General features: G+C 39.3%; 1 protein-coding gene and 1 non-coding gene across 4 annotated transcripts; both read right to left on the bottom strand.

Moving 5' to 3' along the window:
- Positions 1 to 336: 336 nt before the first annotated feature.
- On the bottom strand, positions 337 to 443 carry LOC113882019. The gene has a single exon (XR_003508255.1). It is a non-coding gene; the product is annotated as a U6 spliceosomal RNA (small nuclear RNA).
- Positions 444 to 6,312: 5,869 nt separating this feature from the next.
- FRZB (frizzled related protein) lies at positions 6,313 to 43,993 on the bottom strand. Of its 3 annotated transcripts, none has more exons than XM_027555993.1 (7): positions 43,799 to 43,993; positions 42,363 to 43,128; positions 34,804 to 34,851; positions 17,160 to 17,225; positions 10,975 to 11,179; positions 10,523 to 10,586; positions 6,313 to 7,561 (listed from the first exon to the last, which is right to left on the bottom strand). In XM_027555993.1, the coding sequence occupies exons 2-7, from the start codon at positions 42,838 to 42,840 to the stop codon at positions 7,445 to 7,447; spliced, it is 978 nt and encodes a 325-aa protein (XP_027411794.1). In that variant the 5' UTR covers positions 42,841 to 43,128; positions 43,799 to 43,993; the 3' UTR covers positions 6,313 to 7,444. The 3 variants fall into 3 exon arrangements, with proteins under 3 accessions (XP_027411794.1, XP_027411805.1, XP_027411786.1); XM_027556004.1 differs by having other exon boundaries at positions 43,839 to 43,993; XM_027555985.1 differs by having other exon boundaries at positions 43,863 to 43,993.
- Between the last annotated feature and the right edge of the window lie 22,799 nt (positions 43,994 to 66,792).

Genomic DNA, 66,792 nt, shown 5'->3' with positions numbered 1-66,792 from the left:
TGTACACTTGAGAAGAAAGTGTATTCTTCTGCATTTGGATGGAATGTCCTGAAGCTATGGATGAAATCCATCTCATCTAATGTGTCATTTAACATTTGTGTTTCCTCATGAATTTTCTGTTTTGATGATCTGTCCACTGGTGTGAGTGGGGTGGTAAAGTCTCCTACTACTATTGTGTTACTGTCAATTTCTCCTTTTACATCTGTTAGTGTTTGTCTTATGTATGGAGTTGCTCCTATGTTGGGGGCATAGATATTTACAATTGTTATGTCTTCCTCTTGGATTGATCCCTTGATCGTTATGTAGTGTCCTTCCTTATCTCTTGTAATATTCTTTAAAAATATGGACCGCTTCATGAACTTGCATGTTAACCTTGCCCAGAGGCCATGCTAATCTTCTCTGTATTGTTCCAATTTTAGTATATATGCTGCCCATCCAAGCACAAGCCTGAGGAATTTTTAAGGCCACCTAATTTCCAGAGATAAAAAATCAATTGTCCAAGAGGGTGGGCCTGTTTACACGGATCAGAATCACCATCCTCTGTGTTTTAGGGGGAGGATCTGCATCAACATGGCTGTGGTGATGCTAGTCAGGGGCCAGGGCTGCAGCCTCTGTGGAGCCCTGGGTTCTCAGCAGTCTAGGCCTCTCCTCTCTGGACGCTTTGTGCACCCGTTGCCTCATTATATTCCCATTTTTGTTTGCGAGCCTGTCCATATCACTGGAAGAATCATTAAATGACTTCCAGCATACTCTTTTTGAATAGCAGAAATAATAAACCACTTTTTAAAAATGGTTTAAGTTTGGTTTTATCTGGACTAGACAAGGATGATTGCTCTCAAGTTTAGAATGCTACAAAAATCTTGTCTGCCTTCTATTGAAAATTCTTTAAAAAAGCGTAAGTTGCACAAATTCAGAAATGAACTTGGGGTTCTTCTATATTTATATGAACAAACTGTATTTCAGTTGTCAAGTGGCTTAGGATCTTTGCTATTCATTTATTTGTGGCAGATTAAACAGTCGCCGGAGTATATATTCTATGGTTAAATTAACCTGAACTAGGTTAATTACGGTAGCAATTGAACCTCCATCCGATACCTTGCAGATTGGACCTTGGTGTGGCCATATTCCACTGTAAGCTACGGCTTACCAAACACAAACTTCTGACTGGGAGCAGTTTCAGAATCAATTTAAATTCAAATAAAAAGGCACTCCAGTGAGAGGCACATTAAGATGTTTAAATTATGGGGCATGTGGGATTCATCAAGCAAGGGAAGCTGTTGTAAATCAAGCTTATGGTGAATGGGTTAAACACACAAGGGGGTTTTAATGCATGAGCAACACTTCCTAGTATCTTTTTCTAGTTTGAGCAACTTAAATGGAAATGTTAAGGAAATAGCAAGGAGTAAGTAAGGTTTATACCAACTACCAACCATCATATTTATAGTTTTTCACTATTACTGTCACACCAGCTTTAAAAATAAGCAATAATTAGCCCTAGGAACACATTTCAATACATGGAACTAGAATGAACTGGAGGGAGGGCCGGAGAGAAATGAGACCGGCAGTTTGAGGGACTTTTAAAAAGAATTGCCCTTTGTTCTTGCTTCTTTTGTAGATTCTGCCATTTTGTATTATATGTGGATTTTCCCTGCTGGATTATCCTATTCCACTTCTTACCTTCATTTCCTAGCCCTAAGCCTTGCAACAAAATCTGTGTTTGTTGAATGGGTGTGCAGTGAACGAAGTGGCACCCTCGGTCTGGATATCTGAGCACTCATTCATGCAGGACTTTATTCCTAAAGAATGTGCCTTTGCAGGAACAATAACAAAAAAATATTATTGGATGGTCAAACGGATCCTATGAATAACTGTTTAAAGCCAGGAGACAGACACCTCCCTTTCATGGCTCTCCCCTTTCAATCCTCTTTTCTTTATGCTAGGTACTATGTATTCTCTGGCAGCTTCTAGGGCCTCTTTCAGCCCTAGCTACTTAATTAATACTAAGGATATATTAGTTAGTACTTAATTAATATTAGTTATTAATACTAATTAATATATTAGTTAGTACTTAATACTAAGGATATATTTCCTAAGCCCTTGCATTTTAAGCAGATTCCTAAAGAGAATAATGTTCAACACATAAACCGAACTTCTAATGGTAAAATTTTAAGCAAAGTTCTCCTTAAGCACAAATCTAACTTTTCTTAGTAGTTAATTTCTCTATGCTACCAAAACCATCTATTTAATTAAATCCAACAAATGATGGAATAATTCCCACTAGGTGGGGAGCATTTGATTAGATCCACAAAGACAGGCAAACTATAGCCCAAAGGCTAAATCCAGCCTACCTCCTGTCTTTGTAAATAAAGTTTTATTGGAACAGAGCTCACTCATGTATGTAATGTTAGTGTTTGCTTTTGAACCTCAGTAGCAGAGCTTGCAACAGAGACTACATGACCCACAAAGTCTTAAGTATTTACCATGAAACTCCTGGGTTAGCTTGTTCCCTTTTTAGCTGGCTCTTGGGTTATCTTCTATTTTTCCAGTATGTACTAGTCCAAGTCCTTGTGAGTTGTCCTTATTTCCAAGTTTCAATAAAAGCTGCCTCTGTTTTGAGAACCCTCAGTGTGTAGCCTGGAATGCGGAGCCTGCACTTTTGAAACATAAACACTTTGTCTTGATATAATTTTAGTATTTCTGGAACTCCCCAGGAAACAAAAAACACCAAGAAGCTCCTCTGACAGAATTCAGCTCATACGGAGAACACGTATCTTTGCCAGAGGTCTCCCCTTGCTCACCTAAACCATGAACAATAACTTTTTTGGAGAGCCAAACTCTTACCAATAATTAAGAGAAAACTGTTTGACCTGCTTTGTCCCTTGATGTGAAGTAATTTCTTACTTCATGCTTCTAATGGACAATAGTAAAGTATAAAAGCCCAATTCCACTTTAGCATTGAAAGATTAAGTGAATTAGTTTAGAAGCTGACATCTCCATTGAGATAACCAGCACAAAGATAGAAGTTTTCTATAGGTTTACCGTCCTCTGTATTTAAAAGTGATTGAAAAAGTATTTTGGTTGGTTTCCAAAATTAATCATGTTTGAAATACCAGTGATACATTTGTAGAACTGAGTACTATGTTATTTTTACAAAATCTTATCTTGTAAAAAACTGAGTAAGTATTCATCTTGTCTCCTGATCATGTTACTTTCTAAGCACATCTGCCTGGCTGGAGGAGGAAAAAGAAAACCATTTCAATTCTCTTCAACTTGAGGATGAGTTGCAGGGGTGGGGGTGAGGTTTGAGTCTGGCATCTTAAAGATGGAGGAGAGAGCAGGGCAGGGGATAGGATCTCTTGGAAGCCACTTTTCTTCTCTGGTTAAGCACTCGGGAGAGCCCTGTTTGAGGACTGAGTACCTCACAGAGAGTATTCAGAAGAAAAAGGTGAAACAGTTCTGACACCTCCCATGCTCTAGGCACTGCCCAACAGGCTCCAGCCAGCTCAGCTCACCTGATCTTAGAATGTGGAGCGTGCACTAAACAGCCAGTCAGTTACAAAGACAGAATTTGAATCCAGCTGCCCTAGCAAACCTCTTTTCAAGGTATGGTAAGGGGGCCATTTTGAATGACGCAGTGTCTCCAAGGAGAAAGCAGCGTGGGCAGCTCTAGCTCCAGGCTGATGGCTCTGGGTGTTTACAGCGTCAGGAAGCACATTTCTTTTTGTTTCTAACTGGAGGGTAATTGCTTTACGACACTGTGTCAGTCTCTGCCATGCGTGCGTGCTCAGCCACTTCGGTCGTGTCCGACTCTCTGTGATCCTATGGACCACAGTCTGCCAGGCTCCTCTGTCCGTGGGACTCGCCAGGCTAGAAGACTGGGGTGTGTTGCCATGCCCTCCTCCAGGGGATCTTCCCAACCCAGGGATCAAACCTGTGTATCTCATGTCTCCTTCATTGGCAGGTGGGTTCTTTACCACTGGGCCACCTGGCAAGCCCCAGTTTCTCCCATACACCAACATAAATCAGCCATTACACGGGTTCCCCCACCGCCACCCCACCCACCTAGGTGGTCACAGAGCACCGGATCTGAGCTCCCTGCATCACACAGCTAATTCCCACTGGCTATCACTTTTACATATGGTAATAAGTATGTTTCAGTGTTACTCTTTATTTTTTTTTATTAGCAATTGCAATGGTGAAAAACATATAACTGGAGAATAAGAATAAGATGGTCTGAGCCCCAGCTCTGCTACTTACGTAACTCTGAAGTTCTAAATTCTTGCTTTCTCTGTGAAATGGAAATAACAATTCCTCCTTCACAGATTTGCAAGGATTACGTGAGGTAATATACATGCCAGTGTTGTGTAGAGTGCTTGAGCCACTACCAGGCATTATTACCCTAAAGAGGAAAATTATCAAAAGTAAAACTATACTGTTTTTGGTAATATTAGTACAGCTGGCAACCATATTTTAAAATCCTATCGGTTGGATTTCAATAACAGTATTAGAAATCTCTGCTTTACCTCATTTTCACCCAGGTTTCTGAAAGTTTGTATGATTAAAATATTAAAATTCTGTCTAAATAAATACCACTCTTGAAATTCTTTTCAGTAATTTTACTTGTTGAAAGATAATAGCAAATAATGTCTTGCAGAAGACAGTAAGTAGTGCTATTTACTCGCAGTGATTATAATTTTTGTATTTGCTTTCTTAATCTATAGCAGATGTGGAATGACATGGCTTTGTCCCACCCCACCCCCAAATGCTCAGTACAACATATGGCACTGAATCAGATTACACTCTGGTTGAGACACAGTGAAATACTCACATATCCGTGAAGAGAATCCAAGTTTGCTGTTATCTTAATTTTGTTAGTTTATTCAGCCTGCATCTAAAACATCATTTTGATATTGTTATTTGGCTAGGAAAACCAAAATCCTAAAGGTGAACAAGATTTTCCAAAGAAGTATTATATTAAATTTGTAAATCTCAAGGTTACTGACAAGGAAATGTGTATATTAAAATTTTAGTGGCTTTGAAAGTTAATACCTGTCAGAAAAGCCCATGGAGGGGCATTAATTAAATGTATTTCTGATACGGCAATTAGAGAGTAGAAATGATTTTGCAATCTGATTAGAAATGTGACCATTAAGATAAAAAATGATGACACCTTCAAAAGAGGCCTATCCATAATTTATTAATGGAGACATTGCAACTACCAAACTGCAAAAGCAAATGTGTTTTATTCTTGGACCTTATACCATTAAAAACCGTAACTGGCAGAGCCCCACACTGATGAGCCAAATGGAAAGTGGAAAAAAAACACCGCTGAATCCTAAATTCTGGTCCTCTTTTGCTTATAAATATCATACTTGTATATGTATTGAGCATAAATTGTATCAAATCTCTACACAAATATTATTTCCTTCTCCCCAGAAAAAGAAAACTGGAGGAGCTGGAAACATCTGTGGCTTTCACTGAACATCAAAAGATTTTGCTACTTAAATTCCTCTTCCTAAGGTTTGGAAGAGCTGATGACATTCTGCAGATCTGAGAAACCAATTCCTTTGAATCTCCTGCAGTGATTGCTTGCCCTTCTCCCCATCGGTAACATGAAAAAGGCAGGAGACAAACAGCAGAATGCAGAAGCGTTGTTTTCCAGTCCTCAGTCCTTGAAGCTCAAGTTGAAGTCAGAATGAACACTGAGGTGCAGTAATTCCTCTGCAGGACTTCACTACCATCCATGACACCCAAACTCCCCTTTTTGGGCTACAACATCAGCATCTGGAAACAGATGACCTGTCTTAGCCACCTGAGAATAAAGCCCAACAGGCAGGTGGTGACAATACCTCAAAGCGACCATATGGCAGCTCAAAGACTAGGTGGCCTTGCTGTAGCAAAGGTGAGAACTCCTTCTGGGATCATGGAGAGTGTTGGGGTCTGGGAGTTAGTCAGAAGGCAGGGGCGTTCTCTTCCTTTCCAAAGAGAGTATTTGGATGCACTGTTATCTACTATTTTAGGAAACTTGTTCAGGAATGAATTGCATTCTTGCAGGTTTGTTTTTATAGAAGGAAACAAAACCATTTGCTTCCTAAGTGTTTCCAGCACCCCACAACTTAGAAATTTGGTTCTACTAATACCAACTATATAAACTTAAGAGAATGAGACTTTCAGATTTGGGGCACAGGCTCTAAAGAACCCTACTGGAGGAAGAAGTAAGAGCATCATTTGTTCCCCATGGTCCCTGCGGGATCCCACTGCACCTTGGGTAATGAGAGTGAGCATTTGTTTCAAAAGTCAGAATCACCTCTCTCCTGACAACCATAATTCCTTTTATTAAGCATATTTTACTGAGCATTAAACAGCACAAATCCAAATTATAAAGTGCAGGCCAGTGCACAGGCCTGTCGTTCAGTTCAGCTTGAGTGTGAGTGTATGGGGACACACACACATTAATACACACACCCAGAATCTTGCACATTTTACCATCTTTTGACTATAGCATTTTATAGAGCTACATATCTTAAAAATAACAGCCTGGTGCACATGCATATATGCTTTCTTTTCCTGGTCAAATGCAGCAAGGGAGATTTATTTTAAAAGAAGAAAAAAAAGACACCAATGCGTTCATCTAAAAGGAAGCAAATTAAACAGAGCTATGCTGATAACACCTGATGTCTGGTCACAATCCACTGCTCTAATGCTGATCAATATATTCACAGACAAACAAATGTATCGTCAAAAGAAAAATGCTGCTGTTAACACCCCAACAGCTACTAGCTTCAGTTGTGCTTCTCAGTCAGGCAAAATGCTCTATCCCCAGCTCCTAATGCTATTTATTTTGCTTCCTGCCAATCTTGCAAATAATTCATCTCATGTCTCATTTCCTCATAAATGCTTCCTGGTGCTTGATTGCTCTGCCTGTTGGCATTTGATTTCAAACTGTCATTTTACCTTTATAAACATTTAGAACTTTCTAAGCGTGAGGAGAATGCCAAAAGGCATGCAAGAATGAGGCTGTAATTAGATCAGCAAAGTATGCTTTACAGCCTATCTAGCTTTCTCTGTATACCAGAAATCTCTCTTTGCATCCAATATTGCATTCCCAATCTGGGTGCAGAACAGCAAATTAACATTTACTCCAGCAAAGAGGCCCTGGTATCAACATGTTTAATTTATTATTATTGCAAAGAACAGTTTTCCCATGATTAGTGAAATAGAATACATATAATATATTTAAGGATCTGTACTCAGACCACAAAAAAGGGAATGGGGGAAGGAGAAAAGCAGAAAACAAAAGAAAAAATAGAAGTAATATCAGTTACCACCTGATTTTTGTGGCTAAAAAATAGACTATGACGTGCAATAGTGCAATTTTCCTTTGCTAGTCCAGCAATGCAAGTCTTAATAGGAAGTCCACTGAGGATTTTCTGCATTTCAGGATTTAGTTCCGTGCTTGCCGGGAGTTAGAATTCCTGCCAGGCTTCTGACTCTGAGTGGAATCACTATGGCTAGAATCACTTGTATTCAGTCCAAGATGACGGAGCTTCATATCCCACCGCTGTGAAATTTAAAACAGAGAACAGTCACAAGCACATATTACCAGGGCCATCATTTCTATTATTCTAACAACTAGGACTGCAAAATCAGATCTCAAAAGCATTTTACTACTTTTCCAAAAGTATAATCTATATCCCAGGGGTAGCAATGAGGTGGAAGCTATGTAAATGTCCTACTTTAATTTGAAAAACTGGCCACCTATAATATATCAGTAATGGTTTCATATCAAATTTTAAACTTAAAATCTCCATGTCAGTAAATGGTGACACAAATAAACATTGATATCTGTGGGTATTTCCTGAGGTAACGTACACAAGTCTGGTACTTCATGGGTGATCAACAAATATGAGATTTCCATAGAGAATTTGAAGAAAGTGCTATTTTTTATTTTCTTCTCTTGTGACACATAAGAGCACAGCCTTTTAAACCTAAGTGATTTGAGCAGTGAAAAAAATGAAAGTGGGAAGAGAGGATGGGGTACTTTAAAAATATCTTTCCAAGTTACATCTACCAAGTACAACAAAACAGAACACATTTCTGCCCTCATTCTAAGTTTTATAAAGGACCACATCACAAATGGCTTTAATAACTACAATCAAGTTTAGTAATATTTCATATTGACAACTTCAATAATGTTCACATGTAATTTAATAAATTAAAACGAAGTTATATTATGGATATTATAGGTAGTAAATAAGAATAAGAGTTATATATGAAATTCCTAGTACATAACAAATTCTCAATTTTCAATTACTTTCAGTAATTCTTCATTTTAGCACATTTTTACTCCACAATCTTATTGGGTTTCCATATTTTTTTTAAAAAAGTCTGATTTTCAACTCCCCAAGGCAAGTGAAACATCTTGATTGGAACAACATAAAAGAGACTTAGGTTAATTTTTTTTTTTTTTTTTGCATGGCAAGACCATAAAAAAAAATTTTATTGCTCTTGATCTATCCCAGAGAGCAAAAAAAAAAAAAAAAAAAAAAATCAGCTGAGAAGGACAATTCTTATTTGGAAAAAAAACAATATCCTCCATAAAATTCTTCTTTACATCCTCAAAATTGACTGGAAAACCACAGTAAGAATTAAGAATTACTCCAGTTATTCCTTCCCATCAGCAACCAGATGAAACTATAAGTGATTTCACAATAATAACTGAGAGCTCCCTGTAGAAACCCATGAAAAAAAAAATGCTTGCCCAACTAAGGAACAGGACCAACAAGCCATGATGTCCTGTATCTTTACATGATGATAATTGTTTTGGTACCAAAAGAGAAGCAGCAAGCCATGTTACATGCTTTGTAGCAATGATGCTGAAAGCTTTTCCAACCGGTACAGGAATTTAGGACAAATTCCTACCTGCATTAGCAAGCAGAAAACCGAATTAAAAGGACAGTAAGAGATTCCCACATACTAAAGAAGAGCCATTTTTAACAGACACCAAACAAATTGAAAAGAGACACAAATAGAGAATTCTCGTAAGTAAACTTGAAATACATCACACTTTTGACATAATACTGAGGGGAATAAAAGAGCGTAGTAGAGGGTTTTTTCTCCCTGCAAAATAATGCCCTCTGTATTTTTGTAGGTCACTTAAACTGAAATGTGTCTGCTGTGTCAAGCGCCAGATGTATAAGATAAACTGCCCAGGGGTGTTTAACTTACCCCATAAATGTTTCCCAAGCCTTCAGACTCACAGAAGGAAGAGGATGTATTATGTCTACTACAATTCCTACTCTCCCCTCCCCATCCTGCACACGTGCACACACACACACCCTTGCACACACACCCTTTTTGATTCTTTATCCCTCTGAATACTTCCCCCACATTCCTTTTGTTGAAACAGATTTACTTAGTAAAAGGAAATGATACCTTCTGATATATATGGTGGTTTATATGTATAATGATAATAAGGTGGTTTACTGTATTTTTTTTAAATGCATCACTTGCAGAATCTAAGAGTCATTGGTTTTAAAATAAAGCTACATTACTGCTCTAAGAACCTAATTTGGTCAGATCTCTTATATACAGATGACTGTGGCTACACTTTGTACATAGGAACTGGTGTCTATACATTGGGACATGAGTTTTCTGCTCATGCTTTATTCTTTCCATCTTCTCTGAGTCACAGAACTGCAATTGTTCAAGGAATCAACATATCCAGCTAAAAAATAAAACAATACCCTATATTTTCCAGCTTCTCTTGCAGCTAGAGATGGACCCAGTCCTAAGTAATACGTGGTTGGGTAGGATGCTTGGAATTTCTTTTTACCTCCTTTTCTTTTTCCCTGAAATGTAGGTATGATGTAGAGGCGTGGCAGCCATGCTATGACCTCCAGCTAAACTTGATGGTGGAAGCAACATCTTTAAAAATGACAATATCTTCTAGCTTATTTAAGAATAAGCTAGAAGGAGCCTGGAGCTCTACTGAGAATATGAAGCCACAGGAACAAGGCTGGACTAACTACAGCTAGATTTCCCACTGTGAGAAGTCAGGTATCCGTAGCTAGATCTCTGACACACATACAGAGAATGTGCTCCTTAAATGAAACAGACATTACAAAGTTGGGTTTAAAAAAAAAAAAAATATATATATATATATATATATTTAATATTCCAAAACCTGACTTTGTAATGTCTGTAATACACACACACACACACACACACACACACACACACATATCAGGGTTTAATATTTTTCATGTAGTTGAAGGTAGTTATTTTGTTTAAATGACAAATGGCTGGCTTTCTACTTTAATTTTCTGCATATCACTTTCAATATAAAATTCAGGCTGGAACTTCCCTGGTGATCCACTGGATAAGAATCTACCTTCCAATGCAGGTTTGATCCCTACTCAAGCAACTAAGATCCCCATTAGGCAACTAAGACCCAATGCAGCCAAATAAACAAATAAATAAATTACAATTAAATAAATAATAAAATAAAATTTAGGCTTACCTTAACTTTTTTACCAAGTCGATCCTTCCATTTCTCAGCAATAGAACCTTCCACCAACAGTAATCTGTATTTTAAAGAAGCAGTCATTTTTGAAAAATTAAAACATATTACTGAAAAATACAAGGAATCATTGTCAAGAAACACATACTGTTTATACTAGAAAGGGACAGCCATGTTTTAGAACAGTAATTCTCAACTATTGGGAGTCATGGACCTGTTTAAGAACAAACAAAATTATGATCCCTCTCCCCAGAAAAATGCACACCTAGAAATTTCCCACATATACTTTCCTATCTAATACATGAATTGAAGGCTCCAACTAAAACTGATCTTTAATTCCCCAGAAGGTAGACAGATCCCAAAGAGCAACCCCCAGAGTCAGATCTCTATAGAAATGCAGTAAGAATAGGATGTGCATAGAAATTATTCTGAATTCTTAAGGAGTGAATTACCTGGAGCGCTCTTCATCTTCGTAGCCCATGATGAGATACTCCTCATTAACGTTAAGTGGAGGACACAGGCAGCCAGAGCTGGTATAAAGGTTCACAGTTTCCCTTGGAATGTTTACCAGAGAAGCCTTTAAAATCTCCTTCACCTCCACTACTGCAGTCACATCATGACACTTGGTCTTTATTTCTTTAACTTTAGCCCGAATGACTGGATAAAAAAACAATAAAGCCGATATGGCAATATGACACACTATAGGTGCCCCAGTCAAAAAAGACAAGTAGACTTCTTTCTAGTCAATTCGTATCCATTTGATGTTCAATGAATGGAGAGAAAAAATAAAGCAGATATAGTCTCCTTAGACAGTAGTGAGTAACACACTCTACAGCACACCTGCCCCCTTAATATTCACCCCGATCCCCTGCAAATTTGCATGTACATTTATATTTGTGTGTGTATTTCATGAGAACTGTTTAGATATGTACAGTTTCAATTGTGCCAAGAGGAATTTAAACCATGTTAGTTTCACTATATGTAAAGACCCACCACCTAAATATGCTTTGTTTCACTGTCGGCATTTTTTCCATCAGGTCTATTAATAGATTTTCTAACCAGTTAGGGTTTTCTTTAGTGTCATAAAGCTGTCCTGTTCTATGATGTTCTCAGGCTAGTTCTGCAATCTTTCCACCCTTTCATCTTAGCTCACTGTTCAGACATCAGCTCCTTTCTTCCTTTGTTTCAGTACAGACTATCTTTCATACTCTTGTTTATGTATACAGCATTTTCTACTTGAATAAAAACTGTCCCACTCATGTGCTATGAAATACGGTCTAACACATCAATTGCATTAATCTACTGTCTCGGTGGGTATTCTGGCAGCCAGTTTATCTCTTAATGTTGGGCTTGACTTCTCAAAATAAAGACAAAACTGCTTTAAAAAGAATATATTCAGTTGCAAATTCAAAACATTTGACTCAGAATCTAGAAAGTACTGTTCTGCTTCTTTTCTGTATTTCTCTCCTTTGGAAGAGCCAAATTCTTTAGATTCCTACTTCGGGTAAATGAGCTTTTTACTTTTTTTCCTAAGGGGATTTTGAAAAGGCCTAGGAAGAAGCAAAAAATGTCAATTAGTAAGAAGCCGACAGCTTTTGCCCAGGCAGTCTCATTGCTCTAGTTCAATATCCATGGACTTTATACAGAAGAAAACACAACATATCCAAATGAATGTACTTTTTAAAAGCCTCTTAGGCACATATCTGCCAACCACTTTCATCTGAGTTCCTTCCCACATATTTTAGGGGTTTTGGACTACAAAGGAAAAAGTAATCCATGAAAATATAAAGCCAGCTAATAAACCATTGCCCTCCATCAATGCCCCAATTCCATACAGAAATTTATTCAATAACATTCCACCAGTACAACACACATACAGTAAGAATTAAGCTACTAATTCTAAAAACTTTAGAACAAAACCTCAATTTTGCTTCACAGGTATTTCAATCTTCAGAGAATTAGTTGTCTCAAGTATGAGGGCTTATAGCAAACAAAATGTAACTGCCAGCCTCTCTGCTTGGTGTGATTTCTGAGTGAAGGGGTCTTTTTTTATGAGTGTTCTATTCTTATTTTAACAAAAGATAAGGTTGCCCTTTTTGAAATGTCATTTGGGAGAACCAGATGATAGATTCACAGCCCCGGCTAGCACACATTTTTGTGTGTCCTGGCTTATGTGAATGTGCTTCATAGCATTCATCAGCTATTAGAGATTAGTGAGCTGTGCAAACGTTCTCAAACTAATGATTTATTTACCCAGTGCGTCTACTATTTTCATTAGAAATTTTTAGCACATGTACCCACTCCAAAGTAAATACCTCTCTACAAGGCTTACTTTATTATTCAAGTAATTTTGTCAAAGCTCAAGAGCTTTTACCTGAATTAATCTGAATGAAGCAGAGGTTTCATCTGAATTATCAATTTGCTCCCACCTCCAGTTTGTTTTCTCAATAGACACATGTAGATATTTAAGAAAGATAAAGATCAACATATTTTAAAGTTTAAAATATATTTTCAGGAGTTTTCCTTCTCTTTTATAATTTTAGTGCCTGTCTTCCTCAAAGAAGCTCTGAGTAAGACTTAGAGAAGTGAAAATTCTTAAATTATGGGAAATCTGGTTATTGTTTAACCATGAGAAAGAAATTATCTTTTTTCCACTACCTGTGATCTGTATCCTATTTCTGTTATAATACTCACTCGGCTACCTTGTTGGAAGATTTTCTCTTCCTATGACTTGTAACCATTAGTAACCATTTTATCTTTTAACAAAAATAGTAACACTAACCATTGCAGCTCTAAGACTGGATAAAGTAAAAATTAATAATAAGTAAAACAAATACAAACTAAGTAAAATTTCCCAATATAAAATTTTTCATGTTTTTGTCTTTAACACAACTCTTCATTAACTTAAAAGTTCATATAGCATTTTTCAATCTTACAAAGTTAATCTCCTAAAAATTAGAAGTTTCCTTTCCTTGTTATATTTCACATCAATTTATTTATTTATTTATTTATTTTTTCTTTTTATTTTGCTTTTACCGTGTCCCACAGGTTTTGGGTTGTTGTGTTTTCATTTTCATTCGTTTCTATGCAAATTTTGATTTCTTTTTTGATTTCTTCTGTGATTTGTTGGTTATTCAGCAGCGTGTTGTTCAGCCTCCATATGTTGGAATTTTTAATAGTTTTTCTCCTGTAATTGAGATCTAATCTTACAGCATTGTGGTCAGAAAAAATGCTTGGGATGATTTCTATTTTTTTGAATTTACCAAGGCTAGCTTTATGGCCCAGGATGTGATCTATCCTGGAGAAGGTTCCATGTGCGCTTGAGAAAAAGATGAAATTCATTGTTTTGGGATGAAATGTCCTATAGATATCAATTAGGTCTAACTGGTCTATTGTATTGTTTAAAGTTTGTGTTTCCTTGTTAATTTTCTGTTTAGTTGATCTATCCATAGGTGTGAGTGGGGTATTAAAGTCTCCCACTATTATTGTGTTATTGTTAATTTCTCCTTTCATACTTGTTAGCATTTGTCTTACATACTGCAGTGCTCCCGTGTTGGGTGCATATATATTTATAATTGTTATATCTTCTTCTTGGATTGATCCTTTGATCATTATGTAGTGACCTTCTTTGTCTCTTTTCACAGCCTTTGTTTTAAAGTCTATTTTATCTGATATGAGTATTGCTACTCCTGCTTTCTTTTGGTCCCTATTTGCATGGAAAATCTTTTTCCAGCCCTTCACTTTCAGTCTGTATGTGTCCCCTGTTTTGAGGTGGGTCTCCTGTAGACAACATATGTAGGGGTCTTGTTTTTGTATCCATTCAGCCAGTCTTTGTCTTTTGGTTGGGGCATTCAACCCATTTACGTTTAAGGTAATTACTGATAAGTATGATCCCGTTGCCATTTACTTTATTGTTTTGGGTTCGAGTTTATACACTGTTTTTGTGTTTCCTGTCTAGAGAATATCCTTTAGTATTTGTTGGAGAGCTAGTTTGGTGGTGCAGAATTCTCTCAGCTTTTGCTTGTCTGAAAAGCTTTTGATTTCTCCTTCATACTTGAATGAGATCCTTGCTGGGTACAATAATCTGGGCTGTAGGTTATTTTCTTTCATCATTTTAAGTATGTCTTGCCATTCCCTCCTGGCTTGAAGAGCTTCTATTGAAAGATCAGCTGTTATCCTTATGGGAATTCCCTTGTGTGTTATTTGTTGTTTTTCCCTTGCTGCTTTTAATATTTGTTCTTTGTGTTTGACCTTTGTTAATTTGATTAATATGTGTCTTGGGGTGTTTCTCCTTGGGTTTATCCTGTTTGGGACTCTCTGGGTTTCTTGGACTTGGGTGATTATTTCCTTCCCCATTTTAGGGAAGTTTTCCACTATTATCTCCTCAAGTATTTTCTCATGGTCTTTCTTTTTGTCTTCTTCTTCTGGAACCCCTATGATTCGAATGTTGTAGCGTTTAATATTGTCCTGGAGGTCTCTGAAATTGTCCTCATTTCTTTTAATTCGTTTTTCTTTTATCCTCTCTGATTCATTTATTTCTACCATTCTATCTTCTAATTCACTAATCCTATCTTCTGCCTCTGTTATTCTACTATTTGTTGCCTCCAGAGTGTTTTTAATTTCATTTATTGCATTATTCATTATATATTGACTCTTTTTTATTTCTTCTAGGTCCTTGTTAAACCTTTCTTGCATCTTCTCAATCCTTGTCTCCAGGCTATTTATCTGTGATTCCATTTTAGTTTCAAGATTTTGGATCAATTTCACTATCATTATTCGGAATTCTTTATCAGGTAGATTCCCTATCTCTTCCTCTTTTGTTTGGTTTGGTGGGCATTTATCCTGTTCCTTTATCTGCTGAGTATTCCTCTGTCTCTTCATCTTGTTTAAATTGCTGCGTTTGGGGTGTCCTTTATGTATTCTGGTAGTTTGTGGAGTTCTCTTTATTGTGGCGTTTCCTCGCTGTGTGTGGGTTTGTACAGGTGGCTTGTCAAGGTTTCCTGGTTAGGGAAGCTTGTGTCGGTGTTCTGGTGGGTGGAGCTGTATTTCTTCTCTCTCCTTTCGAAGAGTTGGGTTGCTTTTCTGGGTGCCTGATGTCCTCTGCCGGCATTCAGAAGTTGTTTTGTGGAATTTACTCGACGTTTAAATGCTCTTTTGATGAATTTGTGGGGGAGAAAGTGTTCTCCCCGTCCTACTCCTCTGCCATCTTGGCTCCTCCCCCTTCACATCAATTTATAGAGGATAGCGTCCTCAGATCAGCAGCCAGGCATCTGATTTCTTACATTTCCACCTTAGAAAGTGTGTCTACCATTGGCTAAGAGAAACTATAGATTCCTCTAAAGATAATTAGTAAACAAAAAATAAAAATTGAATCCATTGAAGAAAAATTTGAGGAACTAGGTATATTTATTTTAAAGAGATTTAACTACATTGAATTTTTTACTTGATATCTTTCAATATACAGTATTTTCAAAGATATCAAAGGTTACTCTTACAGAGATTTATCCATTTCTCTCCTTCCAATTCCCAAATAATAGAAAAGGAGGAATTCTGTTGTGTGTGTGCTATATTCTCTAAAGTAAACTGAATAATAAAGCCTTCATTTTAGTAATGAAGGCACTTTATAAATCCATTTAATTGCCATGTTTATTCACTTACTCAACACTGACAGTCTTTGGCAGAGATAGTAACATGAACTTTATTAATCTCATAAATGCCAGAGTGGAAGAATCATAATAAAACGGCAACAGAATACAGCAAATACTGATTTGTTGCTTATTTTATCAACTAGAAAACTCTATTAATTGACCCTTCTAAGTATAACAGTGATTGATATTTGTGACTCTGAAGCATTCGAATATCCAAGAGTACATTCTGAATAATTAAAGGAAGGATAACTTAGGTTCAGTAATCACTGATAAAATAGGGATAATGTAACATTTCATGGTGCAGTTGAGAAAATCACCTAAGACAGTGTATGGAAACCACCTAACACATTACCTGGAACAGAGACAGAAGCTTTTCCTCCTCCAGTTAAATTTGTCAGCTACATTTAGATTGGTAGCTCTTCAGTTAATACTTTGCTTATCAGAACAGCACATGTCTAGGTCAGGCTAGATAACAAAACATTTCCTTGAATACTTTTTCAAAGAACACAACATTGCATTGAATACTAACAAACTCCGTGTTACTTTCCAACTCTGTCAATGTTTTCCATGAGATAGAATGTTTGGAAAAATCCAGTTTGACTCTTTTAACCACTCCTTATGCATTGAAGTGCTCAGTTTACCCCCCAAGTGTTGACCCCAATGAGTCACAACCGATGACCCACTACAGCTCCATATCCTTGCCGGCCGATCAAAGAGGGAAGAGCCCCTCTCAACTGCCTGTGTATGTCACTGCATGGTTCTAAGACGCCAGCTGTGCTGCCTGAAATGCATCCCCCAAATCAAGCATTTGTTAAGAATAGTGCCCACATGAGACATTTCAATTGTTTAGAACAGAGAGATTATGCTCTTAAAAGCTGTCCTTGTTTGTTTTTAAGCCTTATTCATAAGTTGTTCTATCAATCTACACATACACACAAACCCCTTTCCGAACCTAGCAGTTCATAAGTCGATCACAGAGTTATCCTTACCATAGTTGTAATTGTTTCGGAAATAGGTCTTCTGTGTAGCTCTGACTGGTTTACATTTGCAGCGTTCTAAAAAACATAACATTTTATCTATTATGAGCAAAAGTTCAACATTAGCTCTCTTTTGTTTATGCACATTTTTTGGTAAGATCAGACCCAAATCTAGTAGCAAAGGAAGCTCATATTCTTTGTGTCTGGTCCTTTTCTCCTGAAACTACATTCACATTTGTTCTGTCTACAGAGCTGCCTATTCAATGTCCAAGGTCCCAATCCTGAGGAAACCCTGTTCACCACCATGCATGAAGAGAGCATGCCCCCAGAACCCTGAAAGAGACACACTCAGCGCTTCAGGCAGCTGAATGAGTGCCACCCGAGAGGCAAGTCATGCTTAAGCTCAGTAACTAGTTACCCCTGCTCAAGGCCACCTGTCCTCACAGACATTTTACAGACTATGCAACGCACCTCCAAATATTAGCTTTTGGATCTAAAATCAACACAATAAGATAAGCACATATTATTATAACCCAGTGGACTTTTTCAAGTTCTTAAGAGGCATGACCTCCTTCATTTTTGGATCTAATTTTTTAAAATTTTAATTGAAGTATACATGATTTACATTATTATAATAGTTTCAGGTGTACAACAGAGTGATTCTCATGAGCACTTTCTATAGGCAGAATAACTGGTATTAAACTCAATGGTAGTTTTATGTTTACAGGAGGAAGTTACTGTATACATATTTTGAAATAAGATGCTCTGTGTTTTTTAAATATCTGGTGAGTAGTGACCAGAACATTTTCTATCTAATATAATACAAGCATATGTAATAAACGTTTTAATTATCTCAAAGTGTTTCATATATAGGATAAATCATTTAACATCTTAGAGAGTAGATTACTACATTGTTTATGATAGATTACTTGGCTAAGAAATACACCTCATGTATACATCATAACCATAATAAAATCTTAGTCATTAAAGTGAACATAAAAATTGAAAATAATACACAATTACCTGAGAAAGCATTTGTTTATGTAAAGATTTCTGGGCACATGAATCACAGAAAAGAAGCCAACAAAAATTTTTTTGTTTAAAAGTGTTTTATGTTAGCATGGAGACCAGTAAAAAGCAGAAGTTTTTGTTGACAATTTGACATTTTTTTTTTTAATTTTAAACTTTACATAATTGTATTAGTTTTGCCAAATATCAAAATGAATCCGCCACAGGTATACATGTGTTCCCCATCCTGAACCCTCCTCCCTCCTCCCTCCCCATACCATCCCTCTGGGTGTTTTCTAAGTGTGTGTGTGTCTGTGTGTGTGTTAGTGACTCAGTCACATCCAACTTTTTGTGACCCTAGGACTGTAGCCCCACCAGGCTCCTCTGTCCATGGGATTCTTCAGGCAAGAATACTGGAGTGGGTGGCCATTCCCTTCTCCAGGGGATCTTCATGATTCAGGGATCGGACCCATGTCTCCTACACTGCAGGCAGATTCTTTACCATCTGAGCCACCAGGGAAGCCCTTCCTTATCATAATAAATGTTATTTCCAGCTGAACTCACGGATAATGTGCTTTGAAGTAGCAGTCCTTAGGAGAACAGCACCTCACTACCCTCTTTTCAGCTCTGCTGCTACTGCTGCTAAATCGCTTCAGTCGTGTCCGACTCTATGCGACCCCATAGACGGCAGCCCACCAGGCTCCCCCGTCCCTGGGATTCTCCAGGCAAGAACACTGGAGTGGGTTGCCATTTCCTTCTCCAATGCATGAAAGTGAAAAGTGAAAGTGAAGTCGCTCAGTTGTGTCCGACTCTTCGTGACCCATGGACTGCAGCCTACCAGGCTCCTCTGTCCATGGGATTTTCCAGGCAAGAGTACTGGAGTGGGGTGCCATCACCTTCTCCACTTTTCAGCTCTAGAGATAAGCATCTCTCCTGGGGACAAGCACGGGTCTCCAAAGCAGGAGCAGCAGCTCCGCTGTTCTCACCCAGGAGAGAGCTGAGGGTGTCCTCAGAGCTACACACAGCAGCGCTCTGATTCTGCACATAATTTTTAACACTGTTTATGTGGAATAACGATCTCAATAGACAATAGGTCATATCAATGCTGGTTGCTATTTGAAGAAGATTCCTCAAAAAATGACGTTTTTATTAACAAAGCGTTTGTATTCCCATTTAAAACAAACTGAAAAGTTATCTAGTTCTACCGTACAGTTGCTTTCTTTTGTACCAAAATGTTACACATTTTTAAAAGAGGGATTCTTAAGATGAGACTATTTCCAAAGAAATAAATGCTATGGTCTTTGACTTACAAATTATCCTCACCTACATATAGATATGGATTTGTGCTTTTCTATCTCTTTAAAAATAGATACTACTCACTAAAAATAGTGAGAAGGAGAAGATTGGAGAAGGCAGTGACACCCCACTCCAGTACTCTTGCCTGGAAAATCCCATGGACGGAGGAACCTGGTAGGCTGCAGTCCACGGGGTCGCTAAGAATCGGACACGATTCAGCGACTTCACTTTCACTTTTCGCTTTCATGCACTGGAGGAGGAAATGGCAACCCATTCCAGTGTTCTTGCCTGGAGAATCCCAGGGACGGGGGAGCCTGGTGGGCTGCCGTCTATGGGGTCGCACAGAGTCGGACACGACTGAAACAACTTAGCAGTAGCAGCACTAAAAATAATACATGAAGATAAATTATCTACATATTTGTAATTCTTCAGAAATCTGCACATGTTCTAATAAAAAATTCTTGGCAAAAATACACCAACTGCCCATTAAATAGATTTAGAAAAATACACCAACTATTACTGGATTGATTCTAATATGATTACTTGAAGCATAAACAATGGATTCCACAAAACTTCCAGGTAGAGATTTTTTCCAAAATTTTATATCGTAAAATAACTTAGGAAGTTTTCAAGTAGATATTTGCACAACCATATGTACAACTATATATACTAGCTAGACTCCTAATAGCTAATGACCTAATATATCCATTATATTCTTTGGACTGAATTCTGTTCCTCCCACTGCACTTGTTTCTCCTGCTGGCCTCAGAGGTAGAAATGCCATACTGTGTACTTAAGGCCTTTCCTGTGTGCCTATCCCTAGCTCTTGCTAGAAGCAAATATCCGTCTAGTTGAAGTATCTAGTAGTTCAATAAAACAGCAGAGTAAAAAGGAGGATGGAATTTTATATCCACAAGGCTCAAATACAGAACTTTCTTTCACTTATTTATGCTGACTCAACCCAAACATATTCATATCTGAGGGTATTCATGAAAAGTATATCTTACATCAACAGTTCTGGAGGATTATCTTTCTTGTAAAGTATTTCTATTCACATCTACATATATATCCCTGAAAGCCCAAGAATTGGGAAATGGCAAAAAAAAAAAAAAATCATGGAGGCATATGCTGCATGTATTAGCCACCCTAAATCAGACTGCAACAGTGTCTTTTTGTTTACTGCCAATAGCTGATATCTGATTTGTATTGGGCCAGCAGCATCACCATCATATGTACTTTAATTCACCAATAATCTTGCCAGTAGTCTTCCTCCCCCAGCTTCCAAATGGCACAACGTCTAAGTTTTGTTCTGCTGTCGTGGCAAAGTAAAATCTATTTTTTACTGAGCTTTGCACAAAGACCAATAGGTATCGATTTGCTTGCATTCCACTGTTGAGAAGAAAAACATATAAAGGAACTGCTTTGGTGCTCTTATCTAAGGAAAAATATGGAAAATTTAAAGAGGCTGGCTGCGACAAAATAAAGTGGCACGAGTTCTTCAAATGCGGGGAAGGTTTTATATTAGCAATTCATTGCCTCCAGTCTAGGATTAAATACAACTCCCTTGAGTCGCATAACAGCATGTGGTCCTATATCCCACAGCATCCTTGGAGCGGGACCAGGAAACTCTCGTGGGCAGCTCTTCCTCAGTCCTCTAGCTGGGTTCTCTCAGCTACTCTTCTAGAATCAATGATTGCCTACTTCTCTGCTACTGAAACTGAAAGCTGTTCATTATCCTAGTATGAACATGAGTTTACCCCACTAGAGTGAATGTGAGTCTGTAAAATTAATATGCCCAGTGCTGCATACACTTTGGTCTGCAATTCTGGGGGGCTGCCCTACTGTGTGTGCACTGCAGTGCTTGAGCTGGAACAGCCTCACTCTCTCAACACTGGGGCTTCTTAGAGACAGTTCTGAGTAGAAGTCACCACATCCTTCTTTATTCATTTGTTTACACATAAAAATCAGCTCACCTATTGAAAACACACAAGGACAACAGTCTTTTTTTAAAGGGTTCTATAATTTTACAAGATCTAAAAGTTATAAGTATCTGACAATTTTGAAATTTGATGCCCACTGGACCTCCACTATTTAGAGCAACCTTGTTTGAGTTCAAGCTTAAGTGTGATACAACTTTCTAACTAATCCTGACCTCTGTTTGAAACTGACTTCTCTTGGGTCTCCTCCAGAGCTGTAAGACTATAATTAACTTTGGCAGATTCCAAAACCCCTATAACTTTTCATGTCCCATGACTTCGGAATACTAGTTAGTGAATATTTTTCTGCTTTTTTTGGAAAAGGTCTTAGATCTGTGCTCAAGATTTATTTTTAAAAAGTAGGGGAAAAAAAGAAAATATAATTCTATTTGTGTTACAATTTCTATTATAAATCTTAATATTGGTTCTTTCTAATTGGGTCAGAGTTTAAATAATTTTAATTTGGTCGAAATGAAATATATGTTTTGTATTTGATCCTGAAAGCCCACTTCGCTCCATTTTAAGACACATAGGAGCAGACCACAACAATTTTTAAAAACAGATGTAAAAAATTAAATATTATGATGGTTAACTCTGACTTCTTTACTGAGATCCAGATCTATACTTTCCATTGCCTATAAATGGTATCTATGAGCATGGCTTAAATAATTTAAACATATGTCAATATCTATCACATTATAGAACTGCCTTTCTTCTACAGAAAGAGTGTTTTCTGACTCTACTACCCTGGGATAACTATGTTTCTCTAAATATGAGATGGGAAAGGAAAAGAGAATTAACATTTGTTGAATGTTTTGAGTCACTTACATAATTCATTCATTCTACAAATATTTCCTGCACGTCTCTTACATGCCAAGCTCTGTGCCAGGCATATAGGACACCTGATGAGCGACACAGACAATTCAGAACAGGATACAGACATTGAACAAATAATCACACACAAAATAATCTATGTTCATGTATAATACATGTTATGAGAGCAAAGTACAATGTGTCATCAGAACATACAACTTGATGACCTGCACTAGTCTGGTCTTCAAAGTCCTCTAAGGAAATGGCATTAAAGCTTGAAACCTGAAAGATCAGCTGTTATCCTGGTAGGAACTGCATCTTTATGTATAAGATAGTGAAGAAGTCATAAAGCAGACTGGGAAGGAGCATCCAGAAATGAGGAAGAAACACAAGAAAGTGTAGTAAAAAAAAACCTGAAAGAAGATGGTGTTTCAAGAAAAAAGGTGAGCTCTCTTTGAGGAGAACACCCCAAAGTTCAAATGACTTAAGAGAAAAGGAGGTCTATCAATTTCGGTTGGCAAGGGAACTTCCCTGACAGTCCAGTGGTTAAGACTCTGTACTTTCACTGCAGGAGGCATGGGTTTGATCCTTGGTCAAGGAACTAAGATCATTTAGCATGACATGCCAAAAATAAAATTAGTTGGCAAGGAAAAGATGGGTGAAAATCAGAGGAACACTCCATCCACTGCATAAGAAGAAAAAGGAGAAAGGGGTACTAATGTTGACAGCTTATAAATCTGTTGGTAAGGTGATAAAAATTCCTTCTGATAGCTTTTACTTTCTCATTAAAGGATGAAATTATCAGCTGCAGGAAATGAGGGGCTAAAAGAAGCAGGGTATGGAAGAGTAAGGACAGAAGTCAAAGTATAAAACAGTTACTGAGTGGAAGGCAAACTTTCTAGAGATACAAGGTAGTACTGCTAGGCAATGCTGATTATGTATTCGAATTTTATCTTGAATTTAAAGTAAAGCCAGTCACCCCAGCTAAGTAATTTTCTCCAGCAACAAGAGTTGAGAATTTGTCAGGTGACTATGGCAGAAGAAAAGATTGGCAAATGAACTGAAGGTATTTTCAAGGGAATGAGTATTACAATAGATCATGAAATCTCAGGTAGGCAAGGAGGTTAGGGTTGAACAATATTAGTAAGTGGTATATGATGAATAGGCAGTCCCAGGGGAGCAAAATTATAGCAATGATGAAACTAGAGCAAATCCGCTGGGATGAAAAGAGATGGTAGGCAAAGAAGGGTATACTTGAAATTAGGATTACAGAGCTGGCACTATTGCTAGATGGCAAGGTGCAGAATGTGCCCCTGGAACTAGATGGCTGGGGCAGAACAAACAGGTTAGTGAAGTAAATAAGTCAGTGCACTAAATGAGTGATCTTTATCATCAAAGTCATCAAAATGGCAACAGAGATGGGTGCATTATGGAACATGTACAGATAGAGCTTAATGGAGGATAGGCAATTTATCACTAGACCTTCCAGAAATCAGCTTCACTACCCTTCTAAAAACAGATAGTGAAACATGCCTGGATTCTAGCCCTAGGACTACATTCTCTCTTCCCAAAATTACAAGTCATGAAATGGATACTTTATTGAAAATCTAAAGGATATTATTATTCCTGGTGCATTAAAAAAAAAAAAAAACAGACAAGAAAACAGAACCCTAGTGTCCTGATTTCAATGATGAAAAAACACTTTTATTTTTAAATATTTGTTTATTTTATTTATTTATTTGGCTGTACCAGGTCTTAGCTGTGGAACAAGGGGTCTTCAGTCTTCGTGGAAGCATACAGGATCTTTAGTTGTGGTATGTGAACTCTTAGTTGGTGCATGTGGGATTCAGTTCCCTGATCAGGGATTGAACCTGGGAATCTCAGCCACTGAACCACCAAGGAAGTCCAGAAAAATTTTTAAAAGAACAACAATGCATCTCTTACAGAATCAGGAACCATGCTGATCTATACCATTAACTAGGTCTATACCATTGAGGCAGAGTTCAGAAAATGCCTTGATAAAAGGATGGACTTTTATGATCAGACACAGCTGGATGTGAATGTAGGCTCCATGCCTTACTATTTAGGTAACTTTTAATATCTAAAAAGTGGTATCTTTTTAGATACCAGATCAGCACAATTACTGAGAGAATTCAATAATAAACACAAAATACCTTTCACAGTACCTAGCACACAATGGGGAGAAGGCAACAGCACCCCACTCCAGTACTCTTGCCTGGAGAATCCCATGGATGGAGAGACTGGTGGGCTGTAGTCCAAGGGGTTGTGAAGAGTGGGACATGACTGAGCGACTTCACTTTCACTTTTGACTTTCATGCATTGGAGAAGGAAATGGCAATTCACTCCAGTGTTCTTGCCTGGAGAATCCCAGGGATGGAGGAGCCTGGTAGACTGCAGTCCATGGGGTCACTGAGGGTCGGACACGACTGAAAGCCTTCACTTTCACTTTTCACTTTCACGCATTGGAAAAGCAAATGGCAACCCACTCCAGTGTTCTTGCCTGGAGAATCCCAGGGACGAGGGAGCCTGGTGGGCTGCCATCTATGGGGTCACACAGAGTCGGATACGACTGAAGCGACTTAGCAGCAGCAGCAGCAGCAGCACACAATGGCCCATAAACGTCAGATTTAATTTTGCCTAAGATTCACTGGGAATCCCAATCCTTCATTTGTAAAGACCATTTAATGAGTAAGAGAAGCAATATTTTCCCAAGGCTGCTTGCCACCTGCAAGAACTGTGGTACCTACCATAAGCAGGCAAAATAATAGGATTTTTTTTAAAGTGCCTGACTCTGCTATTTTACTTCAAGTTCACAAAGCTAATTTCTGTCCTGATGTAGGAAGTCCATTTGAACTATTATGTACATTTCCAAAATTTGAAGAATCAAAGTTAGCAAGCCAGAATGATCATATATGTGGCCATTATATTAATAATAAGCATTAGTGCAAGTTCAGTTCAGTTCAGTCACTCAGTCGTGTCCGACTCTTTGTGACCCCATGAATCGCAGTATGCCAGGCCTCCCTGTCCATCACCAACTCCCGGAATTCACCCAGACTCATGCCCATCGAGTCAGTGATGCAATCCAACCATCTCATCCTCTGTCATCCCCTTCTCCTCCTGCCACCAATCCCTCCCAGCATCAGAGTTTTTTCCAATGAGTCAATTCGTCGCATGAGGTGGCCAAAGTACTGGAGTTTCAGCTTTAGCATCATTCCTTCCAAAGAAATCCCAGGGTTGATCTCCTTCAGAATGGACTGGTTGGATCTCCTTGCAGTCCAAGGGACTCTCGAGAGTTTTCTCCAACACCACAGTTCAAAAGCATCAATTCTTCGGCAAGAGAGTATGGCAAATTGATTAAGGACTGCTGCTGCTGCTACGTTGCTTCAGTCGTGTCCGACTCTGTGCGACCCCATAGACTGCAGCCCACCAGGCTCCTCCGTCCATGGGATTTTCCAGGCAAGAGTACTGGAGTGGGGTGCCATTGCTTTCTCCGTGATTAAGGACACATGAGTTTAAATCCCAGCTCTGTCCCTCTTTGCTTATGTTGCCTTGGGCAAGTTACAATACCCATTCCCAAACCAACACTGGCTACCCCATCAGGTTATTATAAGAATTTAAACAGTAATTCACATAAAGAATTTGGCGCACAGCCTGGTATTTAATCACTCATTGGATGCTAGCTAGTAGTACTAGTTATATATAAACAAGCAAAAAGTTCAGAAAATACTTTATGCAAATTTAAGAGCAGTTTATGAAACAGAAGAGAAAATTTTCCAACAAAAAAAAATCTGTGAGTTTGAGGATAAAAATCTGCCAAATTTTTCCTGGAGATACAAAGTTAATTTAGATTATTATATTTAGTTTGGGGGGAACTGCATAAAAAATAGAACTTAGAAATCATATTGGTATTATGCTCACACAAAGGCAAACTATTCCACAATAAAATGATGCACATAACTAAATGGGTAAATCTCAAAAGCATTATACAAAAACAAGAGCAGCCAGTCACAAAGAGTATGTGCTGTATGATTCCACCTGCATGAAGCTGAAGAACAAACATTAATCCATGGTAATCAAAATCAGACCTGTGCTCAACTCATGGTGGGGTGGGTGACTGAGTTGGCACAAGGGAATTCTCAAGGGAGATGGAAATGTTCTTTATCTTGATCTCGGTGATAGAGACACAGGTATATATATTTGTGAAAGTTCAATATGCCATACACTTAAGAATTCTGCATTTTACTGTAAGTAAATTAACATGAATTCCTTTCATTTTTCCATAAATTAAAGTGTGTCATGACTTAGCAGCTGTTCATTACGTGTTTAATATTTATTTCCTAAACATACACATTAGGCAAAGAATATCATATTAGATTTTATTCTGGATTAGAGCTGTATATGGAAAATGCAATTAAGTCAATTGGTGAACTCAGGTAATATAATAAAGCTTTAAAAAGCAAAACTAACATTTGCTCAATTTAGCTGAAAAAACAAACCTCAAATATTGCAATAAAGGTCTCAATTCATAGTAATTTGCACTTTGTAAAAGGGAATTGCTTAAGATTGAGGGAACTAACGTTATATTAAAAAGAAAAGGAAATTTAGTTTTATTTCTTTAGTATTTCTATCTTTGGAAATTTTTAAATAAACTGCCTTTCAGAAGGTTTCTGGATCCAAGAGTCATTCGGGATACACAAAATGTAGAGAACCAATGCAACATGCCTGTTTTCTCTTGTGAGATCTGAAATGCTAGTTTTATGCTGTACAGGTACTCTAAAGTAGTCAATTAAGAAGGAATTCCCTAGTGGTCCAGTGGTTAGGACATCAAGTTTTCACTACTGAAGCCCAGGTTCAATCTCTGGTCAGGGAACTAAGATCCCTGCAAGTCATACGGCATGGCCCTAAACAACAAAGGTCAATTAAGAGAAAAGCAAAGTAGGTCTTACAGGACACCATGCATCTACCCGATGCCAGCCACACAGAAAAGAGGTGGGAGAAAAGTGCAATCAGCTGTTCACTCCTTCACTCCCTCCCTGTTCATGGCATTGAGTATGCCAGTACAAGGGTGGTCATCACATTTGTGATGAATGGTTGGGGCGGACGGACTAAAGAGTTTATTGGTAGATGGACGATGAAGTGTAAGTGTTGAGGATCTGGGAAAACAATGGTGCCACATATTAAAACAAAAGTTGCAAGGGGTAAAATTTTAATGAAAAGAAAATTATTGAATACATACCCTTTGAAGTACAAACAGATTGCCCAGGTAGAAATGTTTACTGGAGGTGAAACATGCAGCATCCAGCCTATGTCGCTGGATGACTTCCAAGAGGAAGAACTCATTGTAAGGAGGAGCAGAGGCCAAGCCTAGAACCTTGGGGAACGCCCACAGCTAGGGGACAGGAAGAGAAGAACTAGGACAATTCGGGTAATAGCCCAGGGAGAAGGATTCTTAGGAATGAGTATTCATCCAAAGTGTCCAATACTGAAAACAGTGAAAAAAGCATATATTTGTAAGTAAGTAAATAAGCGTTATTTGCTCAGTCATGCCCGACTCTTTGCGACCCGGCTCTTTGCGACCCATGGGCTACAGCCTATCAGGCTCCTCTCTCCATGAGATTTTCCAGGCAAGGATACTGGAGTGGGTTGCCATTGCCTTCGCCAGGGGATCTTCCCAACCCAGGGATCGAACCCGGGTCTCCTGCACTGCAGGCAGATTCTTTACTGACTGAGCTACAGGTAAGCTACTATGTAATTACAAAATACTATTTTTATCTATCCTAATTTTATTTTCAAATAAAGGGTCGAAGTTACCACAAATTAATTCAGACTTTATAGTGAACAAACATTGCACCAAAGGAAAAAAAAATTGGAATCCTTCCCCAGGTTAGTAGGAAATAAATTGAAAAATACCCTGATGCTGGGAAAGACTGAGGGTAGGAGGAGAAGTGGGCAACAGAGGATGAGATGGTTAGATGGCATCACTGACTCAATAAACATGGGTTTGAGCAAACTCAGGGAGATAGTGAAGGACAGGGAAGTCTGGCATGCTGCAGTCCATGGGGTCACAAAGAGTCAGACACTTAGAAACTGAACAAAAACAAATCTGGAGAAGGAAAGAGAGAGAATGGGTCCATACTCCCCAAGCTAGGCATTGGTTAGCTCAGTAAGAGGAGGTTGGCTGTTGCAGGGCAGAGGGTGGGAGGTCAGAGTGGGGTGATGGCCAGGGCAGCCCTAGCAGGTCCAGGAAGTCAGGTATCGCTAGTTACTCAGCTCCTTAGAAGCACCTCTAAGGTGCTTCTGAAGCACCTCTAAGGTGCTTCTGAAGCACCTTTGAAAAACGACCAGAAAGGCGTTAGCTAAAACTGCAAAAGTATCCAACTCGTGTGTGTGTGTGTGTGTGTATGTGTGTGTGTGTGTGGTGTATGTGTGTATGTGTGTGTGTGTGTTAGTCGCTCGGTGGTGTCCAACTCTTCGCAACCCCATGCACTGTAGCCCGCCAGGCTCCTCTGTCCACGGAAGTCCCCAGGCAAGAATACTGGAGTGAGTTTTCATTCCCTTCTCCAGAGGATCTTCCCAACCCAGGGATCGAATCTAGATCTCCTGCATTGCAGGCAGATTCTATACTGTCTGAGCCACTAGGAAAGCCCAGCAGATATTACTCATGTTTCCCTAATTTGAAAATATACCAGAAATAAATATCAGAACTCAGCAATCAAAATTATCTGATTTTATATTTAAACACAGACCCAGAATAACAGGTTAAGTAATTTGGTCATGCTCATACACTTAATTAGTGTCAAAATTTACTAATTATCATCACCTCATTGGGAAAATGTAGTTTTCAAATACAAAAGTCCATAAATTGGTCATCATCACCAAGTGGAAAACTGGGGCAAGGGAGGGGGATTCTTTTTCAGAACTGTTTTAATAAACAATTTATCTTTTCACTGCACCATTTGAATACCTGCCTTAATTTTCTGGGTTGATTTGACCAGACCAAGTGACTCAGCAGAATAGAACTAAAATTGTTTTTCTCCATATTCCATGTTATGAAAACTAGAGAGAATGCACCCCTTATTATGATAGTGGATTTACAAGAGCAAAATACACTCAAACTGGAAGCTGCTCAGACAGTCATTATCTCCAAAAAAAAGAAGACTGCTAGGCTTTGAGGCAAAGGATAAATTAACTGGAGTGAAAGAATTTCTTTTCCAAATTCCAGACGTAAACAGCTTGACACTTTTGAAAGAGGGGTTATGAGGGTTACAGTGTTTGTGTGTCTTCCTCATGTCTTTTATCATAATCAACTTCAGCTGTTATATGACTCCAAAGTATGACATTTTGAGTGTGAACAGATTTTATTTTCTTCCTGGAACATGTGACTCTGTCAGTGTGTTTCTCCACAAGCAAGTGAGCTTGGTTTTGCCTGTCTCTGTTTTTATCAGTCCCATTATACCAGGGAACAGGAAAACATTCCTCTTTTATAAAGAGGAACATAAACACTGAACACAGGAACAACATATTCACTCTCGCTTTTACACATCGAACTATATTTGTATTTAATTCATTTAATTCATTAATTTGTCATTAATGTCTTTTCTCTTTCACACAGTGAAGTGCTATACTATTCTAACCATAAGTTCTAGACAAATTGATAGAGCATGCACGTACTTGGCCTGAAGTTTTGACTCACTGAGTGCTCTATGTACAACACAAATGAGCTTTTCAGTTTGTTTCGAGCAACCGTAACAGGAGTAATCCTCAAAATAGCACCACTGTGGGACACCAGGGATTTCCAGCTGATTTTACGACACTATAAACACTCTCAGTTGCATTCAAAAGCAACATAATTCTAAATAAAGCATTTTAATTCACTTTTGTTTTTAAAAGCTGTTTGAGGTACCTTTGATGCACACTGCCTTATGTCAAATACTTGTCACTCTGATAAGATACAGTGGAAATCAACAGTGAAACTGCTCCAGTCTAATGAAAATTGATGCTTCAAACTTATTTACAACTTAATAAAGATTCCACTTCCATATATGACAACTTACAGACCAAATCAGTACAAATTACTATTTCAAGAAAGTAAAAAAGAACTAGTTGTGGTTACAATGCTTTTGCAGAAACAAACGCAACATTAGTCATACTTGCTTTAAAAAAAAAAAAAGGAGAAGGAAAAAACCTAGAAATGATGCAAATTTCCAGGACCCTTAGAATGAATAAATGAAGAGTGGCATATTCGTATGATAGAATACTATACAGTAATTAAAAACTTCTGCTATAGACAGCATAATGAGTATTATGAGGAAGGCACACACACAGACACACTTCTATATGTATATAATGATGCCTCTCATCAAAGTTGAAATCAGACAAAATTATTCTTGCTGCTAGAACTTCTGCCAGAGGTTACCTCTGGGAAGAAAGGTGGGATCAGTGATTTGGAGATAGCACAAGGAAGTGTTTCTGGTGATGGTACCCATCTTGATCTGTGCAGTGGCCACATAAGAGTGTTTACTTTGTGAAAATGCACTGGGATGCATGCTTAGGATTTGTTCCTCTTCTGCACATATGCTATACTCCATTTAAGGGTTTATTTTATGGAAAGATGGAGTAAGTAGACTCCATCCCATCTCTCCCACTGAACGCAGTTATATAACAGAATTTGAGAAGTAGCTCCTCAAGGACTCTGAAAAGTAAACAGGAGTAGAAAGTTTGAGAAAGAAGCCCAGCACCATCAAACCGATGGTGCATTTGCCATTCTTTCCACTTCTAGTACCTTCCCACCTGGTTTCAACACGGCCTGGAAGTAGATATCATGCAGACAGTCCTCTAGAAAAAGCCCTCCGGTTCTAACTCAGGAAGTGGGAAGGGGTCTCCTAACACTCCAGTGCTTCCATCCCATCTGTGAAGCAATCCTGGGTCAGTGGTGGCAGCAGCAGCTGCTGCAAGGGAGGTCCTCAGACGCCTAGAACGCTGCCGGAGGAGAGCCCTCCTTTCCGACTGGGGCGAGCCCCAGCGCTCTGTCCTCACTGGGCCCCCGATACGCAAGAAGTCACAGGAAGTACATCACAGAGTGGGATACACAAAGCCCCAGCCTTCTGGCCAAAGATCCAAAAGGGGGAGCCCCCCAAAATTGAAGAGTACTGAGACAATTATGGAGAGGGAGGAGCTTGGGAAATGATCCCATGGAAATATTTATGAACTGCTGGGCTCACTCCTGGGTATGCTGACTCTGACACTAAAAAGTATACAATGGACTTTGAAAACTGATCTATGGTACAAATCACTGCCCTGATCTCACACTGGCCACTGAATAGTCCGCACACATGGGATAGGCCTGAAAGGCACCACAAATGCCTTTGGAAACCAGTCTTCAGAAGACTAGTCAGAATTTGCAGCCTAAATCAAGTTAGGTTGACTGCTGCCAGAACAAAAAAAATAGCATCATTCTCCATATGATCTTAAAGACCCAAAGTCTTAGGACATAATATTCAAAATGTCCAGGATATAAGAAAAAACTATTCTGCATATGAAGAACCAGGAAAATCTCAGTTTGTATGGGGAAAAAAAATCACATGACACAAATGTTGAAATTATCCAACAATGACTTTAGGCAGTTTTCTAAAAATTCTCCAAAAAGTAAATGGTGAATACCCTTGCAATGAAGCAGATGATAGAAAGACTCAAAGAAACTCAAGATATCATAAAGAATCAAGAGAAAAATCTTAATTTAAAAAATTATAATAACTGACAATTTAAAATACACTGGATGAGTTCAGCAACAAAATGGAGATAACAAGGAAGAAGTCAATAAACCTGAAGGAATATAAACAGAAATTATCCAACCTAAAGAACAGAGGAAGACTGGAGGAAAATGAACAGAACCTCTGGGACCTATGGGAAATACCAAAAGATCTAAAATTCATATAACCATATACTCACAAGTAAAGAGAATGTGTTATAAAAGTAAATATTTGAAAAAAATAACTGCTGGAAGTTTCCCAAATTTGAGAAAAGGTATAAACTTACAGATACAAGAAGTTAGGTTAACCCTGAATAGTATAAACCCAAAGAAATCAACGTCTAAATATACTGTAATCAAACTGCTGAAAACTAAAGACAAAGAAAAAATTATTGAAAGCAGCCAGAAATCTGATGCATTACTTACAGGAGAACAATGATTTCAATGACAACCAATTTCCCATGAGAAACAGTGAGGACAGAAATAATTGAAATAGTATAAATGAATTCTATATCCAGTGAAAATATCCTTCAGGAATGCATATGAGATAAAGACATTTTTATATGAAAGAAAACTGATAGAACTGGCTGCCAGCAGAACTGCTCTAAGTATAAAGGAAGTTCTTCAGACATAAGGAAAATGATACCAGAACGAAGCCTAGGACATCAGGAAAGAAGGTGGAACAATAGAAATTATAAACATCTGTATAAATACAGTAGGCCATTTTTCTCCTCTTGAGCTATTTAGACATATTTATGTTTGAAACAGACATTAATGGTTGTAAGAGAAAGCATAACATTGTCCTATGGAAAGATATATATCACACAGACACATACGTGGATGTGTTTGTGTGTGTGTATACACTCACACTCACAAGGGTGAGAGAGAAAGATGGAGAGATGCATTCCAATAACCCAAGAGAAAGCTAGGAAATAGGAAACAGGAATGAAAAAGAGAGGGAGCGAACATAAAACAAATAAAATAAAGGCACTAAACGCAAACATATTAGTAATTACAGCAGATGTAAATAATCTAAACATACTAATCAAAAGGCAAAGATTGACAGAATGGATAGAAAACCAACACCAACCTAAAAACCAATTATATTACGTCTAGAGGAAATTTATTTAAAACAGAATGATACAGATATGTTAGAAGAAAAAGAATAGAAAAAAATATACCTTGCAAACATTGACCAAAAGAAAAGTGGAGTGGCTATATTAACACAAAACAAAATAGACTTAGAAAAGAGAAAAATTACCAAAGATAAAGAGGAACAGTACATCATTGGGTCAATTCACCAATAAGACATACAAATATTAAATATATACACACAAAATAGTATCACATTTGACTTCATGGAACAAAACTGACAGACTGAAAAGAGAAATAGAAAAATTTACAATATTTGGAAACGTAAACACTTCTCTCACAGTGATCAATAGACGTAGTAGACAAAAAACTAACAAGAATCAAATAATCTACTTGACATTTAAAGAACATTCCATCCAACAATTGCAGAATACATACTTCCCAAGTACTCATGAAGCATTCATCAAGATAGAGCATATCCTGGGTCATATGATAAACCCTAACAAATTAAACAACTAAAATCATACAAATAATATTCTTTGACTATAATGGAATTTAGAATACAAATTAATAACATAAGAACAGAAAAAACTCCAAACAGCACCAGATTTAACAATGCAATCCTAAATAATGCATGAGTCACAGAGGTAGTCTAAATGGAAATTATAAAACATTTTGAACTGAAGAAAAACCAAAATAAAACCTTTCAAAATTTGTGAAATGCAGCTAGAGCCATTCTTAGATGCAGAGCAACTGGAACGCTTAAGTGTTGCTAGTGCAACAGTGAACAGTCATTTTGGAAACAGCTTGGCAGTTCTTTTATAAAGTTCAACATACCCTTACCATTTAACCCAATAATCCTATTCATAGATATTTACCCTAAAGAAATGAAAACTTACATTTACACAAAAACCTATACACAAATGTTTATAATAGCTCTATCTATGATTGCCAAAAGCTAGAAACAACCCAAATATCCTTTAAGACATAAATGGACAAGCAAATGGTAATATATCCAAGGAATAAAACGTTTAGCAGCAAAATGGAATGGACTACTGATACATGCAAAAACTTAGATAAATCTCAAAGATATTTTGCTGTGTGAAAGAGGCCAATGTCCAAAAGTTACATACTCTATCATTCCATGCACACTACAATCTCAAAAAAACAAAAGCATAGCAATGAAAAACAGATTAGTGATTGCCAGAGGTTAAGGGTGGGAGAAGCTTGTAATCATAAAGGAATAGGATGAGCTCAATTGAGTTTTTTGTTTGTTTTGAAGTTATGGAACTGTTCTGTATCCTGATTAGTGGTTACACAAATTTAAATATGTGTTAAAATTCAAAGAACTGTATACCGAAATAAAAGATCAAATTTTATCATTAATTTAAAAAATAAAATTAACACAAACAAAGGAACGTTTTTATAAGTTTACATTTAATATGTGGGGCACTATACAGTCCATGGAATTCTCCAGGCCAGAATACTGGAGTGAGTATCCTTTCCCTTCTCCAGCAGATCTTCCCAATCCAGGAATAGAACCAGGGTCTCTTGCATTGCAGATGTATTCTTTACCAACTGAGCTAATAGGGAAGCCCATGCAGGGCACAAACGTCCCCAAATGAGGTTTAAATATCTAGGTAACATCAAGACTAGTCTGCTGACCACAAGCGAAAACCAGATATCTTTCTGGTATACTCACCACTGCTTGCTCCTCTACAGTTTCCATTACTGGAATCCATAGGAAAATCTGAAAGGAGATGATAGAGTACAGTAAGAGTCATACCATTCATTATTATTTCAAGAATTCTCATACTAAAATCTAATTCAGTCACAAGCTGATTTGGATAACAACCCAGGTGTCTCAAAGAAATGGATTCCTATTCGCGTCGTGAGGTTGACACTATCTTTTGTAGGTCAAATAAGGACAAGATGCATTCTTTCATGTGATTGAAAGCTGATATACTCTTGAATCCTTGTCAACTGTGGATACATTTCTGGATTTAATAAACAAAGTTTTTGAGTTTCATGAAAATTTCCAACAATTAAGCATATACTAGGTACTCACCCAACACCTTTCGTGATGGCTACAATAACTAAATACACCTTTTCAATAATAGATGTATCACACTTTACTGGCATACATTTTAATTCTTAGTGCTTAAGGAAAATGTGCAGAAAGTGTTCCTGTGCTCCTGGTTAAGCGCACACTAAACGGGTGTTTAGCAGAAAGGAAGTCTACCATCAAGGGACTACTCAAGCCAGTGCAATTAATAGACATAATAATAATTGGAAATTTGCCATTGACTCTTTTTAAGATCCCCAAATCCCAGAAAATGGTAACATGATTAATGGTAATGAAAATGGTGATTATGTTAAGTTCTTCTTTGTTCTAGTTAAGAAAGCAGCCTCTAATGAATAATACTGACTGCCCCAACAAAGCATTATGCTGTACATAATTATATGTTCTTACTCACATATAAGTGAGTACAATTCAGTACACTTACACCAGCATTTTCCATTTGCATTAATACCTTGTGTTAAATGAGTTTAATGCCTCTGTTTATCCTAGTAGAAAATAATGTTCTTCCTCTGTCCTTTTTCTTCATAGGTCATATCATGAATAAATGAAACCAGAAGGTATAACACCAGTTTAAAACAATAACACTCAAAACTACAATTAATGGATTACTTTCCCAGGCTTAGTAATCATCAGCTGGTATTTTAAAATCTATATCCTAGGGAGTTCCCTGGTGACCTAGTGGTTAGGATTCTGGGCTTTCATTCCTGTGGTCAGGGTTCAACCCCTGGTGGGAGAACTGATATCCTGCAAGCTGTGCAGTGTGGCCAAAAACGAAAAAGAAAAACATAAGAAAAGGACATCCCTGGTGGTCCAGTGGTTGAGAGTCCGCCTGCCAATGCAGAGGACAAGGGTTCAATCTCTGGTCCAGAAAGATTCCACACGCTGTGGGGCAACTAAGCCTGTGCACCACAGCTACTGGAGCGGACATGCTCAAGAGTCCACGCGCTGCACCTACTGAGCTGGGGCGCCCAGAGCCCACGCTCCAAAATAAGAGAGACCACCGCAGTGAGAGGCCCACGCACGGCAACTAGAGCGCAGCCTCCCTGGACACAACTAAAGAAAGCCCACATGCAGCAGCAGAGGCCTAGTTCAGCCAAAAATTAACAATAAATAAAAAATAAGGAAAAAGCTATATCCTAGGAAAATGTGCACATGATTTATACAAAGATGATCTCTCTGTGAATTAAAAAAGTATACTGACCCACATGTAAAGTAATTGTTTAATGTCAACAGGTTCAAATAAAACTGAAAAAATTCTTCTCTCGGAAAATGAAAACCCCTTTAAAGCAACTGATCCTAGGAGTTTGGTTTTCTTCTTTCATTCTTATTCATAGGAAAATGTTTCTACATTTTTTTAAAGTGCTTAGACATCAGCTATTAGAATTAGAAGAGAGAAAGCCAAAGTTTTCTGATTCTAACTAATCCAAAAAAAGCCTGTTTTCAGAAAGTTAAACTTAGGAATTCTAACAAATTATCCTAAATTAAAATAGTAGGTATTACTAGCAGGTTTTAATGCCCCACGGATTTCAAGTAGGTGTCATAGAGGTTTTCAGAAGAAGAGTTCTAAGAAGGAGCTGGGGAAAAAAAGAGAGGGTTTTCCAAATAGAAAATAGCACGTGCCGGAGTCTGGGGCGAGAAACCAAAGCACTCGTGGAGTGGAGGGACCTACAAGTCTTCCAATGGGGCTAAGAGAGCAAAGTAGACAGAAAGGAAACTAGAGGGGTAAGAAGGCATGAAATCATGAAAGCTAGTGGCAGATACCAGAAAATTTTAAACAATAGATTTGTATTTCAGAATGATCACCCTATTAGAACATGGAGGGGCCATACTGGAGGTCAGCAAGCCCATTATCATTCTAGCTCCACAATCCATGGAAGAAATGGTGAGGTCCAAACAAAGAAAGTAGCATTAGAGAAGAAGGGGAGGGAATTGTATTCAGAGTTGACCTAACGCACCTGATACCGACTGAATGTGGGGCATAAAGAAAAGGTGGAAGCAAGGCTGCCTTCAGACCTGGAATATGGGTGGGTGTGCCCCTTAACAATATAGAAAATACTAGAAGAGAACAGACCTATGAAGGCAAGGAAATGAGGAGTTCACTCTGGGGACTGCAGAGACGGAGGAGCTCAGGGATAGACAGGAGCGTACAGAATGTGTGTTCTCTCCTGTCTCAGAAGTGCAGAGAAGTACTAATCTCTTATCCCTTGGAATTCATTGTCCAGAGTTGCCTTCCATTCTCTAAAGCCACATATAAATCAAAATACAATGAAAACAAAAGGGTTACTATAACTGAAATCTGATGGTCAAAGTGAAAGTCGCTCAGTTGTGTCCACCTCTTTGCAACCCCATGGACTATACAGTCCATGGAATTCTCCAAGCCAAGATACTGGAGTGGGTAGCCTTTCCCTTTTCTAGGGGATCTTCCAAACCCAGGGATTGAACCCAGGTCTCCTGCATTGCAGGTGGATTCTTTACCAGCTGAGCTACATGGGAAGCCCAAGAATACTGGAGTGGGTAGCCTATCCCTTCTCCAGCGGATCTTCCCAACCCATGAATTGAACCAGGGTCTCCTGCTTCACAGTAGGATTCTTTACCAACTAAGCTATCAGGGAAGCACTTCTGATGGTCAAAAGACACCGATTCTCTGTACAGTTAACATCACCTGTTTCTTCATAAGAGAGGAAGTATAACTTAGAACAGGTCCTGGTTTGAATCTTCTATTAATAGTTTTATGGACTTGAATCACTTAGCTTCTCTATATCCCTCAGCTTCCCTTTCTGCAGATAGGAGTAATAGTACCTACCATGTAGTTATTACGAGAATTAAAGAAATTAATATGCATCACATACTAAGCAGCACATGCCACATACTAAGTATTGTTAGTTCTTATTCTCTGGCCAGTAATGATTCCTGGTCTGAGAATGATGTCTTCCCAATCACACTGCTGTTGTCTTACCCTTTATCATTCACTTCATATAGCTATTTCTTTTGCTCTTCACAGTCTCTATGTTAATGCCACACGACTTGCTCAAGGTATAACTTTTTTTTTTTTTTTTTTTGCTGCACCATGCAACATATGGGATCTTTGTTCCCTGACCAGGGATCGAACCCACGCCCTCTGCAGTAGAAGCACATAGTCTTAACCACAGGACCACCAGGGGAAGTCCCTCAAAGTATACCATTAATGGCAAATCTGGGATTCCAACTAAGGGCCAAAACTCTAAAACTGGTTTTCTTTAAACTGAAGACATACGGCCAATTTTTAATCATTCAAAACTCTCTATCTATATGGTGGTAATTGGTCTCCTCTTTCCATACACCTAGTAGGAGAAAGGACAAATATAACTTAGTCAATTTTGCTATGTGTAGCAAGCAACTATTTAGAATTTTGTGGAAACAAGATAGAAAAGAATTATTAATATACAATTTGGAGACTACCTAAGATCCCATTACCACTGATAACTGTGTTAGCTATAAACATAATTTAATATCATTGTATTCTAAGGTACTCCTTCCTAGCCCCATCCAGAGTGCCTTTCAAAACTTCACACAATGAAGTCTTACCCTAAAATTTCCATTTCCCCTTTTCCATTCCATTTTCCTCCTCATATCACACTAAATAATTCTCCCTTCTTGCTATTTGGCCCCTCAAATATTTGTAGACCAGGGCTAAAGAAAAGGCTGCCTGTTCCCCAGAAAGTGGAGAAATGATTAAACAGCAGTGCATGCATGTGAAAGCTGGCGCAGCTCTGCCAGGCGAGAGAGGGCTGGGAGAAATGTGCTGCTCAAGAGCTGGGGGACAAAAAGCAGCAGTGACTGAGGAGCGATTATAAAGCCCTTGGCATGGCAACCCAGGGGGCAGTATAATTGCGGTGAAATATCATACCATACATTTTCTTAAACACTCAATGTCTTCATTTCTGAGATAAACTGTTTGTAATTAACAGACATCCGTCAAGCTCATTCTTTATTCCTATTGCTCCCAAAGGGATTTGTTCTTGAGCCCAAGGTCCAGGTCAATTCGTGTAAAATGAAATACTAAGTTTATATTCAGAAGAAATAAGACTGGCCTACCCAGGGTGTTCTCAGTATGAAGCTTGTTTCCCAGAGTTGAACTGACAAAAGCTCTAAGCTCTATCTGCATTTACCAACAGACTAGGTTTGTCCAAATAAACAAAAAAATAAATTTTAATACCAATGATAATAATGGTAAAATAGCAATAGCAACAGCAGCAATTTGTTGAGGACTAACTATGCATGAGATACTACAGATGCTGTTTAACTCCATCTTCACCATCTCCATGGGATGTAGGCAGTATGTCCCCATGTCACAGATTAGAAAACTCTGCATTGGAGAGGCTATACAACTGCCCTATAGTAATAGCTGATATGAGGCAGAGTCAAGATTCAACATCTGGTCTTTCCCACTCCACGCCCATACCCTTTATTCATCATACAATATTAAATATTTGACTATTAACTGGGTGAATGACTAAACTGAACTGAAATCACAGATAAAGCAGGTGTACATGCAGTCACAGGTCTACAATAAATACAAAATGTAGAAAAAATAAATTTAATGTGAATTTATTAGTAATCATCAAGAGGATAGGATATTTTCTGTATAAAAACCTGCTTGCCCTTAGTACTTCAAAACAAAAAGTAGACTGAAGCCATATCCCATTCAATAAAATTCTGCTTTGTAAAATGTCCTTAAACTTGTTGGTGGAGTCATAATACCCTACAAGGGAACAGATTTGTGTAAATGGTAGGATTTGAAAATCCTCTTGACATTGAAGGTATGTAAAAGGTGGTTCTATTTTATTCAGGGAGACCTCATTTTTATATTCTGCTAGATTCTAGGCATAAGACATAGGAACTCTGTTTATACTTAGAGGAAGGAAAAAAAAAATCCTGCTTCATGAACTATCATATCCCACTGAAGCAAGGCGCATATTGCATCGTAAATTAAACTGGCCACATGTGGTAGTTCTTAAGTAATTCCAGGTGCCTGATAGTTTGACCCAGCATAGGGAATGTAATTTTCAGCAAGCTGCAGCCTTGGAAGCCAGGGGACCCTTCAGGCTAGAATCCACCACTCCGTTCCCTGCCCCCTCCCCTTCAGCTCCCTCCTGCCACCACAGTCTCTGATTCACATTGGGGGATAGGGGAAGGAGAAGGGAGAACATCACCAACAAACGGTTCCAACTGCCACCTACCCCTACTTCTTTTTCTAGCAAGGGCAACTGTCAGCAAAGCACATTACAGCCTTTTAAAGCAGCTTAGTAATCAGGTCCCATGGACTGACAAATTGTTTCCAGGCATGTCTTATTTGAGTGCTTCAATGAGGCAATTGTTCTACATTTGGTCCACGATGATAGGTAATTCAGGGACACTTGAGGAAACTGCTCCCTATCCATACTGACCATGGCTTTTGAGAGCCCCTAACTTTGCCAAACCTCTCTCAGTTGAGTTCCATCTCTAGGAGAGGTTTCAGAGCAGGAGGAGGAATGCATTTCAGTGTGAACCGTGGCCACCGCATTCCTAGCCCTTGGCCTGAGAGGAGTGTTTGCATTTAACTGATCTAAGTGCCTGACAGACCAGGGCAGCTCTTTCCCAGCATCTGTACAGCCTATAACATTAATGAGTATAAAAGCTCAAGTGCTCTTTTAGCCCAAAGATAAATAAGAAACACATTTCTTTGTGATTTGTTTAATCAGTTGTTGATTATTAAAATCAAGACAACAATAGGTATAGTCAAAGGTGATAAATTGAGGTGACCATCAAAAAAATCTGGAAATCTTTCTTTTCAGTTTGGTTTTGCAGCTATTTGTACTAGTACTTTTCCCCTCCCTAGTCCTCTATGTTAAGTGGGTCACTGTGCACAGAAAGCATTTCTTCCAAATCAATTCCTTGACCAAGAACTGTTCACCTAGGAATGGACTAAGGACATGAGCTTAGGCTGAACAAGTTGAGAGGCAAAAGAAGAAAAAGTTGATGCCCAAGAAATGAACAGAGAAGGAGGTACCTAAGGGCAGAGTTGATCTGGGGAGGGTGTGAAAGAGGACCAGTCATAAAAGATGGGGTTTATTTAAAGTATGTGAAGGGTGAAGTTTTCGAGTTTCGGGTAATTGGTAGGAATGACATTGAGTTAGAATTAAATGGACCATAATGAACTAGGTTTAGTTGGACTCTTAAGAGTTATGACTGTCCTAATTAGATCAAACACTAGTGAGAAAACAACTCGTGATTGATTCCATTTAACACAGAACTGTAATAAGGTTTTACAGTAGGGGAAGATTGAAAGGAATCTGTGGTTGATGCACACACAGAAAGGTACTGAAGACAAATTATTTGCAGAGCATAAGAGTGGGATAAGGGGTGAGATTAAAAATAACATTACATGAGTGTATGATGATAACATGCCTTAAATATAACTCCTTTCATCCATATGTCATTTACAAAATGACTTGAAGGCATGTGGGAATGTGAAAAGAGCCCAGCAATTTCACTTCACCAGCTTTGTGGCTGGAGCAAGTCTCAGAAGCTAATTAGCAGTGCATAGCAATGTTTCACAGCTATTTCAGTCTGGAATGGAAGAACAATTTATCTCATTGAAAGGAGGGGAAAATTTAAGGTGAAGGTAATTGCTCAAATTGGATGTTGAGCAAACACATACCACTAACATCTGTGGGTTGGGGTAAGGTTACTGAAATTATCTTGGCATTTTTAATGATAAGAAGAAAACGGTGCTTCAGTTTTCTGTTTTCACCATACAGTCTTTCCAAGTAGCTAAACACGAGGGATAGAGAAAACTGATGGCTGAGAACGCACAAACGTTCAGTGATTATAAACAAATAGCACCCTATATGTGGTTACTAGGACATGTAAAGAGCGGAAGTGAAGGGGCAGTGTTGAGCAGAAGTGTGATGGGAGTGGAATGAACTTGAGTGTTTTAGAAAGACAGATCGCCTGTACGAATAGACTTCATCGGTTTAGAAGGGAGGTGAGAAGAGAGAAAAAAAGGCACCGTGTTCGATAGAGGCGTAATTAAGACAGAGATTAAGCGAAGTGATCCGAATCCACAGAACCAGAGTAAATGGGAGTAACAAGGACTCCAAGAAGTGAGCGGTTGGAAGGCAGGGGAGTCGGGGCAGGCTGGGCAGTGTCGGACTCACCGGCTCCGTCGGCAGTGACGATGGCCTCCGGAGAGATGCACACGCCGCGGTCATAAACTGGCAGCTCCTCGCAGGCCAGGCTTTCCGGCCACGAGTGGCGGTACTTGATGAGGATGGGCTCACAGCCCTGCCGGGCCCGCTCGCACACAGACTTGCAGGGCTTGATGGGCTCGTGCTGGAAGTCAATGGTGCAGATGGGCGCGTACATAGCACAGAGGAAGAAGAGCAGATCCGGGCTGCAGTGGGTGCCCAGCAGACCTTCGAACTGCTCGATGGCCAGGATGGCGTTGGCCTGGGTGCTGTGGTGCAGGTGGTTGGGCATCTTAGTCATGTTCCAGGGCAGGGACTTGCACAGGGGAATGCGAACGGGCTCACAGGCGGCCGCCCGCGCTCCGGGCACGCGGAGCAGGCAGAGCGCAGCCAGGGCGAGTAGCCCGGCCGGCAGCAGCAGCATCCCGCCTCGGCTCCCGCAGACCATGATCTCGGCAGGATGGGGCAGGGTGCAGCAGTGCGGAGAACGCCGAGAGGCCCGCTCCGCCGTTTCCTCCTCCCCGCCCTGGAAGTGGACACAATGATATGGGAGCTTCTCCTCCCCCGGCAATCTCACAGCTTCCTTGGATCAAATTCCCTCAATGGGGTCCCAAAAGCTGCGCCGAGCGCCAGCCGCCGCCGCCCCTGCCTCTCCGGCTGCTCTTTGCCGACGTCTAAGACTTCTGGGGCCGCGGCATCTATTTCATTCCTCGCTCCCTCTGGCAGAAGCGTCCGACTTCGCAGATGAGACGAAAACAAGAGGAACCGAGGGAGAAAAAAAAAAGTAGAATTCAGCTGAGGTAGTTGGAGCTCTGGGGTGTCACGTCCCCTGGATTACAAAAAGGTGCTAAAAGAAGCATGAAGGTCTCCCAAGTGAGGAGGAGGACGGGGCGGGGGGGGGGGGGGGTGCAGGAGGGGGTAACGAGAGGGCAAAGACTCCTAAGGGAGGACTAGGGTGCAGTAAGAGTTTGCAAGTCTGGTAGGCTGAGCAAAAAGACCCAGCTGCGGGTCTTTGGTGTGAGCTGCGGCTGCTGCAGCGACCGCCGCTGGCAGGAGGGGACCCGTCCGAGGAGCCGCGACGGGAGGTCTGCGCCTGGGATCCGCTGCTCTAGGTTTTCCAGCCTCCAGGAGCGAGAGGCAGCCCCGCCCCCGTGTGGTCCCAGACCTCCAAGCGCCCGCTCCCCTTCCCGGGAAGGGGTCTGTGGTTTTGAGGCGAAGGAAGGAGAAGCCTGCAAAAGCAGAGAGGATGCGATAACCCGAGACAGAGCGGACTGGAGACGACCCACACCAGGGAGCACCGCACCCCGCTATCCCCGGCTCCAAAGGAGAGCCCCCAGCCTCTCACTTAAGAGCCCACCCCAAATCTCCACGAAGGAGTGCCCCCAGTTCCCTACTTGGGAACCCACCCTAGCCCCACGCTCCCTGGAGGTATTCCCTTTAAGCAACCTCTAGCCTCGCCTCTGTGATTACCGGCTCTGCAGAAAGACCTGAGGGGGAAGACTTAAGCAACGTCTCTTGAAAAATGTCCAAGTCGCAGAAAACAGGGACCCCTGCAGCGATGATGGAGCCTTATCAATCCAGAACTCCTGACTGCAGAGGTCTGCATTTTCAATAACTAGGTGGTGGCGGGGTGTGGGGGACCGGGGTAGGGGGGGTGTGGGCGGAAATCGCCTTTCATAAAAAGAGAAGAAACGCTGTACATAATTACAAATAGGCCACGAGAAGCAAGTAACAGGTCTTTTTTTCTTTTTTTTCTTTTGCACTGCAGAATTAAAACTTTTGAGTTTTGCATTTTAAGCTTCAAAGTGAAAACTGCTTTAAAGTACTTGGGCTTCCCCCACCCACCCACCCCTGATTTTACTAAAATAAAATGGCACTTATTAACTCTTCTACCAATAAATTCACCTCACACTTGAGACAAACGTGTAGGAAAATTAGACCACACTGGTAATGATAATGATGATAAGGATAACAATAATATCCTTTCCATCCAAATGAGCTCAATCCAGAAAAGAAAATGGAAAACAGATCCCCTCCTGGTCTGCTCCTTCCACTAATGAGCTTCCTCTTTCCCTCCCTCTCCCCGCTTCCTCCCTTTTCAGGGCATATTGTAAATAGAAGGACCTGCAGAGGCCCTCCTACCCTGCCCTTTCAATGGGAAATCACTGAGCAAAAAGATTGCAGAATGTCAGAAAACACAGCCTTCATTGAGAAGAGAAGGAAACAAACCCTAAAACAAAACAGGAAGTCACCTTTGCTCTGCATCACTGAAACATTTGGAGGCTTTAATCCGGCCATTTCTCACAGTCAGTAATAAGCAGACAAAAGATGCTTCCACTTTAGAGAACCCAGTGAGATGGTTTCCATTCCCCAGCTTTGACATGACAGCACTTATAAAATGTCAGTGCTAACTTGAATTTATGGAATTTTATCTCTAAAATGACCATAAACAGCCATTTGGGACTGCAGTAAATTATTTCAGAAGGAAGTTTCTTCCATTTAGGAGAAGAAAAAAAAAAAAAAAAACAGATGTTAGATAGGGAGACATTTAAGTGAGTATACAAACTTTGCCTGGTCTACAATTATTTTGTATCATTTAACAAAAGTAAGCCAAAAACTATATAAATAAATTAGATGAAAAAAGATTTAGCAAGTAACGTTTAGGGGAAGAAACAAAAACAGTCAATATTAGAGCATTTGTGGGCTCTGTAAAGAAAATGTAGGTGGGATTTTCAATAGTTTAGAAGGGAGGAGTAGATATAATAGATTGATAAATATATTTTTCTATTCATCTTATATCTTAACAGCATGAGAAAAAGAATGAGCCAGTTGTTTAATGGTTCTACAATTATCTGAAATAAAGTGTGTTTTCCTTCTCTTGCACAAAAGTAAAATATCTCCTTTGTCTAACATGTACCCTCACAACATTTTTCTAATCCAAATTTGTCTTTGTCAAAATCTAAAATAAATTTCACTGCTTCCTAGAAGCCTTTTAAAAAAATTTTTTTAAAGTATAGTTGATTTACAATGTTGCGTTACTTTCTGCTATAGAGCAAAGAGATTCATATATATGTATATCTTCTTTCCTATTCTTTTTCATTATGGTTTGTTACAGGATATTGAATGTGGTTCCCTGTGCTATTCAGTAGGACCTTGTTGTTTACACATTCTGTATACAATTGTTTACATCTGCTAATCCCAATCCATTCCTCCCCCAGCTCCATCCCCTTGACAACTACAAGTCTGTTCTCTATGGTTTTGAGTCTGTTTCATAAGTAAGTTCATTTGTGTCATATTTTAGTTTCTACGTATGTGATATCATGTAGTATTTGTCTTTTTCTTTCTGATTTACTTAGTAAGGTAATCTCTAAGTCCATCCATGTTGCTGCAAATGGCAATATTTCGGGCAATGTTGCATTCTTTTTTATGGTTAAGTAGTATTCCATTATATATGTGTGTATATATATATATATATATATATATATTATATTATGTGTATTATATATAAAAATCCCAAAGAAAAGATGCTAACATCTTTTCATATGCCTACATTCTGAAGGAGATCAGCCCTGGGATTTCTTTGGAGGGACTGATGCTGAAGCTGAAGCTCCAGTACTTTGGCCACCTCATGCGAAGAGTTGACTCATTGGAAAAGACTCTGATGCTGGGAGGGATTGGGGGAAGGAGGAGAAGGGGATGACAGAGGATAAGGTGGCTGGATGGCATCACTGACTCAATGGACATGAGTCTGAGTGAACTCCGGGAGTTGGTAATGGACAGGGAGGCCTGGCGTGCTTCGATTCATGGGGTCGCAAAGAGTCAGACACGACTGAGCAACTGAATTGAACTGACTGAACTGGCCTTCAAAAGCTTTTTTGAGTACCCTGCCTGGTTCTGTTCATTTTTCTAGTTAGTTCTCCTTGAACATCATTCTTTATTTATTTATTTATTTATTTTTTTTGCAAATTATTCTTTAGCACTTGCCAATTTATTGCTTCAAAAAATTTTATTCATTATTCCATCTGGGTGTGCTCTGTCTTCCTAAATAGTAGGTATTTCTTTTTTAAGAAGAGATTTCATCTTCTATTTCTTTAGAAATAGTCATTTAAGAAATGTTGGTTGATGGAACTTAGAATGCAATATTTTAAATATTATCTTCTCTTATAGAGAAGTACAGTACAAACTGAGTAAATTACAATAGCCAAGTTTGAAAAGTAGGCAGTGGGAACATGAAAGAAACAAGTGAGACATGGCATAATTTCCGCTAGTGGATGAGCTGACCCACCAAAGCTGAGTGCCTTCAAATTGGCCCACACTAGAGCCAACTCATTGGAAAAAGACCCTGATGCTGGAAAAGACTGAGGGTAGGAGGAGAAGGGGGTGACAGAGGATGAGGTGGTTGGATGGCATCATTGATGTGAGTTTGAGCAAACTCTAGGAGATAGTGAAGGACAGGGAAGCCTGGCATGCTGCAGTTCATGGGATCACAAAGAGTCGGACACGACTGAGTGACTGAACAACAACAAGAGAAAATTAAAGGAAGGCTGAAACCTGGTGCCCTGGAGGAAACAGGTCTTAGGTAATTTGTTTCTCTCAGATTCTATTTTACACTGTTTTATTTAACCAGCGTTTAACTGAGAGAACACTGATCTTTGTGTAAAACTGCTCCTGGGCTTGTACATGAAAGACAGCTTGAGGTATTTCTCCCTATCTGGTGAAGAAATTTCAAGGTAGATAATCTGTAGGCCACACAGAAGAAGCTGGAGAATTGTAACTTTTAAATGATATTTTGATGGGCATAGCTATAGGGATCTTTAACAACTCACATTTTAAAACTAAGGATAAAAGTCACTTTTATGCAGTGGATTTTATATTTGAGGAAGTCATTAAGATGGTAAATTCAACTTGTTGATACCAATACCTTGCTGAAAAAGATCTTATGAAAACCAGATTCTAGGACTTCGAAGGACTCCCCAAGGCTCATCCAGGGGTCTCTTCCAGGGATGAGGGCACTTCAGAGTAACCTCGTGGCACCTGGCTCTTGCAGCCTCCTCGAACCTAGTTCAGCCTGTGGATCAATTCAGGGCTCAATGACTGCTTAGAAACTATATTCAGGCACAGTTACAGCCAATCATTCTTAAAATGCCTCCGGCACCACGGTAATGCCATTCCATTTAACTTCCTGACAAGGGTTCCTGTGGAGACATCAGAAAAAGATCTTGTTAGAAGTTATCACTGTGAAATAGTCATTTTTCAAAAATTTAAGTTTGACCAATTAAAACAATTTTTGCAATATCTTGTTTTGTCAGTCATTTAAATGTTAACATTATTTTCATCTGTTAAATACACGTTAAACTTATCCCAGGAGCAGTCTGCAAGGCTGTCCACAGCTGTCCTGTTAAGGAAAAGTGTGGGGCTGACGTGTGGAGTAACTAACAACTAGGGCAGCTCAGACACTGAGCAGTCAGAATGACTGCAACCATTCTCATTCTGTGTGAGCTGAGCAAGGGGACTAGTCTTTATTAAGTACTTACTATGAGTGAGGCATGTAAACCACACCATGCTTTGCTGGAGGTGTAGGTTCCATAGATGAAGAAACTGAGGCTCAGAGGAATGAAGGAATTTCCCAAAGCTTCCACAGCTGGCTAAGGGCCTGTTGGAAGCGGGACTTGATTCCATGCTCTTCACAAGTTCAACAATCCAGCTTCTTCCTGGGCAGAAAGGAGCTGGGAAATGGGAAAGATAGACAGGACTCTCTGTGAGCCTGGGTCTCTGTTTGAACCCAGCCATATTGGTTGTCCACCCCTGGCTTTGCTGCCCAGGAATAGAATGCAAAGCCTTGAGCTCCAAACAGGGAGAACTTCCTGCTTTATGGCCTCTACCTGAGCTATTCTGCAGACCTTGTAATTCCTTTTTGGGAAGATCTGACCTTTCCAGTCTCCAAGCAACCCAATAAGACACCCCACCTGTTAGCTATATCAACATCAGGGCAGAGACTCTCAAACTGTAATGTGCAACAGAATCCCCTACAGGGCTTCTGAACACACAGACTGCTGAGCCCCATTCAGAGTTTCTCACCTGGTAGTTCTGGGGTAAGGCTTGAGAATTTGCATTTCTAACGAGTTCCCAAGTGATGCCGATACTGCTGTCCAGGAACAGTGAATATCACCGTTTTTAATTAGGTATTAGCTCTGATTTACCTTTAGCAAACTTTACATGCTAAAGAGATTTCATGATTTTTATCTCCTGGTTGTCTTCTGTCACAAAGACTTTGAAACAAAATTTCTATAAAGCAGCCTAACAGCTAATGACACTCTGAAGAGAGGTAGAGGGTAGAGAGGACTCGGTGCCTCAGTTAGTTATTCAAAGGTTGTCCTCAGAGCCCCAGTGAGGCCTGACAATGAAATCAGCTGGCTTTCTGACCCTAATATACTTTTCTAAAGGAAAATAGCACCATTCCATTCCGATTGCAACAAAAGAACCATAGATCCAGCTTCAAAGAAGTTCCAGAAGGAACCATAGTATCTCAGTAAATGAATGAAGCTCAGCAACATCACCCACCCACCTGCTCCTCCTCCTTAACCTCCCAGCCCTTCCTATCTCACTTGAAGGGAAAACTCAGAGATAAAATCATTTATGTAAAGTCATGAACTCAGTTACTGGTGGTTAAATGTGCCTGGTTCAATATTCTTTCTCTTTACACCATCCTCTTCTCTGTTGAAAGCGTGTATGTGTTTCATTCATTTAAAAACACCAAGTGCCTATATAAAGTATATCAGTTTACACAATCCCTTAAAATCTTACAAACCTTGCAAACAGCTTAAAAGGATTTGGGAATCCAGAAGAGACGGTATGGGACACCTCCAAGGAAACCTCCTTGCCCTCCCTGTGCCTACTGTCAGTTGAAATCCAAATGATCCTGGATTTCTTTCTAATCTCCCTTCGACAATATCTAACTGCAGATGATTTCTAGAATACCTTTTCTATCATTTTACTCTAGAATAGACACACATGTTTTGCTACATCTTTCATCTTATTCTATCTGTAGACGTCTTGAATTACTCTTCAGCTCCCTCTTTATGGTGATGGAGAAGTCAAGTAGCACACACGTCATTGCAACCTTATTTATAAAACAACTGAGCAACTGACTGTATCCATCAAGGCCACATTAGAAAATGGCATTAAAATGATCCCCACAAGATTAGAAATCGTGCAAAAAAAAAAAAAAATCAATAAGAAGCAATAACCCAGGAATTCCTTCACAGTCCAGTGGTTAGGACTCCACTTTCACTGCTGAGGGCAAAGGTTCAAATCCTGGTCAGATAATCCTGCGAGTCCTCTGTCATCTATGATTTGTTCAATGTGAGCTGTACATATCATATTTAAGCTGGAAGATGACTCAGTTTCTTCCATAGGTATATAAATAATGAGAACATGATTCTGCCAACTTGGCAACTGTATCAATTAACTAAAGCCAAATAATTTTTTAAAAAATATTTTTTTTAGTTTTGAAGAATAAATGCTCATCAGAATTTCAGAAATAGGTGCTGAAAGATTTCTACAGAGATAGGGACATAAAATCAGCCATTCTTTCCCTTGGCCTGATAAAGGTAAAAACCTGACGATCGATTCAGATCATCCAGATACTTCTAAGCTTAGACATTTGGTAAATCCTTCATCTCTCTTGATAGACATTCAGAGTTTGACTAGTTTTTACTAGTAATTGTCAAACAAAAACAATTTAATTCTTTAAATATTTTGTAAGAGTGAGAAATAGTGTCCCTTTTCTTAGATTTCCTTTTTTATCAATTTTGAAACTAAAACCATTTAAATTGTGTAAGCTTTGAATGAAAACAAATTCTAGGTGTTTAAGAGGATCTTGTAGTAGAGTGCCCACTGGAGTCCATTTATACTGTTTTATAAACAACATAAATGGTCTGATGGTTTTGACTATGATGATAGTGATGGTGATTAACAATGACAACGTAGCTATCAAGGTCTAGAATATTGTGTCTAATTGGACCAAAGTAAACAGGATAAAGAGGAAACAATGAAACTTCTATTTGGCAGTGATGAGGAGGTAGAATATCATCTCTAAAGTTTAAAAGAATATTGTTCTTTTAATGAATCCATTCATTCATTGAACACATATTGCTGCCTTCTAAGTGCTGGTTTTAAGCTGTAGAGATGACATGATAAACAAAGCAAAGTCTGGGCCATCATAAAATGTACAGGGTTACAAGTTTTCTCTACAAAATGGAAAGAACTATATAATGGTTGGTCCTATATCATAACTGAGGAAAGACTAAGTTATAACATTATAAAGAAGATTTACACTAGATCTGAAGGATATTCTGGGTTGAGGTTGATAAAGTCCTGAAATTGGTCCCTTAGTGCAGAAAGAGAGAACACCTTCTTCTTCCAGGGGTTTAGATGACACCACCTTATAAGCTCAACCACAAACATCACCGTTTTCTTCAGATGGGCCCCAAACTTGAAGAGGAAGGAGGAGGCCTGGGAGGTGAGGCTTGGATACAAACGGCAGGTGGAAAATGAGTTAAGTTGGCATTTTTGATAGTACCTGTAAACTTCTCTCGAAAAACTGCTTACATTTCCCTAACATATTTTCTGCTTGGTATATGATCATGGGTGACCTCGGCCTGCAATGGCTTGGAGTGGTGCTTGGGTTCCCAGTCAAAGACTGAAGCTGAGTGATGGTGGTGAGAGCACCAGATCCCAGCCACTAGACCAATGGTCAGTGACCAAGGCGCTGGCCCTTTGGTTTTGCAGAAAAGAATTCCCATAAGATGGAAAGTAGTGAAACAAGTAAAGTATTCATTAAGAGGAAAAAGAGTACAATATGTGTGGATAGACAGGCAGACTCAGAGGGAGAGTCCCCAAGTTGCACCCTCGTGGAAGTCTGAATTACTTTTAGAAGGTATTTCTTCCAAGTCTCCTTTGGACAATCATTTTGATTTGCCTGTTTTACAGTCCATAGTTGCTATATCTCAGTGTCTTCCCATGTATGTGCACACAACTCTTAGTCAACATGGATTTTACTGAAAAGGTTTATGGGTAGAACATCCCTTGACATCAACCCGCTTTGGCCTCCAAGGAGCCTTTCTGTGAGGGTGTGGTCGGGAAGGTCTCCTGACTTGGAGAATGAGAACTATATGGTCTGGGCAGGGCCCAGCCTCCTCTCTTAATTGTCCTGCTATTCTTGTCTTCTAATTTCAGTCCACAGGGAATATCCAATCGCTTTATCCTGAGGGGGTGGGGCATCTACCTCCTACCTCAGTATATATTTATTTAGTCACTTTTTATATAATAAGAGCCTAAGTTGTGTACATTTGAAATGATTCTTTGTCATATAGGTAACATGTTTCATTTTACCAAATTATAGGTCTGTGTTGTTTTCGCTTCTTTCCCCACATCATCCATGGATATTCTTTTTACAGAAGATCACATTTCCTCTTCTTGGTATAAAAAATTTTAACTAGAAGTATCTGTAAGACCATAATTGCCAGGGTGGTACACGCCTCAAGGAACTCTGTCACGCAGCACCACATCAGTCACTTAGTGGGTGCTGCTTAGTGTTAAAAATATCATTTATGGTGAAAGGTTAGGTGGGAAACTTTGCATGCTTTACATCTGCTATGCATTTTGTTTGAGAGATCATTTTTTCTCTGAAGAATGTGGTCAAGCCAACAACAGGCTAAGATTTTCCCTAAGGTATTTGCTGCTGCTGCAAAGTCACTTCAGTCGTGTCCAACTCGAAGAACCAAGAAAACCATAAAATTGTAACACTTGATTTATAGTAAGACTATGACTAAGGCAATCAAAAAACTACTTTACATAGAAAAGTTCAATCACATTTAGAAAGAGAAAAGTATCCAAATAGACAGTCAGTCCATGGTTTCTATCTAGCTATTGCTGCCTCCAGGGAAATAACAATGTGTGGGTTTTCTTTATGAATGAACTTATTCTAAACAGTTTAGGATGTAGGTATTCACACATTCCATATTTTCAACTTTCCTGACTATAGAGAACTAAGGTTTGTGTGATTTCATATATAGATCTCAAAATATACAAAGTATATGTTCCATTGTTGCATTTATAAATGGGGCTTTCCTGGTGGCTCAGTGGTAAAGAATCCACCTGCCAATGCAGGAGATGTGGGTTGGGAAGATTCCCTGGAGAAGGAAATGGCAACCTGGTCCAGCCTGGGAAATCCCATGGACAGAGGAGCCTGGAGGGGTTCAGTTCATGGGGCCACAAAGAGTTGGACATGACTTAGTGACTAAAGAACAACATAACAAATAGCATATATCCCTAAGGCCATGCTACATGATTGAAATAAATTAAGACAAAAAAATATTTGATAGCTGCCCCTGGAGCCCCCCTCCACCCCAAGCAGGGAAGAAGAACAAAGGAAATGAAAAGAGGTGCAGCAAAGACAGGCTGGAAAGATCCTAGGGATCAGCTTCATGCTAGTGGGGAAACAAGAAGATAATTCCTCAAAGGGGGGAACTGTCCTCCTCCCCAGGACTGAAAACAGGAGGAATCTGACCAGAAGAGCCACTTTCCTGGTGACCTTGAGTGCAGAAACCTTCTGGGCTTTTCCTTCTGCTTTGGAAATCTTCAAACCCTCTGATGACCAATCTGGTCACTTCTAGAGTGGTACAGCCGCTGCAGGGAAGGCCTACAATGGCCCAGCACTCCTATGACTGAGGATTTAATTCTTATTAGTCCTGCAATCAAAAGTTATATATAAAGTCATGTTCTCCAATCAACTTTGTTGGTAATCATATCCATCAGTTTCTCTTCTGATGCTCTGTAAGTTTTTTTTTTTTCTAATTGAAATCCTGATTTGGATTGGTAAGAGAGGGCTTTGTGTACTAACCCCCTTCAAGATTTCCCCGGTGTCTAATTTCATCCCACTAGTTCCTCTATAACAGGGACAGGAATGACACCTCTGTGCAGTGCCCCAGCAGTACATCCCCACAAGGGATACAACCCCAAAAAGATGATTCCACATCAAAGTCCTACTCTTATTAATAACATTGTTTATTTTTATAAAAATTATTACAAAGAACAAATAGGTCACAGATGGTAAGTATAAAGTACTATTTACCAGAACTTCAACTCTCACCATTTAAATTTTTCTCATGTGTGCCATGACCCTCAACCAATTTTCCTCTTATATTGCCTGTTCTTTGCCTACCTATAAACAAAAATGCCCTGGAGATTAAGTACTACAGAAATATAAGATGGAATAGACGGTGTGCTGAATAACCCTTTCCCTACCCCTGGAAAAAGCCTAGGATTAAAAGTGCTTTTGACATACTGTATGTTTTTACAAGGCCAAAATTGTGTTACACCTTTTTTATGATATGAGTACTATTCAGGAATCCAATCTATACTGTGGCTAAAGCAATAAAATATTATAAGATTCTGGGGTAAGATCCATGAAAACCGCTGAGCTTCTGTGTAAATCTGCTTGTAATTCAGCATATATCCCACCAGGTTTATCATTTACTGTCACTAAGACTCTCCTGCTTCTTTTATTTGCCACTCCCCACTAATAAAAGTAATGAATTCCAAGCATGATCATATGGGCCTGTGAACTAAGGCTCAACTCAAGACATAATGGTTCCAAGATATTAATGCCTGAGAGGTAACAGTTCCTATACATTTTCACTATTAGTTTATAAATTGTTTATAAAAAATGCACATCTGTTGAATCCTTAGCTCCCCCAAATCTTTTTTTTAGAGAATGTCCACCCATAGATACTTATTTACTAGTTAACAATAGAGTGTAATTCCAAAGGAAAGGGTAAGCAGTGCTAAGATATTACAAAATCCTTTATCATGTGGACTGATACTTTGGTTGTCTAATCATTAATATTAGATTGTGTTAGGTTAAATGTATCCTTTAAAAAAATTTCAGGTGACCACTACAAAAACAGCAGAAGAACATATAACTTTCAAACTAAGGGAAGAGAAAATATAAGAGAAGCAGAGATGAAAAGGAGACTAAAAACTTCAAAATGTATCTCTGTACTTGAAAGCAGACATGGTCTGAAATTATTTACATTTGCAAATATTCCAGAGGACACATAACTCTTCCAAATTGTGACCCTCAAGCCCCACTTTCTTGCCAGACCCAGGGTTCTTCTCTCTCTCCCCTTCTCTTTTTTCTCTCACCAAGTGTATGTAAGTAAACATACACAAATATAGGTTTATCTTTATATTTCTTTTTATATTCTCTATTTATTTTAGATCAATTTTATGTATACATTTTAAGCCCTTAGATTTAATCTACATGTTAATAAACAAATTTGACTAATGAAGATAAAAATAATATATTTGAATTTTTACTTATCTGGCTGTCTAGCGGTAGTGTTGCTGCTGCTGCTGCTGCTAAGTCGCTTCAGTCGTGTCCGACTCTGTGCGACCCCATAGATGGAAGCCCACCGGGCTCCCCCGTCCCTGGGATTCTCCAGGCAAAAACAATGGAGTGGGTTGCCATTTCCTTCTCCAATGCGTGAAAGTGAAAAGTGAAAGGGAAGTTGCTCAGTCGTGTCCAACTCTTCGCAACCCCATGGACTGCAGCCCACCAGGCTCCTCCATCCATGGGATTTTCCAGGCAGGAGAACTAGAGTGGGGTGCCGTTGCCTTCTCTGAGGGGTGATGTTAGGGCTTTTTAAATCAATTTTTCAATGATAAACTGGGAAAGAGACACGTGTACCCCAATGTTCATCGCAGCACTGTTTATAATAGCCAGGACATGGAAGCAACCTAGATGCCCATCAGCAGATGAATGGATAAGAAAGCTGTGGTACATATACACAATGGAGTATTACTCAGCCATTAAAAAGAATCCATTTGAATCAGTTCTAATGAGGTGGATGAAACTGGAACCTATTATACAGAGTGAAGTAAGCCAGAAAGAAAAACACCAATACAGTATACTAACGCATATATATGGAATTTAGAAAGATGGAAACAATAACCCTGTGTACGAGACAGCAAAAGAGACACTGATGTATAGATCAGTCTTATGGACTCTGTGGGCGAGGGAGAGGGTGGGGAGATTTGGGAGAATGGCATTGAAACATGTATAACATCATGTATGAAACGAGTTGCCAGTCCAGGTTCGATGCACGATACTGGATGCTTGGGGCTGGTGCACTGGGACGACCCAGAGGGAGGGTATGGGGAGGGAGGAGGGAGGAGGGTTCAGGACGGGGAACACAGGTATACCTGTGGCGGATTCATTTCGATATTTGGCAAAACTAATACAATATTGTAAAGTTTAAAAATAAAATAAAATAAAAAAAACGATAAACCGACTCTCAACTAAATTTATATAGCTTAAATCGTTCCAGTAGCTCCAAAGTATATACTAATTTTTTCACTGACGGTGATAATTTAGGGGAGAAGGAAGAAGTGGAAAAAACATGTCATTGAGACCTGCAGATAAACTATCCAGGGTTGCAATCAGTTGCACTAACAGAGTGTAAGAAACTTCCATGCCAACTTCATCAGCCATTTATCAACACCACCTCTTTCCCTCTTTCTAGTCCTGATGAGATGTCTCTGATTTGACAAGTCAAGTACCATAAAAATGGAAGTAGATTCCGTGTCTCATTATTGTGGCCTCTAGAGAAGATGAGACAGTGTCTACTTGTGAATAATGCCATCAACTGTGGCTAAGAGCTGCCTAGAGCCTTTATCTTGGCAGCAAGACAGGAGGCTTGCAATTGGATTAAAAATGAACAAAATACAACTCTTTATTCCATTCTGTTTTTAAAAACAGGATTTTTAACATGTAATTTATACAGCTCTTCAAATCAACAACCAATTTTAAGTCCATTTGGTTTAAAGTAAACTAATTAGAAAAATTTTAAAGAGTTAGATTTTCCATTACAGTTTGATTAATATGCCAACCTAAAATTGAAGCCTTTAAAATAACTTATTCACATTAAACATTTTATAGAAACCCATAAAATGTTACATTGACATGAGAATTCTCCTGGACTGACATTTTGTTTTAAGATGGCATACTGAACTACAAATTTAAGTTACTTTGTGTATTTGATGATATTTGGTAGACCCATATTAGGGAGTCTTTTTCAGACAGACATGAACTATCAAATGACTAAGCTTAAACAAAACACTTATATTGCTACCATTTAAAGGTTCCTTAGTGTAATGTTTTGAAAATGACCCAGAAATCTCAATTAAAAAAAAAAAAAAAGAATGAGCTTTTGCTAAAGTCAGTATGGCTGCACTTACCTAGTCCTAAATGGATAATACAGAAGTTACGGTCCTAAGTGTTAAGAAAGCAAACAAAAAACATTTTAGATGAAGTATGCCGAAAGTTCTGGAGCTCATTTATTTCCTTTTGGCTTTGTTGGGTGTCAAAGAAATAATGTGAACACTGAAACTTATGAAATGGTCACAGTGTTTATCTTTTTTTATTAGAGCAATTACAGCACTTAAAATACATTCTGAAGTTCAATGTGCTCTTCCCAGAATAAGGCTTTCAGAAGAAAATCTGATGTTGCTAATCATGGAATCAAAATGCTTTGACTAGAAAAGTCTTAAAACCACCTATCCCACCAAATAAATGTCTTATGCCTCTTTCCCACTCAATGGAAAACATCCCTTGTTATGGGAATAAAATTATAAAACTAAGCAAGTTTAGCACTAGATTTTTCTGCAGGCTGGTAACTTTGAGCATGAGCACAAGGGCAGTTTCAGCCCTGAGACTGACTGCAACAAAAAGAACAACGTGGCTTTATTCAACAGAATATCTGCTCATTACTTTCTCCTCTGAGGCGCACAGGTGCGGGGAGTGGCTGAATTAAACTGAACCCCTGTTTAAGGTTATGAGAGTGGATGTGATGGGGCACACACTCAAGTGAGGTTTTTTCCTACCAGAAAATATTCCAACTATAAGATAAATGATGTGAGCACAAGACAGAGGCCTGCAGAGAAGTAAGGCAATTATGCTCCATCCATCGTGTGTCCTCAGCTCGCTATCTCCCAGAATAGATGTTCAATAAATGTAGGTTGTGAGGGTGAGTACATAAAATAAATAAGTAAAACAAAGAATATGTGTCATTTTATCTAGTTTAACAACCTTTTTTTTCTTTTTCTTCAAAACTGTTTCAATATAAAAAAGAAAGCTTTTTTTTTTTTTAATTAAGAACACATTTTCCTACTGAGGTTAAACTTAACACTAGTAGGGAGTGAGGGGATGAAATAAAACAGTCCTTCAGCATCACCTTCTGTGCCTCTCATCCTGAACTTAAGGGAAGACCCAGGAGTTCAGTGGTGCTACTCAGCTTCCACATCTACCATCAGAAGCTTCCCAGATTCCTGATGTCCAGTTCCCCCCAAATCCCTCTTTAAAGTGGCATAGGTCCATCTAGTCAAGGCTATGGTTTTTCCAGTGATCATGTATGGATGTGAGAAGTGGACTGTGAAGAAAGCTGAGTGCTGAAGAATTGATTTTGAACTGTGGTGTTGGAGAAGACTCTTGAGAGTCCCTTGGACTTCAAGGAGATCCAACCAGTCCATTCTAAAGGAGATCAGCTCTGGATGTTCTTTGGAAGGACTGATGCTGAAGCTGAAACTCCAATACTTTGGCCACCTCATGTGAAGAGTTGACTCATTGGAAAAGACCCTGATGCTGGGAGGGATTGGGGGCAGGAGGAGAAGGGGATGACAGATGGCTGGATGGCATCACCGACTCGATGGACATGAGTTTGGGTGAACTCCAGGAGTTGGTGATGGACAGGGAGGCCTGGCGTACTGCAGTTCATGGGGTCGCAAAGAGTCAGATATGACTGAGCAACTGAACTGAACTGAAGAAGTGGGCTGGAGCTGAGGCTTACCCTTGGAAGTTTTTGTCATAACACTTTTAGTCTGGGATAGCCAGACCCTTGACATTCTCCCATCAGTCAAGCCGTGCTCCCATCACCAACCACCACCACCCCAAGACTCCCTTGATCCTGGTCTCTTCATGTCCCTTACACAGAACTTGTCACACTCCTTCATCCAAGCCAACACACAGCTCTTTCTCAATACATATTCTCTGCTCCAGGAAGGCAGTTGGATAAGGATGACCTTCATGAACTTTTCCCCAATCTTGGCAACCAGTGACTATACTTACGTACGACTCCATCACTTAATCAGATTATCCCTTGTTATAGAGGCATGTAATAGCTTGTGATGCCTCAAGGTTGAGGGCCATATAGTATCTCTTCATGTACCCCATTATACCTTGTATTGTGCTGGCCCCATAGTAGATGATTAGTATTCATAATCTAAATAAGAATAGAATGTTTTTCTACTAGCTTCTCTATTTGAGGCATGCTAATCCAGAGCAAAGCCCTTTCTGGACCAACGTGTGATAGTAGTACAATCAGAGGTGTTCCTTGTTATGTGAATGTCAGTTACGAAATTTCTCCACTCAGCAAATTTACCGCTCTCCTGGACAGGCAAAGAGGTGAGACGTTAACTTGCTCTGCACAGCACTGCGATGGCAGATCCAGTTCACATGATCGACATCATAGAAGAGGTATACGGTCATGGAAGTGATGATAGTGGTATGAGTGAGGTGATGGCGACAGATTGTTTGGACACCCAGGAGAGTCTTGGTGTATTTTCTATTTGAGAGATGATCCTTGAAATCCTCATCTCCTTCATTTCCTAATGTTGGAGGACCTCAGGACTCAGTCCTTGACCCCCGTATTTCCTCTGTATTTAACTCCCTTGGCAGTTTCATGCAATCTCACAACTTCTGTGTTCCATCTAGAAACTGATGACTCTCAGATTTATGTCTCTTAGCTCAGACTTTGACCCTGAAATGTACTCAACATTTCTACTTCGATATCTAGTAAACACCTCAAATTTGGCATGCCCCAAATTGTGCTCTGATGTTTTGCCACTACCATGCCAAAAAAGAAAGGAAAGAATAAAAAAAGTTTAAAACCTGGCCTACTTGCAATCTTTTCAATTTCAGTTAATGATAGCTCCATCCTACCACGGGTTCAAGACAAAATCCTAGGGGTCATTTTACCTTGTGTCTCTACCGTCAAAATAATATATAAAGAACCAGACCACGTCTCATCACCTCAACTGTTAGAACAGCGGAACAAGTCTATGATCACAACAGCCTTGTGACCAGTCCCACTGCTTCCACTCTGTCCCTTCCAGTCTAATCACAACACAGCAGTGAAAGCAACCCTTTATAAATATAAGTTGGATTATGTTACACTTCTTTCATTTGTACTTAAAGTAAACATCAAAATCTTTCCAGCAGTCCCCAAGACCAGCTGAATCTACTTTCCCCTTTCCTCTCTGACTTCATCTCCTACTGTTTTTTCTCTCCTTCACTCCACTCCACCACATACATTCCCTTGAACATTCTCCTGAACATACTGGGAACGGAAATGCTCCTGACTCGTGGATTTTGCCCTTGCTGATTCCTCGGTCTGGAGTACTCTTTCTCCAGATGTCTATATGACTCAGTCCTGTACCTCCTTCAAGTTTTTGCCTACATGTGAACTCAAGGAAGACTTCCCTGATGACCCTATTTAAAAAGATAAATGCCCAATCCTGTGTCTCTCTTTATCCCCCCTTTTCCACTGCTTTCTTTTTCTCCCTAACTCAGCACCTTGTTAATATTCTCTCTATATATTTACATTATTATCTATCTTCTTCCCCTAGAAGGTAAGCTCAACACAGGTAGTGATCTGACTATTTCTTGTAGGACCTACAATGGGCACCTAGAAGGCACTCAAAAAATATTTGTTGTGTGAATTAGTGAATGAGTGACTGTGAAGAAGTCTTTATTGATTGTTATAGAAAGGAATGGTAACACTGAGAAGTTATTTACTATGGTACCCTCACCAAATATGAACACTAGCAAGGCACACTGGTTTGAGTTCCATGTCATACCAACATAATGACCTTGTGTGAGTCATTGAACTTCTCTAAGCCTGAATATCCTGATCTGTAAAATGGTCATAATAGTTCCTTCTCCTCTGACATCAAAAGGCAGTTTTAGGATAAAATAACATCTACAAAAACATCCAAGTCTCTGTAGGAACAAGTTGGAAAGGATAAAATGAGGATAAAAGGATAAAATGAGGACGAAAGGATAAAATGGAAAGGATAAAATATTTTCCCCTGGAGAGCAGAATTAAATGTGTGTGCAAGCAGGAGGAGGAATTTAGCTGCTTACCTTATACCATGATGATACAAAGATGGGATAAATAGTGTTTACATAATATTCCCATCATTTTTCAAATAAAATTTTTAATAAGCAAAGTACTTGTTTCTACAGCTCTTTAAGCACTCTTAGCAATGCTTCATAAGCGAGTCTAGGGGAAGCAGTATCCTATGTCTGAGTAGTTGGAGTGGGTGTAGGGACAGAATATTTCAGATGCTGTGGCCAGGACACATGAAACCACATGTCCTTTTCACTGATAATATAAAGACAGAGCTCCAGGAAATAAGCCCCAAGTCTAAACACCTTCAGAAAAGAGTATTCCACAACCTCTCTCAAAGATGCCTGAGTCTGCGTCCATGATTTACATAATCTCATGTCCTGGAATTATCTGCTCATCTCCACGGCCTCTTTACATGCCTGTGCCTGTGATTTCCTTTGCCCAACAGACTCCAGGGACCCAGCCACCATCCCTAACTTGTCTCTTGGTCCCAAGCTCAATTTTCCTTACTGCTTCTAGATATAAGCTGTCCAGTTCACTTCATTTAAAATTGTAAAATGAACGTTTGACAGGGATTAAGAGGAATAACAAAAATAGGCAACATCAGAGGTTACAAAGTTGGCAACTGCTAAGAGTCATGCTCCCAGGTTTATGCTTACCAACTTACTTCTGGAATAGAAGCCTAAGTGCCTAAAATCTTAGCCTTTCATTTTAATATTTCTGGGGTTGGAGCTTACCAAATTGCCTATTTCCCCCATTCATCAATAGAGGAGGCCAGCAATACACTGTAACCTTGAGTAAGTGTGTCAACCCTTCTCAGCCTCATTCTCCCTCTTATCAACAGGAATGTTAACAGTATTTGGCTTCATGAGGTTGCTGTGAGGTTTAAATGAGATAAATGTGTAAACAATTAGGACAGTGCCTGGTCTGATCAACGTTAGCTATTATGATGATCACTAATTTTGTCTGAGAAAGTACCTCTCCTCATCCTAAAAATGCCCCGCCCCTTTGTTAGGTGGGCACATTACCTGTCCAAGTATCTCTCTTTTAATGATACCTGCTCTTCCCACATATAACACGGACATTTCCCCCACCTGCCCCATTCTGAACTCAATACTGGTATTTTCTCATCAAAGGAAATAAGTAATTAATAACTGCCCATTCTTTTCTGCGTAAGAGATAATCTTCATAGAAACTTATGGAACTAACAATAGATTTTTCTGTGTAATAATCGTTCCACTGCTTGTCAATGAGGTGACTTCTGGCTTTGGATGAATCACCTTGGCCAGCAGTACCTTCATGACCAAGGAGATCACCTTCATGTTTCCTACAAAGGGTGTGTGGAGGGATTGGCACAGCTAAATTGGAAATTCTCTCTCCGAGACTTTCTGCTGTTTGTTTCTCCTGGACTGGAAAGGGTAAACGGGTCTGTGATCTGTGCCTCGTCTAGGTGGAGCCCAGGGATTCCTGTTACCCTCCCTGGTTTGGGATTCCTGAAAAGTGAGGTCAGCTCAGCCCTTTCTGTGAGTCTTTCAGCCACAAGTTAGCATGCTGGGTGAAGAGAACTGTTTATTTTAAATATGGGAAACAAAGATAAAGTGATGTCTTTATGAAAAAACTTAATTTGTTCATTGGACAAATATTCATAAAGTATCTACTCTATTGTAGGCACTGCTCTAGTCCAGGAGTTTACAGAGATGAACAGATCAGACAGGACAGCTGGATTCTGTGGCCCTTGGAATCCAATGAAGCAATGCCATAATTAGAAAATGTCCGGCAAAAATACAAACTTTAAGTTACAAATTGAGTAAATCATAGGGCTATAATGTACAACACGGTACTACAGTTAATGACAATGTATCACATATTTGAAAGTTGCTAGGAGAACGTTTCTCATTACAAGAAAAAGAATCTTGACTATATTGGGTGACAGATGTTAATTACATATTGTGGTGATCACTGTGCAATACATACAAATATCAAATCACTATGCTGTACACCTGAAACTAACACGTTATATGTCAATTACATCTCAAAAAACAAAAGAAAGTAACCAGATATCTGATCCCCTTCCATTCCCAGACCCTACTCTCACCACTGTGAATACTGAGTAAATTCATAGCAGGCTCCAGAATCCCACTCCCCCACAACATACCTCTTTCTCTTCCTTCTTCCTTGTTTCCCTCCTTTTCTTTCTTCCCTTCTTTCCTTCCTTCTATATTTTCTCCTTGACTTTCCTCCTCACCAGTGCCATTTGTTATTCTATCATACGAAACACCACACAAATAACTCACTCCTCATTCTACACTTTTTTTCCCCCCAGTTCAGTCGCTCAGTTATGTCTGTCTCTTTGCGACCCCATGGACTGCAGCATGCCAGGCTTCCCTGTCCATCACCAACTCCCAGAGTTTATTCAAACTCATGTCCATTTAGTCGGTGATGCCATCCAACCATATCATCCTCCGTCCTTCTCCTCCTGCCTTCAACCTTTCCCAGCATCAGGGTCTTTTCCAATGAGTCAGTTCTTCACATTAGGTGGCCAAAGTATTGGAGTTTGAACTTCAGCATCAGTCCTTCCACTGAATATTCAGGACTGATTTCCTTTAAGAATGACTGGTTTGATCTCCTTGCAGTCCAAGGGACGCTCAAGAGTCTTCTCCAACAGCACAGTTCAAAAGCATCAATTCTTTGGCACTCAGCTTTCTTTTTGATCCAACTCTCACGTCCCTACATGACTACTAGAAAAACCAGTAGTCAAAGTAGTCAGCTTTGACTAGACGGATGTTTGTTGCCAAAGTAACGTCTCTGCTTTTTAATATGCTGTCTAGGTTGGTCATAGCTTTTCTTCCAAGGAGAAAGTCTCTTTTAATTTCATGGCTAAAGTCACCATCTGCAGTGATTTTGGAGGCCAAGAAAATAAAGCCTGTCACTGTTTCAATTATTTCCCCATCTATTTGCCATGAAGTGATGGGACTGGATGCCATGATCTTAGTTTTTTGAATGCTGAGTTTTAAGCCAGTTTTTCCACTCTCCTCTTTCACCTTCATCAAGAGGATCTTTATTTCTTCTTCACTTTCTGCCATAAGGGTGGTGTCATCTACATGTCTGGGGTTATTGATATTTATCCTGGAAATCTTGATTCCAGCTTGTGCTTCATCCAGCCTAGCATTTCACATGATGTACTCTGCGTATAAAATTAAATAAGCAGGGTGATAGCATACAATGTTGACATACTCTTCCCAATTTTGAACCAGTCTCCTGTTCCATGTCCAGTTCTAACTATTGCTTCTTGACCTGCATACAGGTTTCTCAGGAGAAAGGTAATGTGGTCTGGTATTCCCATCTCTCCAAGAATTTTCCAGTTTGTTGTGATCCACATAGTCAAAGGCTTTTGCGTAGTCAATGAAGCAGATGTTTTTCTGGAATTCTCTTGGTTTTTCAATGATCCAACGGATGTTGGCAATTTGATCTCTGTTTCCTCTGCCTTTTCTAAATCCAGCTTGAACATCTGGAAGTTCTCAGTTCACGTATTGTTGAAGCCTAGCTTGGAGAATTTTGAGCATTACTTTGCTAGCATGTGAGATGAGTGCAACTGTGCAGTAATTTGAACATTCTTTGGCAATATCTCAGGCAATATCATGGATATCTCAGGAAATGTCAGGAAAAGCAGAATACGTGTTAAATTCCTGGTTTTTGCAGATGATAAAGATTAATCCTTGGATTCTAAGAATTATGTAAATGTCCTCTTTCAAATAAAATGCCCTAAACTGTATTAGGCCTGAGGCTGGTAGGAGACTTACAAGGTTTTTAAAATGCCAAATGCATCCAAAGCTGTCCAAAGGAGGCTCAGCTAGACACAAGGATGAAAAGAGTACCACCCTCACCCCACCTCCTCAACACCCACCCACCCCTGCGCTGCACATCGCATACAGACATGCTCGTCCACACAGACGCATGCCCCCAGACACGCACACACACTGCAAACCTTGCAGACCACTTGCTCCCATGCAGGTCTCTTCAGCTCCTGTGCAGCTGGGAGCTGAGCTGCAGCAAGGCATCTGCAGAACGCCCTCTGCAGATGGGCTCAGCTGGTGCAGATGGGTGGTCTCTCTGCATCGTCATCATCACCTCTTCCTCTCCTTCTATGAGAGAACCATTAAATTAAAACTTCCATGCTACCTTAAAAAAATTGCTGGCTCTTCTTAAAAGTACTTTTCTTCCTTGGAATTGAATATATATTCAATATTGTTCCATCTATTCATATTTTTTTATACAATAGGTTTCACATATTTATTGCTGAACCAACCTATTAGCGCAGAGGCATAAATTAAAAAAAGTATTTTCCCGATAAAATATGTCCAACTGTACTGGTAGTGGCATTTTTTTAGCTTGATAGGGTAAAATGCTAGTGACCTTGATACACCATAAATGTGAGTCTCGGATGTACAATTCCTTATAGATTCAGCCTGGTTCTTCATCGGTGTCTCCTCTTGGGGATTCACCTGACTGTGTTATGAATTTTCATGTAAAGTTTGAGGAGAATGAAATGATTCTGCTTTTGTTTCTTGGCCAGAAATCACCTGACTCTGAAAGTTTTGTAAAAGAGACAGCGAGGAAAAGAGTCAATCATGATGGTGGAGAAAGGAGTCAATCAGTCGATATTTATTACATCCACTACATGAAAGTCTCTGTGTCAGATCAGAATGTGTCAGACACAATCTTGCCATCAAAGAGTGTACACTCTCGTACAAAGATAGGAAACACACTATTGGGTCAACAAATATACTGAATACTTAGTAGGTATAAGAAACAGGGATGAATTTGACCTTGATATACACTATATCTGGAGCCTACCTTCTTAAACAAACTTATTCTATATGCTTAAAATATATAAGCTGTAGGCGAAAAAACTGCCAATGCATTTATCTTAACAGCTAGCTGCAGAATTCTCCTTAGAAAGGAAACTATCTCAGTTTAGGAAATGTTTTCACAGCCACCTCAGATGAATGCCAGAGCTAAAGGTCAGCAGCTGCCAAGACAACAAACATAAATGGGGGTGCAGAAGAAAGAAGATAAAGAAGGGAGAGGACGGCCAGGCCACATGGCAGCTGGGCAGATAATAATAACAGTGATGACAATAGTAAGAGTGGAAGCAGTAGCTCACCACTTCCCGCCAGGCATTGTTCTAAGTGTTTTTCATGGTTAATCTCATTCGGTCCTCACCACAATCCTATGATTTAGATATTACTATTTATCATCATTTTACAGAAACTAAAGCCAATTTTTCAAAAACGACCAAGGAACTTTCAAAATGAAGAGTATCCAACAATTCATTTGTAAGTTAACTTGTCTATAATATAAATCCCTTTACCAGAAACTTCAGTCAAGCTTTCCACATACAAATAAATATCTTTTGTGAGTAATTTTTGTGTGTGCATGCAAAGTAAAAAAAAAAAAAAAAATCACTGGGTAGCAGGATGAAAGTGTCACAAAACATGGACGCTTTCATGGGATGGTGAGTCCCTAAAACATAATTTGACAGAAGCTTGAGACTGGAGCCATAGGGCACCATGACCATAAGCTCCTTGGTAATTTGTGGGGAAACACTGGATTTTCTGCAGTCAGTGGAATGGTGTTTAACTGTAAGATGGCAAAGTAACTCCCAGTAACACCTAGTGGAGTCAACATACTTAATAGAGTCCCAAATGATTGTTTATCTCACCTCCTAAAAAATGTTTTTCTGTATGCCAAAGTCTGTGCTAAATGCTGGAGCTACATTATCTTATTTAATTCTAAGACGCTGTGTTTTAAGTCAGTCCCCTAGCAAGGAACTGGTGAATAGTAGGTTTGGATTTGGATGCGGGGCTTTCAGACCCCTGACCCAGTCCATTTAATATCACTAATTCTAGGACAGTATTCTCTTTTTACACCTACAGCTGAAGGATGATGCTGCGGGCAAAAGGGTACTAAGGATTCCTTCCATTATACATTTTGTTGTTGTTCGGTTGCTAAGTCGTGTCCGACTCTTTATGACCCCACGGGCTGCAGCATGCCAGGCTTCCCTGCCTTCACCGTCTCTGAGTTTGCTCAGACTCATGTCCATTGAGTTAGTGATGCTGTCTATTCATTTATTATATTTATTATACTTTTAC

This window comes from Bos indicus x Bos taurus, chromosome 2, assembly GCF_003369695.1.
Source record: "Bos indicus x Bos taurus breed Angus x Brahman F1 hybrid chromosome 2, Bos_hybrid_MaternalHap_v2.0, whole genome shotgun sequence".
Taxonomy (NCBI): domain Eukaryota; kingdom Metazoa; phylum Chordata; class Mammalia; order Artiodactyla; family Bovidae; genus Bos; species Bos indicus x Bos taurus.
This window is presented reverse-complemented; position numbering and strand designations above follow the sequence as displayed.

What these genes read in the sequence shown, in the direction of transcription:
- FRZB (XM_027555993.1), bottom strand. Translation starts at nt 42,840, where the DNA reads ATGGTCTGCGGGAGCCGAGGCGGGATGCTGCTGCTGCCGGCCGGGCTA. An exon ending in CCGAAACAATTACAACTATG is followed by an intron (nt 11,180 to 17,159) that starts GTAAGGATAACT and finishes TTTTTTATCCAG; the next exon opens with TCATTCGGGCTAAAGTTAAA. An exon ending in GACTTGGTAAAAAAGTTAAG is followed by an intron (nt 7,562 to 10,522) that starts GTAAGCCTAAAT and finishes TAAATTTCACAG; the next exon opens with CGGTGGGATATGAAGCTCCG.